Genomic DNA, 72,089 nt, shown 5'->3' with positions numbered 1-72,089 from the left:
GATGATGCGCATCGGCGATTCGCTCAACGACAACGAGCACCAGAGGAGTCGCCCGTGGCGTTCAGGGGTGCGGTGCTGGAGCTGGCCATGGCAGCTTATCCTGAGACGCCACAGGACCTGCTCGAGCCTCTCATATTAGGGAAAATGTTGGAGCTGTCTCGGGATCTAGGGATCCCCATGCCTGTGTGTGGGCATGAGAAGCTAACTTCCCGGACGGCTGCTAAGTGTCTCGATGCGCAATTCAACCTCCGTCGCTGGAAACAAGTGACGGCGTGGACGGGGGGGCCCGTCAAAGAAGGGGATGCGCTGGGGTGGAACCCTGCGCAGGCTGTCTATGTTCCGGATGACCGGGGCCCTCAACAACTGACGGCCGCCTCCGCTCCATGGACGGGACGCGGCGGGCCGAAACCGCGCGCGGCGCTACCAGAACGGGGCCGTCAGGAGGCGAGGCCTGCGCTTCGGCGCAACGAGGCCGAATGTTTCCGCTGCGGGCGTAGGGGCCACTACACCAGAGACTGCTGGGCCCGCTTCCCGGCTCCGCCGCAGCAGGAGGCCTCGGCACCGGTCAAGTCGGCTAAAGATCCTCCGAAACAGGCATGTCGGCACGCACCAGACACTCGGCAAGGCTTTACACCTCACCCATCACCGTCGTTGCGCCATCCTAACGTTGTGGTTAAAGCATGCCCTTCGACGGGGCCTTGTCGCTCGGTCACGCAGTGGCGCAAGTTGGCACGGAGAGTCGTCGCGGCCGCTACGGGCTCGTCCACTGTACCGGGGTCTGTTGCTGCTGACTCTCCCCTGCCTGCGTCCATTGATCTTGCTAGAGCGCCTGTCGTACCTGTTCCAGACAGGCCGGCCGTGACATTGCGGGGGACGAGGGGCCCTGCTCGGAGGACGCCTGCCAGGTCTGCGGGACCTTCGAGCCCTGCAGCCCTTCCGACCCAGCTGCGGGCACGGTCACAGGACAAGCCCAAGACTAACTCTTTAGGGACACGGGACGGCGATGGACTTCCAGCTGCGACAGGGGGATTACCCCCTGTCATTCCTCGACTTTCATCGCGTTCCCGTTCTGCGAGTGGGCCGCCGACCGTCCGGGACGGGCCGGCGACCCGCACACGTTCCAAATCGCTTACGTTTCGTTGATTGTTGCTGTCTTGTTATTTTTTTCTTACAGTTGTATTTATTGCATGCTTTTTGTACGTTCGTTGATGTTAATTGCGTTGTCGTTGTTGTTCTTGCTGTTACATTGTATGCTTAGTGTCCTTTAGGGGGGGAAGCTCGGTTCGCCGCATTACGATTTGCTATTGGTCAGCCGAGGTCGGCTGGGATTTTTCTACGGGGGAGGGTGGTGTAATGCGGGCGTAAGCGACCTTCCGGATGTGACGTCACGGGGGGTGGAGTCATGTGACGTGGGTGGAAGGTTCGGGTCCTTAAGCGGGTAAACCGGAAGGGGAAGTCAGTCGGGGTGTGAGCGGAAAAGAGTGAGGCCACGCGGGCGGGTGAGAAGAGGGGGGGGCACCGACGGCTATCGGGAGCCAACCCCGAAGACAAGAGGAAGCTGCGGAGTGGTGTGCAGCTGCAGAGGAGACAGCCAGAAGGGCTGCGTGTTAGAGGCAGCGGTGTGGCTGCCAGGAGGAGCTGCGGAGAGAGAGAGAGACAGCACGAGGCTGCCAGGAGGTGGAGAGAGAGGAGTTGCAGGGAGTACAGCCAAGGGGGGCTGTGTGAGAGAAACAGCAGCGGGGCTGCTGTTGTGGATCGGGCCGACATTGGAGTCAGCACCGTGGAGAAGCTACAGAGTAAAGACAGCCGTGTGGGTGTAAAGCACGAACCGAATAAAGGACACTGAGCCAGACATCGTGGTCCAGTCGTTTATTACACCTGTAGTAAGGAGAGTTGATCGCTTGAGTGGAAGGTGGCGAGGAGGAGAGGTGGTAAAACCTTTGTCTGGGCAAGTGTCATGCCCGCTCGCCATACAGGTTCTTTCAAGTCGCAATTGCCCGTTTGACCTCCGAATTTCGTTCGGTTTCCGGGGCAATAAACGTTCGGATATATCGTTCGAACACCGATTTGCTCTAGTTTTGGTGCGTTTGATCTCCGAGGTTCTACTGTACAATATAAACCACTGATCTTTTTACAACAGTAATATAGCTAATATTCCAACAAGCTAGTCGACATTCCCAATTGCAATCCTAAATTTCATACTCATGAATATTCTTAATTAATTAATAAATTGCTTTGCATGCACATCTGAAGGTTTTTTTTATTTAAAAAGAGGATAACGTCGTCATGATTGAACTAGAGTTGGGAAACCCATGGAGTATTGATTTGAAGTTTTTGTGACTGCAGGAATCCATACTCTTTGGTTCTTTCGGTATAGTCACGTAGGTAGAACATAATTAATGAATCGCGACGTTTCGATTGCAACACGAGCAATTGTCATCAGGTGGAACTGCTGAACAAGAAAGGGCTGCTGCAACAAGAGGTTATATATAGGTTTGAGGTGGGTGTCACCCAAGGGTAAGTAGGCGGGGTCAGAGATGGAAAGGAGTACCGTTGCCGCACACACGCACAACAGCTGCGTTAAAGGGAGAGATTGTCATGTCAATGTAAACGAGTTTAATGCGAAGATAGCATGTCTGTGTCAGAGGACCGGGTATAGCGCCACCTCGTGGGCAACACAAGCTGTGGCGTTGGCTGCTGTACAGTGAGAGGCCAGCGTATCAACGCAAGAGAACCATCGTAACGCTGGCCGTGCCAGTGAGACTTACAGCCCATTAAACAAAGAGAGCTACCATTACATCGAGGCAAAAGGGAACAGCGGTGGCTATGTTATTGAGACCTTAGTCTGTTAATGGAAAGACATTTAATAAGATAATTGTTTTTTTACCCTTCTATCTGGCAACAAAACTGACACCTTTTTACAAGGAGTCATGTTTGTATAGACCGCAATACCTGCAGTCAAAACCAATTATCATATTTTTACTGGCAAATGAGGTTCCCATAGTGTAGCCATTTAATAAGGTTATGTAATTTAAAGAGTCGGAAATAACTGCTTAACAATGGCAGCAAGGATGGAAACATCACAGCAAGTTATGACTTTATCTGGTTAATAACATCCTTCCAATGATTGCAAATTTTTTACGCATCTTCTCAGTTGAAATTGTGTCCGTATTTATATATCTGGATGGTTTCATGGACAAATTTTTGAAGGTAGCTTGAAGGTTTGCAGAGTACCTTGGTCTTGGAAAAAACAATATCGTGTGAACCCACCGCGTTGAAACAGTGATCAGCCACGGCAGAGGTATTGGTTCTGCCGTGTTTCAAATCTGCCTTGTGTTCGCGAACACGGTCTGAGACATGTCGTTTCGTTTCCCTGATGTAACTGCTACCACCGACACAACTTAGTCTGTAGACACCAGGGTATTGCATGTCAGGAATCACATCCTTCACAGATGGGATCAAATCACGGATTTTGTGTACTGTGTTGAATCGAACCTGGATTTTGTGTTTGTTCAAGATTTTGGAAATATTTTTGGTAAAACTTGCTAGGTATGGCAAGGTGATGGTTTTGATTGGGTCCTCAGATGGTTCTCTCCCCATGGTTGGGGATACAGCTTTGCAGATTGTGTGGTTTGAATATCCATTCATCTTGAGTGCTTGGTGTACGTGCTCCAGCTCACTGGCTAGGTGTTGCTGGTCGGAGATGCAACGTGCCCTATGGTGTAGTGTTTTGATGAGGAAGTTATTCTGGGCTGGATGGTGGTGGGAATCAGGCTTTAGATGGGAATGTGAAGGCTGCTGGCCCCCGGCTCCTCCCCCGGGAGAGGGATGATCTCGGGGGAGCTGCTGCCTCCTGACTCCTCACTCGTGTGAGAGCAGCTGTTCCCCGATTCCTCGTTCGGGTGAGGGCTGCCGCGCCGCGGCCCCTCGAATCCGCGACCCCACCATCTCCGAGTCTTGTCTGTGGGGCATAACTCGGGGCTGGCGCTCGGCTGCCTGGAATTAATCCTTCGCTCCTCACTCACACTCCTCCAAACATTAGTAGGAGACTCCCTGCACGCCACAGCCCACACTCGTGTACACGCAGCCACCCAAACGCGACGTCTCCGCTCTCACAACCACGTGCACCAATCGCACGCGCAGAACGGGGGGCTAGGGGTCAAAGGGCAGTGATGTCACTCGCACACGCGCCGCCGCCGAGAGTGGGTAATGGAGATTATTTAAAGGGCTGTGGGGCGGGTATTCGGGATTGGTTTTAGCACGAGCGTTGCTGTACGCTGGGGAATTAGAGAAATACGTTAATCGTCCTCCTGCTCCTCTGCGCAATGATTAATAACTAGCGAGAGTTTTCGTACACCAGACTCGGGCACAACGGTCGCAGTACTCGACTGGATGTGCGCGTAGGACTCTTGCGCAATGGTCGCCCCGATATAGTTATACACGCACCAATCTCCGCGTTACGACGAGCGTACTCACGCCACCACGCACTCTCCCCATACTCGCAGAAAACACACAAAACTGTTTATAGATTACTAATGGTTTATTCCCGGTGTGCCCGATACTAAATATCCCGGAGCCCGAAGCCGAAATCAGTAGGGTAACTAACCTGTTTCACGACGGTCTAAGTCCAATCTATCCTGTCTATTCAGACTTACTCTCCCGAGGAATTCTCACTCTGTTCTCTACTTCTCTCTCGTACTCATAGTTCGACTCGTACGAAGTTCGGAGAGCTCGTCCTGGCTGCACTGCGATGCGTCACACAGACGCTTGAGTGCCCGGAGAGTAGACTGCGTCGATCGCTGACTCGAGAAGAACACGAACTCATTATTCCCCCCCTTTCCCTCACCTTTTATTGTGCCCTACATCAAATAAATATTTCGCTGATCCAGTGGCCTTCTCGGCCAATCAGGTCGCTTGCTCTGCGGTGTCCCATCACTTGCATCAGTGCTCTCAGCACCGTCCGTGTCCCGGTTTCTATATCAAAGGGAGCCGCCGCTATTGTTGGTGACCCCCGAGCACGTTCGTGCTCGCCCCGTATTTTGTGGCCCTACCCCCCTGCTTGCCATTGTGTGTGTGTCCTATCCGCGGTGGCTGAGTAGCCTCGTCGTGACCGTGTAATTTCACGTTAATTCGCGGCACCGCAGTGCCATTTAATCCCAGGGAAGCCTCGGCCAATTCCCTGGCCCCAGGAAACCATGGAAAAGGTTCCCCACGAGGAGGGCTCCTTGGTGAAAACCTGTAGGCCAGGTGACTTCTCCACGAGGCCCTATGTGGGTATGTGTGTGTGTGTTCATGTGGGGGCTGGTGAGGGAAGAGCAGCGTCGGCCAAGCTGCTTTGTTGTATTGGTATCGCGGGTGCAGCGCCGGCAGAGCGGCTTCGCCGCTGTGGCATCACAGGAATCCGTGTGGGTGGCTTTCCTGTAGACAGAATGTCCCAACGAGCCATCAGGTCTTTTCTCGATCAAAACATCTAGAAATGGTAGCTTGCCATCATTTTCTACTTCCACGCAGCTGTTGTGCTTGCGTGTGGCGACGGGACTCCTTTCCATTTCTGACTCTGCCTACTTACCCTTGGGTGACACCCACCTAAAAACCTTTCTATAACCTATGTGACTTTAACAAAATAACCAAAGAGTACCATGGAGTATGTTATATGTAATGAACTCTGTCATATCACTGCAAAGAAACTCTAATCCTAACGTGAACAAAACTTCAAAATTTCAACTTCAAGATTAGCTTAACTCTGAGTATAATCATACAGGCAGATATCGTTGAACGCAGGGGTAACGTTCTTGGAAAATGCCATATTGGGAAAAACCACGTTCGACAATCAAGTTTATTGGAGTTGCATTTCTGTGTCAACCCCTCCCTCTTTAACTAATTCCACACGATTTATACCGTTGTTATTATGCTAAAAGATGCTGAGTCACTCTCCATTTCGTGTGTTTGTGTGTACATTCTTGATTTTTCAATTTCACCTCAATTTAAACCCCCATCTCCATTCTTCTTTCCGCACCGTGACACTCATGCCCATAACTCGCCCCCGACATTTAATTGCCAGTGCGGTGCTGGCCCCTAACAAAGTCACTTGAACGTGAATGATTTGCCATTTAGGCGTCCATATGAACTGACACATTTTCTGCGTGTTCTGACTCGTAAGGATTTTTAGAACTTCTTCATTTTTGTAAAAAAATCTCCAGAACAAAGAGCGCTTTGACGAATTAGTGTTGTACGGGATCGCCCTTAGCGAGATCTGCCTGTATGTTATACCAGGCAGATCTCGCTAAACACGACCCCATCGAACGATAATTCGTTAGAGCACTCTTTGTTACTATAACATATAGCACGGCCGGCCGGGCTGCAAGGACACAGCACCTACGATGCTGGCAGTGAGGCTGGTACAACAGAATGGGGAGCCCTTCTGATGCCAGCAGGGTGTGCGGCAACAGGGCGAAAAGCCCAGAGCAGCGGGATGATGACTGCCCGTCATCCCACAAACACCCACGCACACAATGAAATAGTGCTCACCACAAACCTATCTCTATCCACTGCTACCGTTATCGTATCTTCTCTACTCACTGCTGCTCCGTCTCTCTCCCTGGCACCAACCGCTCCAGCTCCAATCCCAAACCAGACTCCCGTCTCTCCGTTATGCTATCCTCTTATCCCCACACCAATCAGTCCCAATCAATTATCTCACCCCCCCGCTTTGTCACTCGCCCCCAGGCCCCCAGCCTCACGTGGCCTTGTTATTCCCGCCAGAGCGGCACCGGTCATTAACTACTCACCCTCCTAACCAATCACCGGCCTGCATCCTCGGTTACCCCCTAACACCTGTCGCCCATCTTAACGACATCTCCCTCACGCCCGACAACAACAACCCCGTCCTCAGATACCCCCCACTGTACACCGCTCGCTTGCATAGCAACAGAACAACCGAACGTGTGGCGCGTCATATTTCAAGTCCTACACCTGTATAAAAGACAACTGTTCACAGAAGCAATCAATCAATCCGATTCCAAACTCTCCACCATGGCCAAGACCAAAGAGCTCTCCAAGTATGTCAGGGACAAGATTGTAGACCTACACAAGGCTGGAATGGGCTACAAGACCATCGCCAAGCAGCTTGGTGAGAAGGTGACAACAGTTGGTGCGATTATTCGCAAATGGAAGAAACACAAAAGAACTGTCAATCTTCCTCGGCCTGGGGCTCCATGCAAGATCTCACCTCGTGGAGTTGCAATGATCATAAGAACGGTGAGGAATCAGCCTAGAACTACACGGGAGGATCTTGTCAATGATCTCAAGGCAGCTGGGACCATAGTCACCAAGAAAACAATTGGTAACACACTACGCCGTGAAGGACTGAAATCCTGCAGCGCCCGCAAGGTCCCCCTGCTCAAGAAAGCACATATACATGCCCGTCTGAAGTTTGCCAATGAACATCTGAATGATTCAGAGGACAACTGGGTGAAAGTGTTGTGGCCAAATGAGACCAAAATGGAGCTCTTTGGCATCAACTCAACTCGCCGTGTTTGGAGGAGGAGGAGGAATGCTGCCTATGACCCCAAGAACACCATCCCCACCGTCAAACATGGAGGTGGAAACATGCTTTGGGGGTGTTCTTCTGCTAAGGGGACAGGACAACGTTACCGCATCAAAGGGACGATGGACGGGGCCATGTATCGTCAAATCTTGGGTGAGAACCTCCTTCCCTCAGCCAGGGCATTGAAAATGGGTCATGGATGGGTATTCCAGCATGACAATGACCCAAAACACACGGCCAAGGCAACAAAGGAGTGGCTCAAGAAGAAGCACATTAAGGTTCTGGAGTGGCTTAGCCAGTCTCCAAACCTTAATCCCATAGAAAATCTGTGGAGCGAGCTGAAGGTTCGAGTTGCCAAACGTCAGCCTCGAAACCTTAATGACTTGGAGAAGATCTGCAGAGGAGTGGGACAAAATCACTCCTGAGATGTGTGCAAACCTGGTGGCCAACTACAAGAAACGTCTGACCTCTGTGATTGCCAACAAGGGTTTTGCCACCAAGTACTAAGTCATGTTTTGCAGAGGGGTCAAGTACTTATTTCCCTCATTAAAAAACAAATCAATTTATAACATTTTTGACATGCGTTTTTCTGGATTTGTTTGTTGTTATTCTGTCTCTCACTGTTCAAGTAAACTAACCATTAAAATTATAGACTGATCATTTCTTTGTCAGTGGGCAAACGTACAAAATCAGCAGGGGATAAAATACTTTTTTCCCTCACTGTAGATTGGCTATTAAATCTATAATTTATAAACAAAAATAGACTTTGCTTACTATTTTACAAGATGCTGCACCAATCCGCTCTGTCTTATCTCACTGAGCAATGTATACTCGCCTCAATGGACCCCAGACGATGCACTCTACAATTCACAGCTCATGGTGATCTACTGTACCCATGCACACACATTGTGCTGTTTCGGGTTCTTTGGTCCAAAGACCGGTTACTTGCATATGTTCTGGATCTATCCTTGAGTCTGAGTCAGCTTACAACATACTTAAAAGAGTAAAACTTAGTATGCAAGATCAGTGCGCATTTACATCGTACATAGCTAACCATGCTAATTGGAGGTGCGGGATGCTCACCTGACATCTAATGCTCACGAAACACCCCCAATACTCCCATGACACCATTCACCAGTCATCCACTTGACCCTCACCAGAAACAACTGACACGTCACTACTCGGTAGACACCACACTACTTTTCTGACATTTAGACACCCTAAACTGATGAATTCAGTAGAAATCACTCACCACTCACCCGCCACCAGCCTCATCGTTAATACACACTCACTAGACCAATTTACTTGATAATTACACCACTAAACTACACCGTCAACTCCAATTACACTGAACTGTACTCCAGCAAGGCACTGCACAACATCACAATGGTACACTACTCCACATCACTCTTAGTGTGCCACTCCTAAGCACAGGTGAACCGAAATGAAGAACCGACATTTACCAATAAAACTTTAATAAAAACAAAACACAACTAAACAATCACAATAACCAGCCCACTCGCAACTCCCCCAAAAAGTCACCCAACCGCACAATTGGGTCTTGACTCTGGAAACTCTTCCGGGCCTCACGCCGGAGTAGCTTACAGCCTCAGTCAAGACTCCTGGGCTCAGGAACAACTTGCAGTCTCAGACCACTGAGCTAGATTCAGTAGCGGCTTGTAGCTTGTTGTATATATAGGCCTTTATCAAAAATGTATATGAAGAATAATTCTGCCAATAGATCTTTAATAATAATCAATCGGGGTGTAGCATGGAGCACAAAAAAGGTGTAACAAAACACGATCACCCCTCACTCCGCTGCCCTCACAAGCCATACAAGAAGGCAGTTGGAGATAAGCCATAACATATAAAAAAAACTCGGTGAAAGGCGGGGGGGGGCATAAAACGCAGACACAAAACAGGGCAAACGGACGTTACAACTGGCGTTTTTTTTACTTCGGTAAAAGTTCGAAACTTAGCAACAAGAACAAATCATATTCTTATATTCTTGGTTTTTTCGGTAAAGTCATGTATAAGGGAAATAATAAAATAATAAAAATATAAAACAATAAAAAAGTCTCACGACGTTTCGACTGCAACACAAGCAACCATTATCAGGTGTGAAATCCACAGCAAAAAAATTTGAAAAAAGTGGCGGTTTTTTCCTAACGTCAGCACCACATACAGCGATTTGGCAGTTGGTCAGATGGACGAGTCCATCTATGTTCGGAAAAGAGGAGGGGGGGAGCAGAAAATAGAATGCGGTCTGAAAGTCACTGTAAGCGTGAACACAATCAATTAGGACCCGAAATGGTTTATCAAATCCTTCCAATGATTGCTAAGCCAGAATCCATCTTCTCGGTTGAAATTGTCTGTGTTTGTATATGTGAACAGCCTCATGAACGAATCTCTCATGGTAGCCAGATGGCTTGCACAGAACCTCTGTCTTGGAGAAATCAATGTCATGTGAGCCCACTGAATTATAACAGTGATCTGCCTTGGCCGAGGTGTTGGTCCTACCGTGTTTTATGTCTGCTTTGTGCTCACGGATGCGGTCAGAGACATGTCGTTGCCTTTGTGGTAGTAACTACTATTGTAGTAGGTTCCAGGAGACTGGGACGACGTAGTTGGAGGCACACTTATTTATTAAGCACAAAGTACATAACAGGCCGAGATGTACAACACTCGAAGGGGTATCGGCCCCTTCACTCGTGTAACAGGGAGATCAACACTCTATGTCACAGCTAGCCTTACTCCTAGGTCCTCCACTACAGGGCTAGGGGAAGCTAGCTAACCCAGCTCTGGTTAAGCTGGGATTATGGCACCCTGAGTCCCCAGACCGGCTCTTACAAGAGCATCGGCTCTGGGCTCTTGGGGCCACGCCACTGGCTTGTCCTGGTCGGTCCTGAGAAGGACAGCGATCCAGGGGAGTCCCAGGGCCTATCTAGCAGGTCTTCTTGCTTCGCTGGTTAAGGCTGAACACTGAACCCCGAGCCCTCTGGCTCACCGCCTTATATAGCAACTCCCCCACTGAGGGGTGGGGCCGTGGGGGATCCCAGCGCCGTGTTAGCCCCCCAGGCTAAACGGTGCGGACGTGGATGTAAGCACTTCTCGGCGTACGGGCATAACCACGCCCAGTGTGTTTGTTTGCCCTCCGTAACACCTCTACATCACCCCCCCCCCCTGTATAGCCCGCAGCCGTCCCGGCTGCAACAAAATCACAATAAAGATGCATCCCCCCCAAATCCGTGTGTGCCTCACGCAATTAACAAGAACAACAACAACAATCAACAACAACAACAAGAAAGAGAAAAATAACCCGACGCACCCCCCCCCCCCCGAATAAATACCCATACCGTAAAAAAAACCCCCATATATACAATTTCCAGGACCCCCACCCCACTCCGCGACCCCCGCAAGGGCCGCACAAGCGGCCGATCTCACAAAAGTATGTGCGTTTTGGCGCGCGTTCTTGCAGCGGGGCCGTCACAAGGGGCAACCCCGGTTGGCCCAGTGGTGGGAGTCAACAGTCCGGGTGCGAGAGTGTCTGGCTTCGCTGCTGAGTGACCCCCGACCCCCCCGGGAGGGGTTGGCGGTCGTGAGCACGTCAATCCTGGTGCACCTGGAGGTGGAACAGTCGGTGGCAAGTTAGGCGAAAGCAGCGAAGTCGGACTCCGGGAGTCGGTGGACCCCTCACATGTTTGGCCACACGTGTGTGTGGTAGGAACATGGGGCGCAAGGAACGGTTTCAACCGGGAGGGGTGCACGAACCACCGATGCTACCCCCATCGGATACACACACATTGTGGCCGCAAGACCTGCACCACTTCCACGGGCCCCCGCCACGGCCGCACCAGCTTAGACGAGGTCGCCAGTGGTATTTGGGGACAATGCAACCATGCCTTGTCACCCGGTTTCCACTGGAGCACATGTGCCCGACCCAGCCTGAGCCTCTCATTCGCCCTTTGGCGGAGATCTGAATTCTGGATGGACACCTCCCGCGCCTCTGTCAATTTAGCGATATTGAATTTGACATGGTCGGTCAATTTCGATTTAGCCTGTGGCGTGGAGATCTGCAGCTGAGTCGCAACAGGTGAGTTAGCCTCGCGGCCGTACATTAGGAAGAAGGGCGAAAATCCGGTCGCCGCATGGGGAGCCATTCTGTATGCAGCCAAAACCCCCGGAATATGAAGGTCCCAATCGGTCTGGGATTCAGAGACCTGTTGGGACAGCATGGACGTGATAGTCCGATGCAGACACTCCACCATCCCGTCAGTTTGCAGATGATATGGGGAGGTACGAATTTTTTTCGTTCCCAGGAGCTCGCATACTTCGTGTAGAAGTTTACCCGAATTTTTTTTACCCTGGTCGGTCAGCAGCCGCTCCGGAGCACCTTTGTCGAGGACGTAGCCCTGGACAAAGGCCTCCGCGATGGCTGCTGCCGACTGGTTTGCGAGGGGCCAGGCCATAGGCCATCGCGTAAAATATTCTACCCCGGTCAATAGGTATCTATTTCCCCTAGGTGTAGCGGGGAATGGGCCCAGAATTTCAAGCGCAATGAGCTCGTTAACCCGGGAAAATTTGATAGACTGCAATGGTGGGTTGGACCCTCGCGTTGGTGGCTTCCGTTGCGCGCACTGAGTACACGACCCTTAAAGATCATCCACGTCCCTTGCCATGCCCGGCCAAGAAAAATCCAGCTGGAGCATGGCAAGGGTTTTGTGAGTACCCAGGTGAAGGAGTCGCTCATGCACAGCCCACACCACTCTACCCCTCAATGTGGAAGGCACCACCAGCCGGTGGCGGCGGGATCTCCCGTCCCAATGCATCAAAAGACCCTGAAATAACCCCCACGAGTCGACATTTCCCCCCCCCCCTGACCAACTCCCCCGATGCGACGGCGCAAAGCGAGGAGGGAGGTGTCCTCCATTTGGAGGCGCCCCCACTCCGCAACAGACAACCACAGCAAAGAATCCCTCCTTTCTTGCTCAATAGGACCCGCAATCAAAGGCGCATCAGCGGCGGCCGCAAGGACCAAATCAGAGATAACATTCGGAGGTCTGCAACACCCCGAACCCAGGAGGCAAGCGCACTCAGAGGTGGGCGGCAACCGCGACAGAGCATCTGCGTTCGTGTGGCGAACGCCCTTACGATAAGTAGTTTCAAAATCGAAATCCTGGAGAATCTCCAACCATCGAGACAATTGCCCCGATGGCTGTTGAACCCGCAAGGCGTACTGCAGCGCCGCATGATCTGTGCGGACGGTGAAATGTTGACCGTACAGATATGGGCGATATTGCTGAATGAAGTAAATGATTGCCAATAGTTCCCGACGGGTAACACAGTACCTTTGTTCCGCCGGAGACAACACCCGACTGCTGTACGCAACCACATGCTCTACGCCCCCAACAACCTGCGAAAGTACGCCCCCAATGCCCGTGTTGCTTGCGTTTGTATCGAGCAAGAAGGGTTTTGTAAAGTCAGGGTAACTCAATGGCGGAGCCCCCACTAGGGCGTCCCGGAGGGAGCGAAAAGCAGCCTGCTCCTCCTGACCCCAATGAAACTTGACCCCCTCGGATGTCAAGGCATGTAAGGGTTTCGCAATTGTAGCGAAATCAGCGACAAACCGTTGGTAATATGACGCGAATCCAATGAAACTCCTGACCTCCCCCACCGAGGTGGGAGTCGGCAAGGAGCTGACACATTGCGGTTTGGCGGGATCTGTGGCAATACCTGAACGTCCGACAATGTGACCCAAATACCGCACCGATTCGCGGAGCAAATGACACTTCTGGGGCTTGAATTTCAAATTAGCAGCCCGCATTTTGAGGAAAACGGCACACAACCTCTGGAGGTGTTCATCGAATGTTTTACTAAAGATGATGACATCGTCTAAGTAAATCAAACATGAATCCCACTGCAACCCAGCCAGGACCAATTCCATTAATCGCTGAAAAGTTGCCGGCGCTGAATGTAGCCCCATCGGCAAGCGGTTAAATTGGAAAAGGCCGTGCAGCGTACGGAAAGCAGTTTTCGGTTTAGATTCATCATCCAGAGGGAGCTGCCAGGACCCGGACAATAAATCCAATGTGGAGAAGAACCGCGCCCCCGCCAGGGCATCAAGCGATTCATCCATCCGAGGAAGCGGGTATGCGTCGGCTACAGAAATCTTGTTCAGCCGACGAAAATCGACACAAAACCGCAATGAGCCGCCGTGTTTTTTAACTAAGACGATCGGCGCACCCCAAGGGCTGGTAGAAGGGGATATAATATCCGCAGCCAGCATGTCGTCTACGGCCGATTTGACATGATCCTTTTCGGCGGGACTCAACCGAAAAGGATTTTGGCGGATTGGCGCGCTGTCACCCGTGTCAATATGGTGTCGCAGCAGTTTAGTACACCCAATATCGTATTTGTTTTGACTTAAAACGTCGGAAAACTCGCGCAGGAGGATTCGAAGCCTTTCACGCTTGGAGTGGGATAGGTCCGATGATCCCGCACAAAGTGCATCCAGCCACCCCTCATCACGGTCCAAATGCGGTCGCGCCGGCGGAGTGGCGCTTACCTGAGCAATGACCGGTTCCTCACAGGGTACCGGCGTCGCGTGCGCAAGCACGGTCCCTTCAGGAACCACAGCCGTTCGCGATCCCACGTTGAGGACCGCGATGAAGGGGTCCCCGTCCCCTTTCACAATGGTCTGGGCCACCATCAAATCGGGTCCGTTGACCCCGGCCCTAGATGGTCCCAACAGAACCCCCCGATCCCCAAAGCCCTGGGCAAATGGTCGCCGCAGCCTAAGAGGCACGAGCATCTGAGCTCCCGGCGGTACGCATACCGTCCTCGCAACCAGCGCCTGTACCGTCGCAAATGCCGTACGGACAGTAGCGGGGGAGGACAAAAACATCATACGTCGGCCCGACGGGAGTTCGATGCAACCCTGGTCGACCAAGATACGAATCGGCATTTTGGCCAAGAAATCCGTCCCCAACAGGCACGGAACCGCCAGCGAGGAGGAGACCAATATCGGGCCGGATAATTTGATGTCCCCAATACAAATTTGCGCGCAGATCTGTCCGATAATGCCCAGCGAGCCCCCGTTAGCAGCGTAACATGGAACATCAACGGGGAGCAAAGGACGGCTTTGAATGGGGAGAATGTTATAAATCAAATCGGACACAATAGTTGCCGATGTTCCCATATCAACTAAGACCCGCACCTCAACCCCATCAATATGCCCCACAACGACCGACGACCCCGACGACGCGGCAACAACGCGATGGGCCAACTCGGACCACTGGCCCGGTTGGAACGCACTCCCCACTGTGGCACATTTTGGCATGAAGACAGGCAAATTTTGACCCCCGTTCGTTGCAGTGCGTGAGTGTGTCACAGGTGTGTGCGTAGGCCAAACATGTGGGGTGCCACGACTCGCCGGAGTTTGCTGGTGAGGCTTGGGTAGAGGTGCGACTTCTGGCCGAGGCATCGCCCCGTGCTGTCGAGGAGCCCAGCATCCCGAAGCCACATGGCCCCGGAGGCCACAGTTGTAGCAGCGCGTGAGCACCCCAGACGGCTTGGGCTGATCCTGGCGGCTCGGTCCATCCCGAGCCGGTCGTACCCCGGCTCTCCACTCCATCGGGCGATCCACAGCGCAGACCTCTTCCGATGGGAGGGTGGTTGCAGCCACGGTATGGCCGGCCGCCGCCTTGCTGGCCTTGCGACGCTGGGACAGCAAGTTAGCGTGGATGTGCCACGCGGCCCGCAGGGAACACATCTCCGTGTCGTCTTGCACCAAGACGACAATGTCCAAATCGTCCGCCAATAGCATTATCTTCTCTGCCACCATGGCATCCACCTCTTCCTCGTCCATCCGAGAGAAAGCCGCCTTCGCTAGGGCCAGGAGAGCTGTGCGGTATGCCAGACGCGATTCCTTGGCACCCCGCTGGTGATCGTAAAACAGCTGCCTGCAGTCCGAAGGTGGTTCATAGACTGCAGACAGGAGTTGAAGCGCCATTTGCAGCATGGAGCACTTCGCTCTTGGCGCCCAGGTGAGGGTAGCGAGGGCGTCATTGTCGAGCATCGCTGGTAGCGCGCGTAGCGCCTCGTCATCCGTCCATTGTGCCATTTCTTGGTGAGCGAGGAAGCGTCTTCGGAAGGCTCCCCAGTCACCGTCTTCCCCCACGAACTCTTTGAGAGGTGGTAATCGCTGCTGTAACGCGGCGTCCGCAGTCAAAGATCGCGCCCCGTCGTTCCCGCCACTCCGCACAGTTTTGGGGGGAAGGGCGGGTGCCATCGGCGGTCGCTCTTCTGGTGACACGCCGGCCGCCATTGATGACGTGGCGGTTTCTGGTTGGCGAGAGTCGGTCGCCTGACGTAGCCCGGCCCCGCCCTCAGCACCCACTGTACTGATGGCGGCAAATCCGACTTTCAGGCCCGTAGAAATGGCGGGAACCGGCGCCACGTGTCGTCCGTCGTCCCGTGCAGCTCCTCCAGCCCCCAGGCGAGTGATTTCCTCCAACGTGGCGGCTGCCGCGTAGAGTAGCTCCGCCAGGCGGGAGTGAGCCAACAGTAGTCCGTCAGCCGACGGTCCCCACCCGTCCTGCCGTTGCGGTGTGGGTGGACTCGGCCCCGGTTGCTCGGATTCGCCCTCCGCAATCTCAGGCTCTGAGTCGGCCGAGGTTTCCTCCTCCCCCGGTTCCCTGGTACGAGCCGTTCATCTTGTATCCATCCTTAGAAGACCACTTCTGATGCCAGTTGTAGTATGTTCCAGGAGACTGGGACGACGTAGTTGGAGGCACACTTATTTATTAAGCACAAAGTACATAACAGGCTGAGATGTACAACACTCGAAGGGGTATCGGCCCCTTCACCCGTCTAACAGGGAGATGAACACTCTATGTCACAGCTAGCCTTACTCCTAGGTCCTCCACTACAGGGCTAGGGGAGGCTAGCTAACCAAGCTCTGGTTAAGCTGGGATTACGGCACCCTGAGTCCCCAGACCGGCTCTTACAAGAGCATCGGCTCTGGGCTCTTGGGGCCACGCCACTGGCTTGCCCTGGTCGGTCCTGAGAAGGACAGTGATCCAGGGGAGTCCCAGGGCCTATCTAGCAGTTCTTCTTGCTTCGCTGGTTAAGGCTGAACACTGAACCCCGAACCCTCCGGCTCACCGCCTTATATAGCAACTCCCCCACTGAGGGGTGGGGCCGTGGGGGATCCCAGCGCCGTGTTAGCCCCCCAGGCTTAACGGTGTGGATGTGGATGTAAGCACTTCTCGGCGTACGGGCATAACCACGCCCAGTGTGTTTGTTTTCCCTCCGTAACACCTCTACACTACCACAAAGGCAACTCAGTTTGTAAACGCCAGGGTACTGTATGTCCGGAATCACATCTTTTACAGACGGAACCAAATCACGGATTTTATGTAATGTGTTGAATCGGACCTGGATCTTGTGTTTATTAAAGATTTTGGAGATCAACATTACAGATTGCAGTCCACATTGGTGTCCTTGTATTATTACTTACCTTATTTTACTCTTATTCAACTCACATTGTTTTTTATTGTATCTTTCTATCTGCGTGACTTTACCAAAAGAACCAAAGAGTATGGATTCCTGCAGTCACAAAAGCTTCAAATCTAGATAGACCAAATAATACTTGGGAAGTATTAGACCGAGGGTCATCCAGCAGAGATACAAGGCGAAATAGGTCATTCACATATGGCTAAGACAAAATGTATCCCATAGAGAGAGCCTCCCAACCGCCTTTGTCTCCCAGCAGCATGTGGTAGCAATACATTACATACGTATGAAGAGGGCACCTCCCCTTGAAATATCAAACACCATGAAGGAATTCCAAACCTTGATGGAAGTACTGTAAACACTGTTCCAAACATACCTTGAGTCACTTACAGAGTCAGAACTGCAAAAGTGGTACGGTATCAAGCTATAAGAGGTAAAATAATATTTTAACTTCCAAACGGTATGAGAGAACACTATTTCAAAGGCCACAACACCCGAGCCGCGAGGGAAGAGGGGGGGGGGGGAGAATGAACCTGGGCAAAAGGAACCCCTCCCTCCTTCCAGATTATTTATTGGAATCACACACACACACGTACACTGGACAAACAACTGCCCCCACAGCAAAGAGCAAAATCAAAGGAATCTCGTTCCTTTGTGAGAAGGCGAGCCGAGGGGAGAGAATGTCAGATATAAACGGAGAAACGAAACGCACAATTGAGTACTGCAGGGGGTAGGCTCCGGGGTGGGCCCTGCAATCAACCAAGGATGACGAGGCTTGCAGAGTAGTGATGAGCTGAAAGATGAAGTATCGCAAAAAGTTTATTCTACATTGAGTGCCAGCTCCCACCAGCAGCTGCAGCCCAAGAGAAAGAGTGACGAGCAACGTCAAGCAATCAACCTCGAGGAAGGGCAGAAAGCGCCAAGCATCGACCAAGCGAGCATCGCAGAAGACCAGCCGCAGCGGACGAGCTGCGAGCGCAATCGTGCACCGCCAGAGAGCATGGAGCAGGAGAGAGCGCGCAACCAGCGCAACCAGCTCTACTAAGCAAAGGTGTCTGCCACCAGCGAACGAGCTGCGAGTGCCTCGTGCATTGCCAGAGAGCACGGGGCAGGAGAGATAGCGCAACCAGCACCACTCAGCAAGGGTGTCTGCCACCAGCGAACGAGCTGCGAGTGATTCGTGCATCACCAGAGAGCACAAGCAGGAGAGAGCGCGCAACCAGCGCCACCGGGCGAGGGTGTTAGCAGTCAGCGGACGACCTGCGAGCGCGATCGAGCACCTTCAAAGACAAGCGTCGTGCCAACTCAGCTCATCCAGCAGTGAAAGGAGCCTGCAGCTGCCGCCGAGCGAGAGAGAGCGCCGTGTGTATGAAACTCCACACTCACACACCCACAATGCATCGCCCAGCAGGGAACAAACTAATTTTGGTACAAGAAACGCCACCTCGGCGTCTGCTCAACGCAAAGAGTTGAGCAAGGAGACGATACACTAACACACACATAACGCACATATTGGGACTAATAAGAGTACTCCAAAGTTATCTCTGTGTTTCAAAAAGGGTGGCCATCTTAAGGTGGTGCGTCAACTATTAGCTGATCATGAAAAGCAATGCTGCCCATTGAGTTACGTGGATACGGTCGTTAAGAAGTATATTAGTCATTCTTTTTGTTATTTGCATAACTGTACCAATGAATTCATTGATGAAACTAAACATTTAGAAACCTACGTTACGAATCAACACACTCGCAGGGAGACTATTGTGTTGAAATCTTTCTTTTGACCACAGAATCTTGCCCGTGAATTTATCGAAGCCCTTAGCCAATTGATAAGCATTTTCTAGACAGACAGGCACACTGCCGCACACCATTGTTCCAAGACATTTCGTTAATTGCATAATCTTACCAATGCATTCATTGAGGTCTACTGTTGCTTTCGGGATATGTTTCTTTATTGCTGTTCGTATGAATAGTCACATTCATTTTAAGGACTTTTTCCCATCGCCGTGTATGCTCGCTTTACTCTGTGGAATTAACCGATTGTTCTGCTAACCAGCAGTTTAACAAACGTGATGATTGAGGGCAATGAGGAGGACATCTCCAGGAGTACTGTGTTGACATTCCAAGCATAAGAGTTCGCATATTAGAGTGTTATGTTTTTGTTTAGAGATTAAAGTTGCTTAACACAGAAGTGTCTGAGTGGTGCCTTCCTTATGATAACTGTATCCTGCGGTGAGATCTGAATCTTGAGACCTGACATAAACACACTAAAACATAATCAGTAAAAGTTAAAGCGAAATTAATCGTATTATCCCGATTGATAATACAACCCGAGACAACGAAGCATAGCCTAATTATCATAATTGCATACATTAGCATAAGTTCATAATTAGAATAATTTCGGCTAATGACATATTTTTCAATTTTCATTTAATTTGTATATTTTTTATTAATTTTAAAAAACCCGTGTATAGATGTAGTGGTGTTAACTACTCGCTGTTCGCAAGCTGTGAGAGAGCAGTTAGTAAACAAGGTTCTCCCGCTCAATCAAACAGTCAGGGTTAAATGGGGTGAGGTAGGATCCAAACGCCAGATTGGGATGGACCAATCGGAGGGGTCCACGAGGTGGCCGGGGATTGGTCAACCCGGCCACGAACAGGTATAAAAGCCGGAGCGCTGAGAGCTCTTGGTTGGTTCTGCTACACGAAGACCCAAGTCGGCTGAAGACAGCTAGGACCCTGGACCAAGCCTTCCAGCCCTTATCAGGGCTGGGGCTCAGTGTAACCATTGGTCAGGGGAGATAGGTCCTGGATAGGACCCTGGCTCCCAGCCTTCCCGCCCTTGTGAGGGCAAAGGTCCTGAGCGACCAGAGGTCAGGGACCCGCCGGGCCAGCGGCGGGTCAGTGTGCCACCCCTAGGTCCCAGCCGGAGGACGCCAGGCTAGCGGGAAGATTAGATAGACAGCAAGTCCGAAGGCTGTACCTTCGTAGAATAGGAGCGAAGAGTAAGTGTGAGCTGTGCCATAAAAAAGTTTAGAAGTCCGTCCTTTACAACACAACTGGCGTCAGAAGATGGAAACAAGACGAACGAACCGCACGCGAGGTCCCGACAACGCAAGCTCCGACTCACCTGTGGGGGCTGAGGGCGGCGCTGAAGACGCTGGCATGCCGACAGCCACCCCACCACCAGCGGTGCAGCCGATCGCCGCGAGCGGCGGCATCCCGACTGCTCACGCCCGTCTCGTCCAGCTACTGCATGCTGCAGCAGCCATCCTCGAAGAGATTACCTTGGGGGCTGCGGGCGGAGCGGAGCGACCGACGGCGGACATTCCCGCCATCACAAACCCGGAAGAGATCGTGTTTCCCGCCGATGGGTCACGTGATTCCGCCGGAAGCGGAAGTCACGGGCATGATGGGAACTCCGGCGGCCAATCACGGCACACAGCGTCATCAGAGCACGACGCTGCCTCTGCAGGACCCTCCAACAACGCTACATCATCACGGCTGCGACGCCGTACAGTAAATGTCATGGATCAGGCGATCGCCGCGTTCGGGACCGAGTCCGACTTGGACGAAGACGACGACACAGCTACTCTACAGCAACGCCTGGCCGTCTTCCGTGAATTCTCGTCCACAGGGGGCGACTGGGCGGCATTTGAGCGTCGCTTCCTCAGCCACCAGGAGATGGTGGGCTGGTCAGATGCACAGGCTCTTCGTGCACTACCAGCCACTTTGGACGACGACTCTCTCGCTGCGCTTATCTCCATTCCCAAGCGACAAAGAGCGACACTACTTTGGCGGCTGTCCGATGTCTACGGACCTCCTTCCGCCACACGCCAACCTGAAATTCAAACCGCAGAAGTGCCACCTTCTGCGTGAGTCTGTGCGCTATCTGGGCCACATAGTCAGCCGCTCGGGAATTTCCACTGACCCTGAAAAGACAAAATGTGTCAGCCAGTGGCCTACCCCCACCTCTGCGGGGGACGTTCGCAGCTTTATCGGCTTCGCGTCGTATTACCAACGTTTTGTGGCTGGTTTCGCAACAATCGCCAAGCCACTGCATGCTCTTACGGCGAAAGGGGTCAAATTTAATTGGGGAGACACTGAACAGGCCGCATTTGACTCCTTGCGCAATGCTCTCGTAGCAGCACCGCCTCTGGCTTACCCCGATTTTGCAAAACCGTTTATTCTGGACACCGATGCCAGTAACACCGGGATCGGTGGGGTGCTGTCCCAAACCGTAAATGGCGTTGAGAGGGTCGTTGCCTATGGAAGCAGGGTCTTGTCCCCTGCAGAACAACGCTATTGCGTGACCCGACGCGAGCTGCTGGCCATTGTTTACTTTATCCAGCAATACAGGCCATACCTGTATGGTCAACGGTTTACCATTCGCTCCGATCACTCTGCGTTGCAATACGCTTTGCGCATTGACCAACCGTCTGGCCAGCTCTCCCGGTGGCTTGAAGTCCTCCAGGACTACAATTTCATGGTGATTTACCGTAAGGGTACACAACACAATAATGCTGACGCGCTATCTCGTCTTCCGCCAGAAAAAAAATGTGCGTGCTTTACGGGTTCTGGCCGGTGCAAACCGCAAATGGTACAGCCGGTTGCACCTCCTGAAACATTTTCTGCCGCGTTTCCCTCCGATTCTGTGCCAGAAGCGGACGACGAAAGTCCACCAGCGAGTGACGACTTGCTGGGGATAATGCTGGACGAATGGGGTCAGCACCAAATGAAGGACGCGTCATTGTTGTCTCTGCGTCGTCGCGCATGTGATACGGCCTCACGTTCTGGTAAATTGAACTCTTTTGTTCTGCGGCGGGGTCTGCTCATGCATTGGGATGCGGATTCCTGCCATTACAAAATTGTGGTGCCTTCGGCTTTGCGATGTACAGCCGTGTGCGCGGCACACGAGCGATTGTCGCACCTGGGTGTGCACAAAACCATGGGTTTGTTAAGGTTGCAATTTTACTGGCCGGGCATGCTTCGCGACGTGACTGATATTTTAATGGGCTGCACCCAATGTGCGCAACGAAAACCGCCAGCGAAGCCGGCATGCCCACCACTGCAGCCCATCTCGGTATCCCGTGTAAACGAGCTGGTTGCTCATGACATTTTGGGGCCTTTTTCTACTACGCCTCGTGGTAACAAGTATCTTCTGGTTGGGGTTGAGTATTTTACACGGTGGCCTATGGCCTGGGCCCTCCCCAACCAGTCGGCAGCGGCCATCGTGGACGCCTTTGTTCAAGGCTATGTGTTGGACAAGGGCGCTCCAGAACGGCTGCTGACCGATCAGGGAAGAAATTTTTCGAGTACCCTGTTGAGCGAGGTATGTCGCCTGTTGGGCACTAAGAAGGTGCGCACTTCGCCCTATCACCCCCAAACAGATGGCATGGTGGAGCGGCTGCATAGAACCCTCACCTCTATGCTATGCCATCAGGTTGATGAATCCCACGTAGACTGGGACTTGCAGATCCCAGGGGTCCTCGCTGCTTACCGCATGACGCCACATGCAGCGACAGGGTTCTCCCCGTTTTTCCTAATGTATGGCAGGGAGGCCATTCCCCCTGCTGACGTTCGGCTTGGGATAGAGCAGCTTCCACGGTCATCGAAGCTCACTGATCACTTACGCTTCAATCTCCGGAAGCTGTCTGAGGCACGTGATGCGGCGATTGAAAATTCCGCCTCCCGCCAGCGGGCCAATTCGAGGTTGCAAGCCCCTCGCACGTCCGTGCATCAGTGGGCTCCAGGTGATAAGGCATGGCTTCATTGCCCCCAGGTGCCGGTGTCTACATCGGCAAAGCTCCTTAAACCATGGCGAGGTCCGGTTGAGGTAGTCGAGATTGTGCGACCACAATGTATTAAAATCCGTTGGGGACGGCGTCGCTGGTTTGTGCACCCTTCTCGCCTGAAGCCATTTATTGCTCCGCACGGCTCTGCGTCAAACTCACAACACGAGGGCCGAGCGTGTGATGTGTCCGACGAGCCGGATGTCGCCCCATTGATGCCTAATCCACGGCGCAGACGTGTCATTCCTCCCGCAGATGACGCGGGACTGATGGAGTCGTGTGAGCCACGTTCTGCCGCTGGGAACCGGGGGGCGCCACGAGTCTCTGCAGAGAGGCCTCTGGGCCCACCCAACATTTTTGTCAGGCTGCCTGACCCGCCCGACATTTTTGCCAGGCTGCCTCACCGGCCTGCGCCTAGAGGCTCCGCAGAGAGGCCTTCTAACCCACCCAACATGTTTGCCAGGCTGCCTGACCAGTCTGCACCAAGAGGCTCCGCAGAGAGGGTTCCTGACCCACCCAACATGTTTGCCAGACTGCCTGACCCGTCTGCACCAAGAGTCTCCGCAGAGAGGCCTCCTGTCCCTACCGACATTTTTGCCAGGCTGCCTGACCAGCCTGCAACCCGGATGAGGACACCCGTCCCCTACAATGGGCCCGCGAAATATACACGGGCTAAATCGCGTCGGTTTTCATGATTGGCCATTGGTGATTGTCTCTCACCGTGTACATATGTTGCGTTATTGGGGGGGTATTTATATTGGGTGTTCTTGTTGTTCTTGTGGTTCTTGTGGTTCTTGTTGTTTTTGGCACATACATCGGTTCATTGATGGGGGGTTTTTCTGTTTGTAACAGCCGGGACGGCTGAGGCTTCTGAAGGGGGGGGGGGGGGTGATGTAGTGGTGTTAACTACTCGCTGTGCACAAGCTGTGAGAGAGCAGTTAGTAAACAAGGTTCTCCCGCTCAATCAAACAGTCAGGGTCAAATGGGGTGAGGTAGGATCCAAATGCCAGATTGGGATGGACCAATCGGAGGGGTCCACGAGGTGGCCGGGGATTGGTCAACCCGGCCACGAACAGGTATAAAAGCCGGAGCACTGAGAGCTCTTGGTTGGTTCTGCTACACGAAGACCCAAGTCGGCTGAAGACAGCTAGGACCCTGGACCAAGTCTTCTAGCCCTTGTCAGGGATGGGGCTCAGTGTAACGAGTGGTCAGGGGAGATAGGTCCTGGATAGGACCCTGGTTCCCAGCCTTCCCGCCCTTGTGAGGGTGACGGTCCTGAGCGACCAGAGGTCGGGGACCCGCCGGGCCAGCGGCGGGTCAGTGTGCCTCCCCTAGGTCCCAGCCGGAGGACGCTAGGCTAGCGGGAAGATTAGATAGACAGCAAGTCCGAAGGCTGTACCTTCGTAGAATAGGAGCGAAGAGTGAGTGTGAGCTGTGCAGGGTCAGGAGACTGTGTGTTAAGATAATAAACAGTGTGTGCCATAAAGAAGTTTAGAAGTCCGTCCTTTACAACACAACATATACAACAAGCCTCAGACCCCTGGGCTCTGATGCAGTGAAGACACGCCTATCACTAGTTGCAGCAAGGTGAATGTCTGGGAGACTCGCAGTCTCCATACTCGGTGGTACGGTAGATGTCGAACGCCCACTGGTCACAGAAATGTGGAGGCCTAGCAGCTTCATTAACGGCAAACTCTCCCTAATTGAAAGTGCACGGCAGAGGCGGGGCATGACCACCAACCAGACACTGCAATGGCCGGGAGTGGCCCAAATACCATGCTGCCTTTAACACTGGAACCTGTTTATACACTTCCCCTTTATCAAACAATCTACCTGAAAATTCAGCCGCATGACTCTCCCTCTCTGTCTGATAGTGGAAATATTAAATATATTATCCGTCAACCCATACGGTTTACCCGTATTCATGTACAGGGAAATTGAGTTTTTAGGTCCATACGGCATGCAGCCGTTTCAATACGGGCATAAATGTTTTTTCTATTTTTTGTGTTTCTCCCTTGTGATGGGACTTTGAAAGCATAAACGTTGACATTGATAAAGGAACAGGGTGACCAATAAGGTTTGAATTGGTCTGTAAATAAGATAGGCACTGATAAGGGGGTTGACAGGTATGAAATATGATCCCACAATGAGCTGATACTATTGTGGGGGCCGGCGTCCACCCCGGGCAGGTGGGGCGCGAAGTCCGCCGCGTCGATTGGCTCCCACCCCCGGCGACCGGGTGATCCCCCCCCCCATCCTAGCGCCCTCTCTGAGGGACATAGCTAAATTGCTGGCTCACCGTCGCACGGGGGTTACTCCACACACGCTCGCATACACTCCACCACTAATGGAAACACGGTGGCGAGCACGCGCAAGACACCTGGAGGCGATTATACCCTACCACGCACACACACACCACAGTTAACACTCAAGCGACTGCGCGAACACACACGCGCTCCTGCTAGCGATTATATTCTAACACACGCCCGCACTACAGCTGATGCTCAAGCAGCAGTGCTAACACACGCGCGCCAGCGGGTGGTTATATTCCTACCAGCGTCCGCACTAAGACTAACGCGAAGCGGCTGCATGAACGCGCGTGCTCCGGCTGGCATTTATATTCTAACACGCGCACACACTGTGGCTCCGTGATTACTCTTCTGTGCATACCACCACTCACGCTAACGCGGGCCGCAGCAGTCCGACCACGCCCACACCTGTGTAATAGAGTTAACGACTCTTGGACGCCGGAGTTGGAGGCACACGGGTTTTATTCACACAGCACGGTTCTGGCATACAACACTAGAGGGGGTGTCGGCCCCCTCACCCGGCTAGCTGGGGATACACGCGCTAGCTACTTCCTAGCCTGCCTCCTAGTCCTCCTCTAACGGGCTAGGGGAGGCTATCTGGCCCGACACTGGTAAGTCGGGCCCGGTACCCTGAGTCCCAGACCAGCGCTGACAAGAGCACCGGCTCTGGATCTCGGGACCACGCCGCTGGCTCGGTCCTGTTCGGCCCTGATAAGGACGGCGAACCAGGGGAGTCCAGGGCTCTAGCTAAGACGTCTTTAGTCTTCACTGGTTAGCTTAACAAGAACCCCGAGCCCTCCGATACATCCCCTTTTATACCCAACCCCCCGCTGAGGGGTGGGGCCCCCCCGGGGTGCCTGGCGCGGACGTCGTAGAGAGCACCTCCCCGTGCACTCACGTAGCCCCGCCCACTGTGTTTGTTTGCCATAAGCTGCCATGCATAACGGGCTCTCTCTCTAACACCCCTACACCTGTAAGCGATTATTAATGAGTGCTTGTGCTGCGGCTCTACTCTCACTCTCTCTGTGCTAACGTTTATTCACGGCACAAACCCTGCACTGCCCGGAGGGAATATTCTGTGAGCAGAGCCTAGCCTACTGCGATCCAAGTTCCCAAACTCTCACACGCTCTATCATGTACCTCGCAGCTGTACTCACGGCGTCGCATGGACGCTGTGAGAGTCGGAGGGAGGATGACGAAAAAACCTTGCCTATCACTGCCTTGTAGCAGCATTCGCTGGCATCACACAGATGCTGCAAGCGGCTCGAGGAGGCAGGACGTCCCGGCTGCCAACATACAAAAAAAATGACAATAAAAGCGCATTTACCCCCTGACAGCGCGTGTGCCTTACTATTTTCCAACAATAACAAGAACAACAACAAGAACACAACAAGAACGCAACAGCGAGAAGAGAAAACAACCCAACGCACCCCCCCCGAATAAATACGAATTCCGTAAAAACAGCCTATATACAATTTGCAGGGAACCCACCACACACACAACACATGGCGAACCCAACATATGTACATCCAATGAGCCGGGAACACATCACCCACACAACACACAATGAACACAACCTATGTACACATCTTCCGGCCTCACAACAGTCTGCGCATTTTAGCGCGTGTCCTTGCAGCGGGCCCCTCACACGGGGTAACCCCGGGTGGCGGACGGTCAGGTGGCAACTGTCCGTCTCAGAGTGAGTCCTCATCCGATGCCGCGTGACCCTTGGCATCCCCAGGAGGGGTGATCGGGCGTCAGCCCGTCACTCCTGATGCACCTGGAGGTGGCACAGCCGGCAAGGCGTTAGGTGAGAGCGACGGAGACAGACCCAGTGAGTCGGTCGACCCCCCACATGTTTGGCCACGCGTGTGTGAAGTGGGGATGTGTACCGCAACGAAGGGTTTTAATCTAGAGGGGTGCACGAACCACCGCCGCTTCCCCCATTTGATGCGCACGCACTGCGGTCGCAAAACCTCGACCACCTCCACAGGGCCCCGCCACGGCCGCACCAGCTTAGAGGAGGTAGCAAGTGGCACCTGGGGACAGTGCAGCCATGCCTTGTCCCCCGGCTTCCACTGCAGCATGTGCGCCCGACCCAGTCTGAGCCGCTCATTCGCTTTCTGACGGCGGTCAGAGTTTTGCATGGCAGCATCCCGTGCCTCAGTTAATTTGGCCAGATTAAATTTTACATGGTCAGCCAATTTAGTTTTACTCTGCGGCGCGGGGATCTGCAGCTGGGCACGAACAGGCGGGTCAGGTTCGCGGCCGTACATGAGGTAGAAGGGGGAAAATCCCGTAGCTGCATGGGGGGCCATTCAGTATGCCGCCAAGACCCCTTGAATTTGCAGGTCCCAATCGGTCTGTGAGTCCGAAACCTGCTGTGACAACATTGACGTGATGGTGCGATGCAGACGCTCGACCATCCCGTCAGTTTGCGGGTGATACGGGGAGGTACGAATTTTCTTCGTGCCCAGGAGCTCACAGACTTGTTGGAGTAGTTTGCCGGAAAAATTTCTGCCCTGGTCGGTCAGCAGCCGCTCCGGAGCACCTTTGTCCAGGACATATCCCTGAACAAAGGCCTCCACGATGGCTGCTGCTGACTGATTGGCAAGGGGCCAGGCCATAGGCCAGCGCGTAAAATACTCCACACCAGTCAACAAATATCTATTGCCCATGGGGGTGGCGGGGAATGGGCCCAAAATATCCAGCGCGACAAGCTCATTTATTCTGGACACTTTGATTGATTGCAAGGGTGGGTTAGACTCCCGTGCCGGCGGTTTTCGTTGCGCACACCAAGGGCATGACCCCAATAAATCCCCGACATCCCTCGTCATGCCTGGCCAAAAAAAATCAAGTTGGAGCAAGGCGAGGGTCTTTTGGGTCCCCAGGTGTAGGAGGCGCTCGTGAGCGGCCCACACCACCTTGCCCCGCATCCCAGAAGGGACCACCAGCCGGTGTCGATGGGATTTCCCGTCCCAATGCATCAGCAGACCTTGCACCATCTCCCATGCGTCGGCATCACCCCTCCCCCGCGCAGCACCCCCGACGCGACGACGCCACCCGAGGAGGGAGGTATCCTCCATCTGGAGGCGCCCCCATTCAGTGACGGGCAACCACAACAGGGAATCTTTTCCCTGTTGTGCGATCAAATTAGTAATCAATGTTTCGTCGTCGTCGGCGGCCGCCAAGACCAGAACCGATATGTCCCCCGGAGGTCTGCAACGTCCAGACCCCAGGAGGCATGCACATTCGGAGGTGTTGGCATGCGCGACAGAGCGTCCGCATTGGTGTGGCGAACGCCCTTACGGTAGGTGGTTTCAAAATCAAAGTCCTGGAGAATCTCCAACCATCGAGACAATTGTCCCGATGGTTGTTGAACTCGCAGGGCGTACTGTAGTGCCGCATGATCTGTGCGGACGGTGAAAATGCCGACCTACAGATATGGGCGATACTGTTGGATGAAATAGACAATTGCCAACAGTTCCCGACGGGTGACACAATATGTTTGCTCCGCAGGAGACAACAACCGACTACCGTACGCGACCACCCGTTCCACGCCGTCAACCACCTGGGAAAGCACGCCCCCAATACCCGTGTTGCTCGCATCGGTGTCAAGCAAAAAGGGCTTAGAAAAATCGGGGTAAACCAAGGGAGGAGCTTTCACCAGAGCGTCCCGAAGGGAGCGGAAAGCAGCCTCCTCCTCCTGTCCCCAGTGGAACTGAACCCCTTTTGACGTTAAAGCATGTAGGGGTTTCGCAATCGTCACAAAATCCGCGACAAACCGTCGGTAATAGGACGCGAAGCCAATGAAACTCCTGACCTCTCCCACCGAGGTGGGAGTCGGCCAGGAGCTGACGCACTGCGTTTTGGCGGGATCGGTAGCAATACCTGAGCGTCCCACGATGTGTCCCAAATAACGCACCGATTCGCGTAACAGATGACATTTTTGGGGTTTGAATTTCAAATTAGCAGCCCACATCTTTTGGAAAACCGCCCGCAACCTCTGGAGATGTTCGTCAAATGTTTTACTAAAGACGATAATGTCATCCAAATAAATCAAGCACGAGTCCCATTGCAATCCAGCCAAAACTAATTCCATCAAACGCTGGAAAGTTGCCGGCGCTGAGTGGAGTCCCATCGGCAACTGGTTGAATTGGAACAGGCCGTGCGGTGTACGGAAAGCAGTTTTAGGCTTTGAATCATCGTCCAGAGGAAGCTGCCAGAATCCCGAAAGTAAATCCAATGTGGAGAAGAATCGCGCTCCCGCCAAGGCGTCAAGCGATTCGTCCATCCGTGGGAGCGGGTATGCGTCGGCCACCAAAATTTTGTTAAGGCGCCGAAAATCAATGCAAAACCGCAACGAGCCGTCCTGTTTCTTAACTAGGACGATCGGCGCTCCCCAAGGGCTGGTGGAAGGAGAAATGATGTCGGCGGCTAACATGTCATCAACAGCCGATTTGACATGGTCCTTTTCGGCGGGACTTAACCGAAAAGGATTCTGGTGTATTGGCGCGCTGTCACCCGTATCAATATGGTGACGCAGCAGATGAGTGCAGCCCAAATCGTATTTGTCCCGACTGAAAACGTCGGAAAATTCCCGCAGTAGTGGTTTAAGCTGTTGACGCTCTGAATTTGACAGGTCCGTCGATCCCGCACAAAGCGCCTCGAGCCACCCTTCATCGCTGTCCGAATGTGGTCGCGGCGCAGGGACAGCGCTCACGTGATTCGCGATGGGTTTCTCACAGGGCACCGGCGTTGCGTGAGCAAGCACGGTCCCCTGTGGGACCACCACCGTCTGCGAGCCCACATTGAGGACCGCGATGAAGGGGTCTCCGTCCCCTCTTACTATGGTCTGGGCCGGAAGTAAATGAGGTCCACTAACCCCGGCCCTAGACGGCCCCAGCAGAACCCCCTGGGCCCCAATGCCCTTAGCGAAGGGCCACCAAAGTTTCAAAGGAATCAACATTTGTGCCCCCGGACGAACGCGCACCATTCTATCTACGAACGCCGGCACCGTCGCGAACGCCGTCCGATTCGTAACGGGGGATGGCAGAAACGCCATGCGTCGGCCCGATGGGAGCTCAATGCATCCCTGGTCGATTAATATCCTAATCGGCATTTTGGCCAGGAAGTCCGTCCCCAGCAGGCATGGAACCGCCAGCGAGGAGGAAACAAAAATCGGCCCAGACAATTTCATATCCCCGATACAAATTTTGGCTCGAATTTGTCCAATGATGCCAAGTGAGCCCCCATTAGCAGCATAGAATGGCACGGTAACGGGCATCAAAGGACGGCTCTGGACAGGGAGAATATTGTAAATCAATTCCGAAATAATGGTTGCCGATGCTCCCGTATTGACCAGGATGCGCACCTCAACCCCGTCGATGTGCCCCACAATGGCAGACGACCCCGATGATGCAGCTACAACACGATGGGCCAACACGGACCACTGGCTGGGTTCGATATGAGTACCCAGAGTGGTGCGTGTTGGTGCGATGGTGCGCGATATCGACCCCCCATTCGCTGCAGTGTTTGAGTGTGTGACGGGCGTGTGCGTGGGCCAAACATGAGGGGTGCCGCGACTCGCCGGGTTATGATGACGGAGCTTGGGAAGAGGGCCGGCGTCCCGTCGAGGTGTCTTCCCCTGCTGCCGAGGAGAGCGGCACCCCGAGGCGACATGGCCCCGGATGCCGCAGTTGTAACAGCGCGGGAGCGCTGGCGAAGACGATGGATGGTCGAGATGGCCCGAACCGCCCCGGTCCGCCCGTACTCCCGCTCCCTGCTGCCGTTGATGGTCGATGGCGCAAATCTTTTCCGCCGGGAGGGTGGCTGCAGCCACGGCACGCCCGCTCGCCGCCTTGCTGGCCTTCCGTCGTTGTGCGAGCAGGTTTGCGTGGAGGAGTCGTGCCACTTGGAGGGAGCACATCTCCGCGTCGTCTTGTGCGACGATGACGATATCCAAGTCGTCCGCCAGCAGGAGTATCTTTTCCGTGACCATGGCGTCGACACCTTCGATGTCCATCCGTGGAAAGGCCGCCTTCGCCAGTGCCAGGAGGCTTGTGCGGTACGCCAGGGGTGACTCCTTTGCCCCCCGCTGGCGATTGTAAAAGAGTTGGCGACAGTCCGACGGCGGACCGTAGACCGCAGCCAGCAGCTGCATCGCCGTCTGCAGCGTGGAGCGCCTCTCCTTCGGTGCCGATGTTAGAGTGGCAAGGGCGTCGCTGTCGAGGAGTGCCGGCAGCGCGCGGAGAGCCTCGGCGTCCGTCCACTGCGCCATTTCCTGGTGAGCGAGGAAGCGCCGCTGGAAGCCGCCTCAGTCGCCTTCCCCGCCCACAAATTCTTTGAGTGGAGGTAGCCGCTGATGTAACGCAGCGACTGCCGCGGAAGGTCGCACTCCCCCGTCTCCCCCACCCGGCTGTGCCGCGACTCCATCTCCCCCACCCGGCTGTGACGCGGCTCCGTCTCCCCCACCCGGCTGTGCCGCGACTCCGTCTCCCCCACCCGGCTGTGCCACGGCTCCGTCTCCCCCACCCGGCTGTGCCGCGGCTCCGTCTCCCCCACCCGGCTGTGCCGCGGCTCCGTCTCCCCCACCCGGCTGTGCCGCGGCTCGAACAACCGATGGCATCGCCGGTCGCACCCGTGTTGACGTGCCGTCCGTTGGTGATGACGCGGCAGGTACTGTATGCCCACCGTTGGACTCGATGCTCAACCCGGCCACGCCCTCAACAGCAGCTGCGGCAATGGCGGGATTTTCAAAGTGGTGCTCCGTCGAAATGGCGGGAAGGCGCTGTGGTCGCCGGCTGCCTTCGCCCCGTGGCGGTCCAGCAGCCCCCAGCTGTGTGATCTGGTCCAGCATGGCGGCAGCGGCGTACAACAGCTCCGCCAGCTTAGCGTGCGCCTGCCTCAGCCCCTCTGTCGACGGCTCTCCATTCTCCTGTTGCTGCGGTGTGGACGCATTCGACCCCGACTGCTCCGTGTTTTCTTCAGCCGTCCCGGGCTCCCCGGCTGCAACGGTGTCCTCCCCCTCCGGTACCCTGACTCGAGCTGTCCGGCGCGTGTCCATGTTCGTAGATCTTTACTTCTGACACCAGATGTAATAGAGTTCACGACTCTTGGACGCCGGAGTTGGAGGCACACGGGTTTTATTCACACAGCACGGTTCTGGCATACAACACTAGAGGGGGTGTCGGCCCCCTCACCCGGCTAGCTGGGGATACACGCGCTAGCTACTTCCTAGCCTGCCTCCTAGTCCTCCTCTAACGGGCTAGCGGAGGCTATCTGGCCCGACACTGGTAAGTCGGGCCCGGTACCCTGAGTCCCAGACCAGCGCTGACAAGAGCACCGGCTCTGGATCTCAGGACCACGCCGCTGGCTCGGTCCTGTTCGGCCCTGATAAGGACGGCGAACCAGGGGAGTCCAGGGCTCTAGCTAAGACGTCTTCAGTCTTCACTGGTTAGCTTAACAAGAACCCCGAGCCCTCCGATACATCCCCTTTTATACCCAACCCCCCGCTGAGGGGTGGGGCCCCCCCGGGGTGCCTGGCGCGGACGTCGTAGAGAGCACCTCCCCGTGCACTCACGTAGCCTCGCCCACTGTGTTTGTTTTCCATAAGCTGCCATGCATAACGGGCTCTCTCTCTAACACCCCTACACCTGTAAGCGATTATTAATGAGTGCTTGTGCTGCAGCTCTGCTCTCACTCTCTCTGTGCTAACGTTTATTCACGGCACAAACCCTGCACTGCCCGGAGGGAATATTCTGTGAGCAGAGCCTAGCCTACTGCGATCCAAGTTCCCAAACTTTTACACGCTCTATCATGTACCTCGCAGCTTTACTCACGGCGTCGCATGGACGCTGTGAGAGTTGGAGGGAGGATGACGAAAAAACCTTGCCTATCACTGCCTTGTAGCAGCATTCGCTGGCATCACACAGATGCTGCAAGCGGCTCGAGGAGGCAGGACGGCAGGGGGGGGGGGGGGTCTTAGCGACCAGACTGTTGAAGATGAGATCTCTTGAACCATTTTTCGCGCCCCTTTTTATCCCCTTGACTTTTGAAATCCAGAGCTACATCATCCGGCGCAGCCAATCATGAGCCTATCTGTGTTTTGAACCGTTTCTCTTGCCTTACATGGAGCATTACGTTACGTTATTTTTCAACCCATTGTCTCTGCACCCGTACTCATTAATCTGGAAGGGCGTCCAGCTGGCGAATACACACCCGGCTAGTGTGTACTTGGTCTGTGGCGCTGGGATCCCCTGACCTCATCGGTTGCTCTGGGCGCCTAATATTTAACCCCAGCCCCTCCCCGATGTCGTGCATGACTCATTGTGGCTGGCTCGGTGAACCTTTGTGCGCCCATACAATTTTAAGCCAATTTAGGGGCGCCGCAATGTGATTTGTCCTGGGATGGTCGGCCAATCTCCTGGCACCGGGAAACTGTGGGCCTTCCCACTTATGGGCTCTTCGGATGAAAACCCGTTGTGCCAGGCGATCCCCGGCTGGGATATTACATGTGTGTGCTGCGTGTGTGCATGTGCTCAGGGTGGGAGTCGGGGCGCTTGCGGAGTTGCTCCGCGGCCATGGCACGGATATCACCGAATCACACATTTTGCAATTTGAAATCGAGTAACTGGTTAACCACTTTATCTGTAGCCTAAATTATCAAATGTAAAGCAAATATCTGCCCTGAAATATTTGATAACCTTTGAAAATGTATTGAAGGGTTATGGCCCGATGCATGGCTCGTTTGTGCACACTTGCTTTAGTACAATATTGTTTTAAACTTGCTCTTGTATCCGTGTTTTTCTCTTTGAATCCAAAAATATTTCAAAACATTCCCTCCTAAGTATAAATAACATCACTAACATTCCCATCCATCACTTATCGGCTGCTCGGGCCTCAGCAGACTCCGCAGCCCGGGTCGTCTTCTCTCCAACACTGCAAAAGATTGCACCTCGCACGCTTTTTTCAGGCGAGGTCGGGCTTCCACACGTGGCATAAGGCCACATCTCCCGTGCATCATGCACTTCGCATTACTCACCTAAATTATCCATATTTCACATATGTAATTCAAATTGTACAATTCATTTGAATTAATGCTGACCAAGTTTTAACTCTGATAATCCTCAAAATTTGGTTAAGGTTAACCCTCACTCTAACAAAATATGTAATGAAGTTTGGAAAATCCCTTTTTACCTGTTGTTATTTATTCAAACGCTGGTCTTTACAAAACAACTGTCTTTAACTTCAACACAATTTAATATTGGTTGAACACCCATTTACAAAATGGCATGTTTAAACCAAACTGTGTGAAATAAATGTGTTGCTCCATATCGCTATGTGTGTTTTTCAGCCGACCTTCGCAATATTGATTGTTCATGGGAAGATATAGATTAGTGGCATGTGGCACCAGTACTCCAATGCTTATCCAAGGGCAAGGCCAACCGCTAGAATTCTAAATAAAGTTTAACAATAAAGGTTTAAACTCGCTGCCACGCGACAGATTTTCTGTATAAAAGGGGCTTCCCAACAGCAGGAGGCCAGCACCGTCTACCACAGTAGCAATGTCTCTCTTCTGGCTCGTCTCCTGCTTCGCCTTCATCGGCGCCGCCTTCGGTAAGGACTCTACTGCCATTGCACACCTGTTGAACTCAAACACTCACAACGTAAAATGGGAGTCGCACGCAGCGTGGTAGGATAGGAAATCTACGCGTTAAGGCTTAAATTGAATTCCTGTATAAGGCCTTTATAAGAAAACTAATTATAGAGGCTCTTAAAGATACGCCAGCTATTTTTTTATTCATAAATCATCATGCGAGAGAACCATTTGAACATCTACGCCATAGTGAGGGATTCACTGAACCCTGGGTCATTTTTTGTCGATAAACCAAGACATGGTGTACTCATAATTTACCACAATACTTTAACGAAATACATGAATAAATCTCCCAATTGATATGACAGCTGGGGAAGATGTACATACATTTTGCCTTGGGATGAAACTCAAAAGATCTGTACTTTTAAACTATCAAGATTGTGTAGACAAGCAGTACCAGGGTTACAGAAGGGTTAGGTTCCTGAGAAACATCCGTAACCCGAATTTGTTACGTCGGAAACTAAACAATTTCCCCCTCAAATCAACGATAAAATCCAATATCTGGAAAAGTTGTGCCTCCCCTACCGTTTTCTCTGAGTATTGTACGGTATAACGCTGTCATCCATTTTCTATCGCTACCTGTATCGTATCGCTGTACATACGCTCTACACTTCCTATGATGTTTTCATTTGATCTAATATCTACCGTAACACTGCCCATAATTCAACGAATGGAACATACACTGGACTGTGTCTAATTGTTTACGAATACCACGAAGCATTGAAAACAAACAATTACGTAATGCTACAAAGGAAAAGAGACTATGTGACGGGTAGTCTACTCAGGGTACCAATATAACAGCGTAACTCAAAACTTTACCCCTCACCCTCTGTATTCATCCGCAACCTCACCACGCTGCACCATTTGCGCTTACATAACTAATGCAAACATTTATGCATACAGTATTAAATTTTTTTTACGTAAAGTCGGATTTCGGAAGTCGGGTCTTCCATAACAAGGGGACCGCCTGCACTATAGTTTTTATACACATAGCTCAAACTGCTGTCTAACTATAATTATTTTATATTGTATGTATGTAATCATGGGCAATGATCTATCCACTGGTGGATTAATTCCCCACCAAACTGTTGACTTCTCTCATAGTCTAATGCTGCAACGATATTTACATAGCTCCATCACACTAGCTTTGTAGGTAAATCATTCAAGGAGCCTCTGTAATGTTACGATCAATGACCGTGTTCTTTATACATCACAGGGTGCGGTGTCCCGGCCATCAAGCCGGTCATCACCGGCTACTCTCGCATCGTCAACGGCGAGAATGCGGTGTCGGGCTCCTGGCCCTGGCAGGTGTCCCTGCAAGTGAGTGCTCAATGTTAGTATATCATGAGTCCACATTGACATGAACCGTATCGCGGTGTCCACGACACAAGTGAAAGTCGGCCTGTACGAACTGCTGTTTGGTATGTGAGGTGTGCTACGCGTGTCCCAGAGTGCGACACGACACCAATTCTGTCGCGTCTTGCCACTACAGGATTCCACCACATGGCACTATTGCGGTGGCTCCCTCATCGACCCCTCGTGGGTGGTGACTGCTGCCCACTGCGAGTTCAAGTAAGCGCATGCAGGAGTCACTGCACCAGCATAGCACCGCTCATTGTTGACGACTTTAAAACGAGGAAGAATATCTTTATTAATCAGTAAATGTTCGGTTTTCTTAAATGCGTCCGCAGCCCGTCCCGTGACCGCGTCGTCCTGGGCGAGCACGACAGGAACTCCAACGCCGAGAACATCCAGTCTCTTGTCGTCTCTAAGGTAAACTTGCGAGCCATGAATTGACCCCATGAACATTCCCTGCAACTTCCTAGACATTGCAATGGATGAAGTTCAACTGAGAGCAATTGTGTTGATCAGACCCTGAATTTAACAAATGTTTAAGGTATTATAATATCTCGTTCTGTTTGCACACACAGGCCATCACTCACCAGCAGTGGGACTCCTACAACATCAACAACGACATCATGTTGCTGAAGTTGGCTCAGCCCGCTCAGATCGTGGACCGTGTCTCTCCCATCTGCCTGCCCGCCGCCTCGGATGTCTTCGCTGATAATATGATGTGTGTCACCTCTGGCTGGGGCAAGGTCCGCTCTTCTGGTGAGCATCAAAGACCAATAATTAACACAATTTACTTTGTGCAGGGTATTCATTCAGACTTCCTACAGCTAGTAGGCCTATACAACGTTGACAGTAATTCGTGCCAAATAGTTATTAAGAAATATTATTAAAGAGATGATCTAATCATTATTATGTTATTTTGCCATTCTTCTATGTGTGCGTTCACAGCCTTCAACACGCCTCCCATCCTGCAGCAGACCGCTCTGCCCATTGTGCCTACCCCCACCTGCCAGCAGAAGTGGGGCACCGTGAACGTCATCACCAGTGTCATGATCTGCGCTGGTGGTGCTGGAGCCAGCTCCTGCATGGTAAACGTTAACGGCCTTCCATTACGTAGCTAAAGTGGTATCTGAAGTCAGCGTTTTAATGCCTACACCAGAAGGTAGGCGATTATCATTTGAGGGATGAGGGATGGTGGGGTTTATGGGACTATCTTGTAAAAATGTAACATGTTTGAAAGTAAACCATTGATGAAAGTAGTTGTTGACAATTTAATAGGATTGAACTTCGATATATACCTCAATACTTAATTTTAAGTGGCAATATATTTAACATTTCATCATCTAATGTAAATTGATGACAGCTCATTATTACCATGCACAATGCACATACATTATGAAAAAAAAGTGTAATGATTGCAGACCTGCACCACCATATAAGTGAAGTGTATTTCAACACAACAAAATTGTCATCAAATATGGGAAGGATGGTTTTATTTTACTTTATTCTGTCTCGAAATCGAAGTTCTTTCTAATATGCTTGTGGTTATGCACCTTGCGTGTCTTCTCTCCAGGGCGACTCTGGCGGCCCCCTGGTGTGCGAGAAGAACGGCGTGTGGAACCTCGTGGGGATCGTGTCGTGGGGCAGCAGCTCGTGCTCTACCAGCATGCCGGCCGTGTACGCGCGCGTCACCGCCCTGCGAAGCTGGATGGACCAGACCATGGCTGCCAACTAGACACACCGATGGGCAACGATTCAGTAATTGCTTTCAATTGGTCGCATTGGATTCGTGATTGTGAAGACCTTGGATATTGTACGAATCAATTTGTTGATGACATGTTGTATCATTAATAAAATTGTTGACCAATATTTTTTCCCAAAAAGTTTGATCTATTTCATCCTTGACTTGTTTTGGTTTAACACGTAGGCTTTCGCGACCAATATCTTCCATAATACAGGTTTTTTTGGGTGAGATCGCGTATTCCATTTGTAGGCAGTTTAAGGAATACGAGTTAAAAAAATAGGAAATGTAATCTAAACATATCATATAATATAAACCGCAGATTTTTTTTACAACAGTAACATAGCTAATATTCCAACAAGCTAGTCGACCTTCCCAATTGCAATTCTAAATTTATACTCATGTATATTATTCATTCATTTATACATTGCTTTACGTGCACATCTGAAGTTTTTTTTAAAAGAGGATGACGTCGTCATGATTGGACTAGAGTTTGGAAACCCATGGAGTATGTTACATGTAATAAACTCTGTCATATCACTGCAATTAAACTCTAATCGTAACGTGAACAAAACTTCAAAATTTCAACTTCAAGATTAGCTTAACACCGAGTACAATCATACAGGCAGACATCGTCGAACGCAGGGGTAAAGTTCTTGGAAAATGCCATATTTGGAAAAACCACGTTCGACAATAAAGTTCATGGAAGTTGCATTTCTGTCTGAAATGATCAACACCTTCCTCTTTAACTAAATATACATGATTTCCACCCTTGTTATTATGCTAAAGGATGCTGAGTTACTCTCCATTTCTTGTGTTTGTGTGTACACTCTTGATTTTTCAATTTCACCTCTTTTTACACCCCCATCTCCATTCATTTTTCGCATTGCGACACTCATGCCCATAACTCGCCCCCGACATGTAATTGCCAGCGCGGAGCTGGCCCCTAACAAAGTCACTTGAACGTGAATGGTTTGCCATTTAGGCGTCCATATGAACTGACACATTTCCTGCGTGTTCTGACTCGTAAGGATTTTTATAATTTCTTCATTTTTGTAAAAAAATATCCAGGACAAAGAGTGCTTGGACGTATTAGCGTTGTACGGGGTCGCGCTTAGCGAGATCTGCCTGTATGTATTACCAGGCAGATCTCGCTAAGCGCGACCCCATCGAACGCTAATTCATTACAGCACTTTGTTACTATAACATATAGCAAGGCCGGCCGGGCTGCAAGGACACAGCACCTATGGTCGCGGCAGTGAGGCTGGTACAACATAAAGGGGAGCCCTTCTGATGCCAGCAGGGTGTGCGGCAACAGGGCGAAAGCCCAGAGCAGCGGGATGATGACTGCCCGTCATCCCACAAACACCCACGCACACAGTGAAATAGTGCTCACCACCAAACCTCTCCACATGGGTTTTTAACCTGGCAACCTTGAAAGTTATTTTTCCATAAGTTTTTCACATGAGAGGCGAGTAGGGGGCATTGGGGGTGATAGAAAACCAATGTGTGTATGATTGAAAAAGGGTGAACCCCAAATAACAATTATAGTTACGTTCTAAAATGAGAGGGCAGCCTGTCCTACAGATGCGTTATATTCTCCATCGGCTCAGTCGTCTTCTCTCAACTATTCTCTGCTATTGACTCCATCTCTCCTCTGTTGGGCACTCTCACCCACCGGACACTACTCACCTGATGTTCGCTGCTCACATCAGGATTTTCACTGGTCAATGATTCTATCAGCTTCGACAATTGCGCACCATCCATCGTGCATTGATTAAAGAAATAGCGAGGATGCTTCTCCATGCATTCATCATCAGTCGCATGGACGATTGCAACAGCATATTTTGCTGTTCTAGCACTGTGCATCTACGTTCACTCTGGCAAGTGTTCAATGCTACGGCTCACCAGATAGTTCGGACGCGGAAATTTTAATATGATAACGACCTCGATATGAGACGACTTAGAGTGGCTATAAAATATAGAATTTATAAACAAAAATAAACGTTGCTTACTATTTTACAAGATGCTGCACCAATCCGCTCTGTCTTATCTCACTGAGCAATGTATTCTCGCCTCAATGGACCCCAGACGATGCACTCTACAATTCACAGCTCATGGTGATCTACTGTACCCACGCACACACATTGTGCTGTTTTGGGGTCTTTGGTCCAAAGACCGGTTACTTGCATATGTTCTGGATCCATCCTTGAGTCTGAGTCAGCTTGCGACAGACTTAAAAGAGTAAAACTTAGTATGGAAGATCAGGGCGCATTTACATCGTACATAGCTAACCGTGCTAATCGGAGGTGCGGGATGCTCACCTGACATCTAACGCTCACGAAACACCCCCAATACTCCCATGACACCATTCACCAGTCATCCACTTGACCCTCACCATATACAACTGACACCTAACTACTTGGTAGACACTACACTACTCTGCTGACATTTAGACACTCTAAACTCCTGAATTCAGTAGACATCACCCACCACTCACCTGCCACCAGCCTCATCGTTAATACATACTCATCAGACCAATTGACTTGATAATTACACCACTAAACTACACCCTCAACTCAGGGGCGGTTTCTTCATTAGGGCGATTGGGCGACGCACCACCAATGTCATTCAACCACAGAGTCACGCTAGCCGTCACTGTAACTCTGGATATAGTCCAATCAGCGTCATGCTACGTTCTGTGGAGTACCGCCTCTTTTTGGGCGATTTCCCTCCAGCTGAGAACCGCCCCGAGTGGTCCCATAGACTTACATTCAAAGATGTTTTTTTTTCGAACGGGGGCGCTGCAATGCATTCTCTATGGCTTTCGGGAGGGCTCGCCCTAACGTACTTACGTCATCATAGGTGCCTACGTCATCACACGTAAGCACGTTTCATCCAACAATATAATTTGTTGCCACCTAGTGGAATCTTTAATAAAAGAAACTTGAGTGGTTTGTTTTAATAGTGAGTATAGAAACAAACAAGATGTATTGTATTCTTAGGTTTTTTCTGTAAAGTCACGTAGGTAAAACATCAAAATTAATGAAAATAAAATAAAATAAAACAAAAAACACGACGTTTCGGAGGCAACACAAGTCTCCATCATCAGGTGGGACCGTCACAGCCAAATTAGCTGCATCAAGTGAGGCAATGATTCAAGATGTAATCCCTTATAAGCAAGTTGAGGGGGGGAGGAGAGGGGGGGGGAGCTCATCAAAATGTGGTAGCCAATGAATGGAACGTATCGGGAGGGAGGGGGGGCGGGGCTCAAAGACAGCACGGAGTGCTAAGTACAACGCATCGGGAGGGGGAGGGGGGTGGCGGGGCCAAAAAAAAAAGAACGACGGCTTAACACAAAAAATGTCACCTTCTGATTGGAACCACGTTGATAACATGACTTCTGCTTCTGCTGACTCAATGTCAGCCAAATGCAAAGCTAACCTGATTTCTAAATTCAACCTCCTATCTAAGAAGAAACCAGAGCCACACATCGCAAAGCTGGATGTTAACAAAACCGTGATTAATCACAGTAACATCCCAATTTCTGACACTCTAAAAACGGTACTGGCCAAAGGACTAAATTTCGCCGTCACCCCTAAATATATACCAGTAGAGGATATGATTTCTCAGATTGATGTAGCCCTCAGAGGCATAGGACACATCCATGCGGATGTAGCACGAGCTGAAATAGCTACTATTCTTAAGAATGCTAAGAAACCCACTAGTAACATCAGCAAAAACGAACGCTCTGAACTCGCAGACCTAAAAAAGAGAGATGATATAGTCATCCTCTCGGCAGACAAGGGCAATGCCACGGTCATCATGGATAAAGATTCATACAACAACAAAATCCTGGACCTTCTTAATGATGGGAGTTACTCCAAAATTAAAAACGATCCCACTAAAAGCCTAACGACGAAAACCAACAGTATCATCACGAGTTCGACTTCCCTAATCGAACCAAGCAAACGTCCCTCTCTAAAACCATCGGCGGCAAGACCTCCCAGACTCTATGGTCTTCCCAAAATCCATAAGGTAGGCACCCCGCTACGACCCATTGTGTCGACGATAAACTCTCCTACGTACAAACTAGCCCGTTTTCTATCAGATACTCTGCTCTCTTTCACAGGCAAGACCTCTTCAGCAGTACTCAACTCAACCCAATTAGTCTCTATGGTTAAAGACATGGTACTATCTCCTGATGACATCCTCGTCAGCTTTGATGTAGTATCTTTGTTTACCAAAGTCCCAGTACCGGACACCCTAACAATAATTGAGGACTTAGTCCAACATGGATTGAATTCTGATGCACCTGCGCTGGTTAGGCATTGCCTCACCAACACCTATTTTACCTGGAATGGCACCTTCTACAAACAGAATGAGGGTACCCCTATGGGCTCCCCTTTGTCACCAGTTATAGCCAACATGTTCATGGAAAAGTTTGAATCAGACGCCATCCAGACATCCACCCTGCGTCCTTCCCTGTGGAAGAGGTATGTGGATGACACTTTCGTCATCTGGCCACATGGCCTCCCAGCATTGAACCACTTCTTGGACCACATCAATTCTAGACACCCATCCATCAGATTCACCATGGAAGTGGAGAAAGACGGTAAACTACCATTCTTGGATATTCTGTTTGAGAGGAGGCCTGACGGATCCTTGGGACATTCTGTCTACAGGAAAGCCACCCACACAGATTCCTACTTGAAACCGGATTCCCACCACCACCCATCTCAAAAGAATTCTCTCATCAAAACGCTATACCACAGAGCCCATGGCATTTCTGACAAACACCACCTGACCGGTGAATTAAGACATGTACATCGGGCCCTCAGGATGAACGGATACTCTGACCGTACTATCCGCCAAGCTGTCTCTCCCACCACACAGAAACAGCCACATGAAACTCTGACCAAAACCATCACGTTACCATACACAGCAGGCGTGACCAAAAAGATCTCCAAAATTCTAAACAAATGTAATAACAGCTATCGTGGGTTCACGTGGGGGATTGGCTTGCCGGTCCTGCTTGTAGCCAATAAGGGTTGAGATAGGGAGTGTGGGGCCGGCGTGATCACGGCATGTCAGCAGGAGTGATTGGCCCAGCCAATTGGGGCCCCAGCCAATGGGGATCCGGGTAAGAGGCGTGGTCCCGGGATTGACAGGGAACCATCGAGAACGGTCGAGATTGTCCATGAAGGATTGGCTGGGAGGACCACGTGACGAAGGGATTAAGAGGGAGAGAGAGGAAGGATCGGGAGAGAGTCTGGGAACTGAACGGGGGCGAGAGCCACGCGCGTACGGGGCTCCGGGTGCCACGTGCGCGGTGGGAGCTGGTGGGAGTCCGCTGCCGCTACGTTGCCTGCCAGCAACGGAGCGTGTGGGAGCAAGTGTACCGTCAAGTGAAAATAAAGAGGACCGATTCTGAATCCGTCTCCGGAGAATTATTACATTGGTGTCAGAAGTACTTCTGCGACTGTTTGGACGATCGTCAAGATGTCCAAGCACCCCAGAAAAAAGAACCTGCCTGTGCCTCTATCGGAGGAGGAAGTCGAGACGGATGAAGATGAGCTGTTGGGAGCTACAGCCCCTATGCCGCCTGTTGAAGATGTACCTCTCGACGTCTCTCAGCGTCGACCGAGGGCAGATGCAACCGCTGCAGGAACAAAAGACGAGTGGCGGCTGATGGCGGAGCAGATCGAATCATTACGCGCCATTCTGCTTAGTCTGGTGACCGCCGTGGCATCCTCACCAGCCGCGGGCCGCCAGATTGCCGATCAACTGGACGCCGTGGGAAGGAGTCCGGTGAAGTAACCTGCGTCCGCCATTCCTTCTGCTACGCGGGAGGACGCCGTCATTCTGGGTGGAGCAGCTGCGCCGGAGCCGTCAGCCGCCATTTTGGGCGCGCCTACCGCCACGCGGCCACCGGCCGCCATTTTGTCTGATACGGGTGGAGAGCGGGAACGCCAGTCGGAGACGCCCGCGGCGCGCGCTTGCCACCGCGGACATCGCCTTCCACAAATCAAAGAATTCATCGCCGGAGGTGATTGGAGTGCTTTCACATGGCGCTTTGAATCAGCTTTTAGATCCGTCAATTGGACGGAGGATGAAGCACTGGAAGCGCTACCTACACTGCTCGACGATGTTTCTCTGGGGGTCTTCCGTTCCATTCCGGCGGCCAAGAAGAAGACACTGCGGGACGCGTTCGTGGAGATGGCGGAATTCTATGACCCACCGACGTCAGCCACCAGAAAATTTATGTTACGTCGCCGAGCATCGGAGGAATCGCCGTTGGCCTATCGTGGGGCATTGATGGCGCTGGCCATGGCTGCCTACCCCGACGCGACGGCCGACCATTTGGATCCTCTCATCCTCTCCCGTATGCTGGAGTTGGCTCAGGAACTCAAGATTTGGCTGCCAGTGTGCGGCCACGAACCACTTACATCGCGATGGGTGGCGCGCTGCCTGGACGCAAAATTTAATATCAGGCGTTGGGACCAGATGGCGGCGTGGACGGGGAAACCGGAGATCGACGGGCCACCTTTGGGGTGGTCTCCACGACTAGTGGTCCATTGCTCCGACGACTCGGGCGACGACGACATGCTGGCTGCTGCTGTTTCGCACGAGAGTCCGGGACGGCGGCTGCGCGACCAGCGTGGCAACTACATTGGCCGTCCGCGTGCAAGGGCCGGGTCGTCCGACCGCCGGCCGACGTCGGCGGATTGCTTCAAGTGCGGCAGACGGGGCCATTTCGCCCGTGACTGCCGCTGTCGGCCTCTGCTGTCGCCTCCTCTGACAAGGGGACCTCCATCTCCTCCACCTGCCGCGGAGCCGCAACAACCTCGGGCGAGTCGGCACACATCGGACACCCGGCAGGTCCTGTCACATCACCCATCCATTCGCACTCATTCTCACACTCCTTGAGAAAAATTTACTTCCCCCGCTACAGTTACGCGCTCTGCTACGCAGTGGAAAAAATTGGCTCGCAGGGTGGTAGCTGCGGCTTCGGGCTCGTCGACGGTACGAGGTACCATCGACGGCGTTGACGTGCGCATCTTGGTGGACACGGGCGCGTCGGCCACCATCATTTCTGATGTTATTTTCCATCTGTTGTCCATCCCTGCGTCGCAGATACGTAGGGTTAATGATGCGTGTGTCGCCGCGAATGGGGGAAGCATGGGTATCTGTGGCCAGGTGGATGTGAGCATCGCTATCGGTAATATTACCGCCGCAGGACCTGTGTTAATCTCTCGCTCGCTAGCTGTTCCATGCTTACTCGGTACTGATTTCCTGCGTCGGATGCCGCTGAAAATACGAGTCGACCAGGACTGTTTAGAAATGCCGGGGGGTCGTCGTATGGCGTTCCTGCCTTCCTTGTTGGACAGCGCGCCTACAGGTAATGCAGTCACTGCCGTTGTTGCTGCTACGGTAGAAGTACCGCCGGGAGCACAGATGTTGATACCGTTGCGTTACCGTAAACCCCTTCGAATGGGGAAGGGTGCAGAAGGCGTGCTGCTATCCCCATCTAATTCGGCATCTAAATCATTTTCTTTAGCGGCGGCGCAAACGATCGTGCGACCGGGTCAAGCACCTTTTATACAGGTGTTAAATGGGGGACCTGACCGCGTTATTGTTCCAGAGGGGTCGGTGTTGGCTCACGCCACTACCGACTTCGCCTCTTGCGACGCAGCGCCGCACACGAATGCCCGCTGGTAGGCCCCCACACGATCGCTCTCAAGAACGTTGGATCGCAGATTTGTGCGGAGAAAATTCGTCCTTGTCGAACGAACAAAGGAACGCCCTGCGTTCATTATTGATACAGTACACTGATGTTTTCAGTAAAAATGATTTGGACCTCGGCCGCACGTCGCTTTTGTCGCACCATATTGACACCGGTGCGACGCCTCCCATCTCTATGCACCCTCATCGCATGAGCCCGGCGGAAAGGGATCACGTGCGCGGAGCGGTAAATGAATTGTTGGCGGCGGACATCATTTCGCCGTCCAACAGCCCCTGGGCCGCGCCCGTCGTTCTGGTAAAGAAGAAAGATGGCGGTACAAGATTTTGTGTTGATTTCCGCCGGTTAAACAAAATTTCGGTGGCGGATGCATACCCCTTACCGAGGATGGATGATTCGTTGGACGCTTTATCGGGTGCTAAGTTTTTTTCTACCCTTGACTTGTCCTCGGGGTTCTGGCAGCTTCCCCTCGACGATGTGTCGAAAGCAAAAACGGCATTCCGCACGCCGCAAGGTCTCTTTGAATTTAATCGGTTGCCTATGGGCTTGAATGCGGCACCGGCGACGTTTCAGCGGCTCATGGAATTGGTGCTGACTGGACTGCAGTGGGAAACGTGCCTCATATATCTTGACGATATAATTGTTTTCAGCCGCACGTTCGAAGAACACCTCCAACGTCTAGAGGCGGTTTTTCAAAGAATGCGTACGGCTGACCTTAAATTTAAACCTAAAAAATGCCACCTTCTGCAACACTCTGTCCGCTACTTGGGTCATATCGTCAGTTCGGACGGCGTATCCACTGACCCTCTGAAAACGAAATGCGTACGAGAGTGGCCCACACCCACTTCGGTGGGAGATGTTCGGCGGTTTATTGGCTTCGCTTCCTATTATCGCCGCTTCGTTAAAAATTTTGCGACGTTGGCAAAGCCATTACATGTTCTGACTGGCAAAAATCAAAGGTTTCAATGGGGAGCGGAAGAGGAAAAATCTTTTATGGCACTTCGGAACCACCTCGCCACGGCGCCAACGCTGGATTACCTAGATTTCTCACAGCCGTTCATCCTCGATACGGACGCTAGTGATATCGGCATTGGGGCCGTTTTGTCGCAACGTAAGGACGGGGTAGAGCGAGTAGTGGCGTACGGCAGCCGGGTTTTGTCCCCTGCGGAAACACGCTATTGTGTGACAAGACGGGAACTTTTGGCAATTGTTCACTTTGTCCGTTTGTACCGGCCGTACCTGTATGGACGGAAATTCCTAGTTCGCTCAGATCATGCGGCTTTACAATACTCCTTGAAATTAGATCAACCGTCAGGCCAATTGGCCAGGTGGCTGGAATCGTTACAAGAATTTTCCTTTGATATTACATACAGAAAGGGGGCCCGTCATGCGAACGCTGACGCGCTCTCAAGGCTGCCGCTCCTTCCTCCGTGCGCTTGCCTGATGGGCACGCGCCGCTGTGCGGCACCGGCCGCTTCGCCTTGTCCGGTTATGGGGGCGATAGCGGATGACGATGCAGGGGCGGAAGCGAAGGAGGACGACCAGCAAGGGTCGGTGGACACGGATGATATCTTGCGGTTACCGCACGCGGTTTGGCTACGTGAGCAGGAGGCTGATGCCTCGCTGTCTCCACTACGGAAATTAATAGGGAAACAAAAATCTCGATTGGCGGGTTGGAAATGGCAGATGATCCGAGGCAAGTCGGGATTGTTAATGTGTACTGACGGGTTGTCTGATCGACCACGCTTGGTCGTGCCTACTTCACTTCGCTACGACCTGCTTCGTGCTCTGCACGCTGATAAATTGATGCACCTCGGCGTCCAAAAGACTTTGGCCGCACTGCAGAAGGATTTCTTTTGGGCCGGTATGACAACAGACGTCAATGACTTTATTCGCTCATGCCAGGACTGTGCAAAGAGGAAGCCGCCTCGTAACCCCTATGTACCACCGTTACGTTCCATTGAGGTGTCCCGCATTAACGAATTGGTCGCGCTCGATATTCTGGGCCCGTTTCCCCCGTCGGCGAGGGGCAATAAATACCTTCTCGTCGGGGTGGAATATTTTTCTCGATGGCCGATGGCCTGGCCCCTACCCGACCAGACGGCAGCATCCATTACTGACGCTTTCTTGAACGGGTATGTCATGGATAAGGGGGCACCTGAAAGGCTGCTCACAGATCAGGGGCGGAATTTCTCTTCCAAATTGCTTAAGGAAGTTTGTGACGCGTTGGGTACGAAGAAAATTCGCACTTCTCCTTACCACCCACAAACAGATGGTATGGTGGAACGATTTAACCGCACCCTCTCGGCTATGCTTTGTCACACGGTCAGTGAAAAGCAAACCGATTGGGACCTGCACATACCAGGCGTCTTAGCGGCTTACCGCATGGTTCCGCACACATCCACGGGATACTCACCATTCTTTTTGATGTATGGCCGTGAAAATGTTCCACCCATCGACGTGCAATTGGGTGAGCCAAGCAAACGGCCGTTCCGTTCCTTGCCTGACCACGTGCGTGACTCGCTTGAATGAGTGACGGAGGCGCGAGAGGCTGCCCGGTGTGCGACAGCCCGTGCTCAGGCGAGGAACGAACGTTATGCGCGTCGATCGCATACGCACATGTCTTGGTCAGTGGGGGACCGGGCGTGGCTCCACTGCCCCCAGGTACCGGCGGGCACATCCCCCAAACTGCACAGGCCGTGGCGGGGGCCTGTAACACTAATAGATGTTCGGAACTTGCAGAGTATCCGTGTTCAGTATGAAAATCGCCGGTGGTACGTCCACTCCTCACGGCTCAAACCCTATGCTGACGCGCGTGTCGGCCCTTCATCCCCATTAGTTGACCTGCCGGGTTCCGTCGAGCCGACCACGCCGCTTGCCACACCCATTGATCCCAAGGGGGACTGTGTTGTGCCTCCTACAGATGAACAGGTTCTGAGGGCTGAGGTGGCCCCAGCCGCCCCCCCTCCAAGGAGACCTGACCTGGACGTGACCAAGCATCCACAACCTACTTCTTCTTCAAGCCTACCACCTCCTGTCCATCCGGAAGCAAAGGGATCAGGCGCTGGGAGCGGAGGGGGTCCCGCATCGCGTACGCGGTCGAAATCTTTCCCGTTTCGTTAACGTTTGATCATTCGTTTAATTCCCTGTTGTTACTGCGCTGCAGGGGCGCCCTAATGTATGTCGTGATTTTGTTGTATGGGTGACTTTTTATATGTTGTAGGCGCAGGGACGCCGGTTCACCCTTATATCGTTAAACGCACCTGGGTGCCCTAATAATATGTTTCGGAATTGGTTTATCACCCTTTCCCAGCCGAGACGGCTATTTTTTTCACCGGGGGGGGGGGGGGGGTGATGTAATAACAGCTATCGTGGGTTCACGTGGGGGATTGGCTTGCCGGTCCTGCTTGTAGCCAATAAGGGTTGAGATAGGGAATGTGGGGCCGGCGTGATCACGGCATGTCAGCAGGAGTGATTGGCCCAGCCAATTGGGGCCCCAGCCAATGGGGATCCGGGTAAGAGGCGTGGTCCCGGGATTGACAGGGAACCATCGAGAACGGTCGAGATTGTCCATGAAGGATTGGCTGGGAGGACCACGTGACGAAGGGATTAAGAGGGAGAGAGAGGAAGGATCGGGAGAGAGTCTGGGAACTGAACGGGGGCGAGAGCCACGCGCGTACGGGGCTCCGGGTGCCACGTGCGCGGTGGGAGCTGGTGGGAGTCCGCTGCCGCTACGTTGCCTGCCAGCAACGGAGCGTGTGGGAGCAAGTGTACCGTCAAGTGAAAATAAAGAGGACCGATTCCGAATCCGTCTCCGGAGAATTATTACACAAACATAAGATCCAAGTCCGATTCAGTACAGTGCATAAAATCCGTGATCTGATTCCATCTGTGAAGGATGTCGTTCCTGACTTACAGTATCCTGGAGTCTACAAATTGAGTTGCATTTGTGGTGATTGCTACATTGGAGAAACGAAACGTCATGTTTCTGATCGTGTCCGCGAGCACAAGTCAGATCTGAAACACGGCAGCACTGATTCTTCTGCCGTTGCCGATCATTGCTACAATTCGGTGGGCTCTCATGAAATTGTCTTTTCCGAGACCAAGGTTCTCTGCAAACCTCCCGGCTACCATCAAAGGTTTGTACACGAAGCCATACAAATATACAAACACAGACATAATTTCAACCGTGATGATGGGTACAAACTTAGTAATCATTGGAAAGATGTTATCAACCACGCAAAAAAGACTTAATTACACTTTTTTGGACCATCTTATCTGACAGGCACTGTTTTACTTTACTTTACCGAGTGTTAACATCCCCAGTTGTTTAACAGTACTCTCTTCATTGTTCAGACAGCATTGGTATAAACATGGGCATTTTCGTTCTTTTGTCTATCATGTGTATCAGGCCTCCCCTCCCCCTCTCTGTCCATTGTGTTGGCGTGTGTAGCAGCAACCGCGTCCAAGCCGTCGTTCTTCTTTTTTGGCCCCCTCCCCCTCCCGATACGTTGTACTTAGCACTCCGTGCTGTCTTTGAGCCCCGCCCCCCCTCCCTCCCGATAAGTTCCATTCATTGGCTACCACATTCTGATGAGCCCCCCCCCTCTCCTCCCCCCTTCAACTTGCTTATATGGGATTACATCTTGAATCATTGCCTCACTTGATGCAGCTAATTCGGCTGTGACGGTCCCACCTGATGACGGAGACTTGTGTTGCCTCCGAAACGTCGTGTTTTTTGTTTCATTTTATTTTATTTTCATTAATTTTGATGTTTTACCTACGTGACTTTACCGAAAAAACCTAAGAATATGATTCCTTGCAGTCACGAAAGCTTCAAACCAAGATGTATTGTAAGAGTCACTTTATTTTTCATTAATATTAAAGAAGTGAAGTTGCCTTTACATGCTTAAGCTGATAATTTATCCATTGCATGGGTGGACCTTATCCTTATCAATCATCCAGACATTTGCCCCCCCTGAGAGATTTTGCAGGAGCCGCCACTGCCTCAACTCCAACTACACCAAACTGTACTCCAACAAGGCACTGCACAACGTCACAATTGTAGACTACACCACATCACTCTTAGTGCGCAATTCCTCAGCACAGGTCAACCGAAATGAAGAACCGACTTTTACCAATAAAACTTGAACAAAACAAAACACAACTAAACAATCACAATAACCAACCCACTAGCAACTCTCCCAAACAGACACCCAACCGCACAATTGGGTCTTGACTCTGGAAATTCTTCCGGGCCTCACGTCGGAGCAGCTTACAGTCTCAGTCAAGACTTCTGGGCTCAGGAACAACTTGCAGTCTCAGACCGCTGAGTTAGATTTAGTGAAGACAGGTGCATCTGTTCATTGTGGGACTTTAAGAAGCATTGTCTGTAAGGTCGTAAGTATATTTATAATACTGGGAATGCTGTTATAATGTTAGGATTGCTATTATAATGCTGTAAATGCCTTTATAATGCTGTAAATTGTTATGATAAATAAGAGGCCTAGTTAACAACGAAGCCTGCCACTTGCATTATCGTAAATGTTATTTGTAGTTGGATAAGTCGTGCCAGACTTGTGCCCATGTAACTTTAATGCAATCTTGAGAGCAAGGATGAAGAAGTATCTCATCCACAGTTAAGTGTTATATGCAGCACTGTACATTTAGGCTGCAGTATGGTGATTACACAAATTTACCTTATTTAACACAGTCGCTTATTCTGTTGCTGTAGAGTTATGCAGTGCTAATGTAGGTGCCTGGTCCAACGAGGACCTATTGTTGAGATTCATGTTATCTAAGACAATGTTATGATTCTGCAGTGTTCATTCATTGTGTTGATATTGTAATTATTAACAGATGCTGTATTTTGTGCTGTGTTTTAATCCATCAGTTTTACTTCGCTCTATTCATTAAATACGTTGGAGTCGGATTTTCACCCTGGCTCTGAAAATGTATTGAATGCCAGGTAAACTACTTGGTGCAACGCAGCGCACATCGAGGCCGTGACAGTAAAAATTACATTCTTCTTGGAGCTGTCAACCAGCCAGCTCCTCAGGCTTAGAACTCTCAAGCAGCCAGCTCTGCAGTGAGTCTACATTAAGCCACAGTTCAGCAGGGAGAGATGCTGATACAAGTGATTTAACCAATCCAGGACCTCCAATCCTGCCTCAAAAGAAGCAAGGGAGTTCAAGGCCCCAAAGAGAAGTCAGGCTGACACAACGGGCCTTGGAAAGCTATGATGCTGAGAAGCAAGACTTTGATGCCAGGATACAAAGGGCATGGGACCAGGTTGAAGCAGGTATAACTGAAGTTCACAACGCCTCAGACACAGTGGCCTCAATTCAGCAGGCCATACATCGAGTGAAGGTCGGCAGTTCAAGCTACAAGCTGCTGGCAAATAAATACATCTCCCACCTGAAGAAGGTGAAGACAGACGAGGGCATCGATGGAGTGCGCATTCAAGAGCACTTCTTTGAACTGCTCGATGATAATGTGAAGGCAGTGATACAAGACACAATGGACCATGTGGAGGGCTTAAGAGAGACACAATCTCAGCAGTCTGTCTCATACAAATCCATCACAAGATCTAAAGGCTCAGCGCACTCACAATTATCATCTGCCAGGATGGCAGCAGCTCAGGCACGTGCAGTAGCAGAAGCAGCAAACGGCCCGTATCTCCTACATGGCTGAAGAGGAAGCCATGATAATTGAAAAGGCCCGCATTCATGACCAAGAGTACATTGGTGGCTACTGCCACACGGAAGAAAGCAGAGCTGGATGCTAGTTAAGCACCCTTCAACTCAAAAAAGAAGCAGCTGCTGCAAAGGTCCAGGCAGAGGTGCTCAAATCAGCAGCCAATCTGGATAAGGAAGAGAATTGGAGTGAGTTTGGCACTCAGATACCTGTCAAGGACCGTGATCAACTTACCAGAAAAAATATTTTGGACTGGTCTGAACAACCCACCAATGCTCTACCACCAACCAATACTTAGCAAAAGGCGGATGTTGAGGCATCACCACCTCCATGCCGAGTGAACATGAATGATGTCCACGGGAATGGTGAAAATGCATACCCTGCCCTGGCAGTTAATCACCAAATCAGCATCTTACACGTGGGGTCAGACAAGGATGCATTAAGTCAGACCCACATTACATAGTCACATAAAGAGATAAAACCAACGTGATCAAAACCTTTTGGGCCCATAATCCAATGCCATCGCGAATGATGGCATGCAAGGCAATACAGCCAATAATAGCACCTCACAAGCGCCAGTATGGACCCATCCTGGATTAGCAGGCATAGGGGACTTTGCTAGGTACTTGGCTCACCGCGAACTAATCACCACAGGACTCGTAAAGTTTGATGACCACTCTGATAACTATCGAGCCTGGAGATCTACCTTCAGGAACGCAATCACGAATGCAGATATCTCAGCAAGTGAAGGACTCAACCTGTTGGTGAAGTGGTTAAGAAACAAATCTGCAGAGTATGCAAAATGGATCTGGTCGGTAAACATGGACGACCCTGCCTCAAGCCTGCATGCAGTGTGGGAGAGGCTCGAGGAGTGCTATGGTAGCCCAGAAATAATTGAGAAGGCTCTCTTTAAGAAGTTGCAGAACTTTTCAAAAATCTCTGGTCGAGACAATCAAAGGTTACATGAGCTTGGATATCTTCTGAGGGAACTTCAATCAGCCCAGGCTGACCCCTACTTACCAGGTCTCATGTTCCTGAATACCTACCATTGAGTGAACACCATTGTAGAGAAATTGGCATTCGACGTGCAGGAGAAAAGGAGAACAAAGGGTTCCCGATACGAGTCAGAGGTTGCATTCCCCCCATTCTCGTTTTTCTCAAGGTTAATCCACAACCTGGGTCGGACTAGAAATGACCCGAGTTTCATGTGAAGCACCACGGGGATCTCCAGTCCAGATCTCCCAAAAATTGAAAGAGCAACGGCGAAACGAGGAACAGTGAGAGTGCCAATCTCTGTACACAAGACTGAGGTCTCTCCTACAATTTTCGCAAATACCGTCCAGGCAACCATCACAAAGAAAAAGATAGAAGATCCAGAAAGGCAATGCCCATTGCATGATGAACCTAACTCTCTCCAGAAATGCCGTGAGTTCAGGAGGAAGCCATTGGAAGAGCATAAGAATATGGGGAAATCCCGTTAGGGTGTTGGTGGATACATAAGTATCAGTCACCATAATTTCTGCGCTCATGTTCTATATGTTACAACTAGATAAACGTCGCCTAGAACCCGTTTCTATTAAATTTGTCACAAACGGCGGTAGCCTGGGATTTGTTGGGAAAATTAAAACGGAAATCCACATAGGGGAAATGTGTTTATCGGGCCCCATATTGGTCTCTTTGGCCCTAGCAGTACCATGCTTGTTGGAAACTGATTATTTAAGTTGGCTACCGATTAAAATATTAATGGATCAGGGCTGTATTGACACGCTGTCAGGAAGACATATATATTTTTTGCAGCCTGACACAGAGACAGGGAAGGCCGCTAGAGTCACGTCCTGGTGGGAAAGTTGATGTCAATTCTGCTCCTAGCACAGGTTCTCTTGCAACCTCGATCGCCACTTATTACCTCGGGTGCGGAATACCAATTACAATGTCAGCATTGGGACCAAAGATCAGTCGACATTCACTAACGGCAGCGAACACCATTTTTAAATGGAACCAGTGATTATATATGCAAGTTTTGAACACATCAGAGCAAGTGCTAAGAGTAATTGCACAGATTTACCTCGCAAGTGAAATTGAAAAAAAGATGAAGTAGTTACAGGGATACAGGAAGTTATGGATGGGGTAGGGTTTCCCTGGGCAGGGGAAATCGTTCATCGGAACCCTGAGTTGACTCAAGGTCAAAGAGACCGGCTTAAAAGTCTCCTTCCCGAAATCAATTATATTTTCAGTAAGGGCCCGTATGATTTGGGCTGCACTGACTTGATTCAGCACCACATTGAAACGGGGAATGCTCAACCCGTGAGACAGAACTCATATAGAGTGGGTCCGCAGAAAAGGAGCAGATCCATCGAGCTATAGACGAGATGTTAAATGCATAAATCATTTCTCCATCGACCAGCCCTTGGGGAGCACCAGTAGGACTGGTGATAAACCAAATGGCTCCATGCGGTTTTGCATGGATTTTCGACAACTAAACAAAGAAACGATAGCCGGCAACCTTCCACTGCCACGTGAAGCTTGTACTGTCGGGCCTACAATGAGAGATATGTTTGATTTGTTTATACAACTTCATTGTTTTGAGTAGGTCGTTTGAGGAACACCTGGTGAGGTTACGTCAAGTTATCTTGAAAGTGAGAGCTGCTAGACTGAAACTGAAACGCTCAGCGGGAAGGGGATATCAACAGACCCTGAGAAAACGTTTGCCGTAAAAAATTGCCCGACACATACTTCGGTACAGGAAGTGTGATAATTCCTAGAATTTGTTTCCTACTATCGTAGATTTGTACCCCGCTTCGCTATAATAGTGAAATTCTTGCAAACCCTCACATCAAAAGGGATGTGATTCCAGTGGGAGGAGGAAGAAGAGTCGTCATTCCAAGCGCTGAGCTCGAGGTTGACTGATGCTCCCCCACTAGCATATCCAGATTTCTCAATACCATTCATTCTGGATACAGATGATAGTGATGTCGGTATAGGTGCTGTGTTACAAACATAAGGGAAAACAGAAGTGGTAATTGTGTACGGGGTCACGTGCTTTCCACCACTGAACAGTGCTATTTTGTGACTCATAGAGAACTTCTGGCAGTGGCAAACTTTGGCACGTTTTGGTTACCGTGCGGACCAATCATGTGGCATTGCAATTCTCGCTCACAATGGATCAACCTTTGGGACAATTGGCGAGGTGGATTGATGTCACACAAAGGAAGGGTACCCATTATCAAGGTTACCGTGCAAAGACACATGCATGTGTACAATGGGAGCGGCACAGTGGAAACTGACCGGCGACATCAATACATGTATAGTGGCATAACGCGCAGAGTTAGCAAAGAGAGGGTGCAACTGAGGTCGCGCAGAGGTAATAGGGGAGAAGCAATGATTTGAGCGGGTGCATTTGGGGATGAACAGGTGCACGCGTTGAGACATGACTTAGGCTCTGGAGAGGCGGCAGAAATTAGGGAGAGAAGCATTAATTAAGCAGGTGTATTTGGGGACAGGCAGGTGCAAGCGTTGGAACACGGGGTAAACGCCGGCGAGGCAGGATATGGAGGTGATAAGAGAGAGAGCGTGTGCTGGAGGCGCCGTAGAGGTGCCAGCTTAATGGGGGGTAATTGAGGACCCCTAATGAGGAGGGAAATATAAGGGAGTGTGCGGAGCAACACCGGGTGGTTGTTGGTTTGAGGTCAAGGGATGAAGAACACAAGAGTCGGGGAAAAGACGCCTGGGACCTCGCCCTCCTCACCTCGTCCTTCCCAGCAGTGTTGGCTGATCCCCTGCTGGGGGCAGGGATAAGGGTGGATGTGTGAGGGAAGCAGGACAGGTTAGTGGAGTATGGAGTGAGAGGTTAGCGGAGTATAGAGTGAGAGCATAGTTGAGTACAGAGTGAGAGGTTGGCGGAGTATCGAGTGAGAGAGATATTGGAGTATAGAGCGAGAGAGATATTGGAGTATAGAGAGAGAGAGATATCGGAGTATAGAGTGAGAAAGATAGCGGAACAGGGAATTCGGAACAAGGGTGTGTGTATGTTAGTGTAAGTGAGGAGCATCCACACTGGAGGCAAGGTAAATAAAGTGACACAGGCGAAAAGCTAAGAGTGTCTGTCTGAGTACTTCGCTACATTTGGTGTGGAAGTGGTCAAGACCCTATGTCGACGTCATGTCAAATAAAGTGGCTAAGAAAATAAACCTAACCTAACCAAAACGTGCCAAAATTTGCCACTGCCAGAAGTTCTCTATGAGTCACAAAATAGCACTGTTCAGTGGTGGAAAGCACATGACCCCCGTACACAATTACCACTTCTGTTTTCCCTTATTTTTGTGACAACACATAACCTATACCGACATCACTAGCATCTGTATCCAAAATGAATGGTAATGAGAAATCTGGATATGCTAGTGGGGGAGCATCAGTCAACCTCGAGCGAAGCGCTTGGAATGACGACTCTTCTTCCTCCCCCTACTGGAATCACATCCCTTTTGGTGTGAGAGTTTGCAAGGGTTTCGCTACTATAGTGAACCGGGGTACAAATCTACGATAGTAGGAAAGAAATTCTAGGAATCGTCACACTTCCTGTACCGAAGTAGGTGTCGGGCAATTTTTTTACGGCAAACGTTTTCTCAGGGTCTGTTGATATCCCCTTCCCGCTGAGGGTTTTAGTTTGAGTCTAGCAGCTCTCACTTTCAAGATAACTTGACGTAACCTCACCAAGTGTTCCTCAAACGACCTACTCAAAACAATGACGTTGTAGAAACAAATCAAACATATCTCTCATTGTAGGCCCGACAGTACAAGCTTTATCTGGCATTGGAAGGTTGCAAAACCGCATGGAGCCATCTGGGTTTATCACCAGTCCTATTGGTGCTCCCCAAGGGCTGGTCGATGGAGAAATGATTTATGCTTTTAACATCTCGTCTATAGCTCGATGGATCTGCTCATTTTCTGTCGGACCCACTCTATATGAGTTCTGTCTCACGGGTTGATCATTCCCCGTTTCAATGCGGTGCTGCATCAAGTCAGAGCAGCCCAAATGATATGGGCACTTACTGAAAATATAATTGATTTCGGGAAGAAGACTTTTAAGCCGGTCTCTTTGACCTTGAGTCAACTCAGGGTTCCGATGAACGATTTCCTCTGGCAAGGGAGACCCTACCGCATCCTTCACTTCCTGTATCCCCGCCACTACTTCATCTTCTTTTATTTCACTTGTGAGGTAAATCTGTGCAATTACTGTTAGCGCTTGCTGTAATGTGTTCAAAACTTGCATATATAATCGCTGGTTATATTTAAAAATGGTGTTCGCTGCCATTAGTGAATGTCGACTGATCTTTGGTCCCAATCGTGACACTATAATTGGCATTCCGCACCCGAGGTAATCATTGGCAATCGATGTTGGAAGGGAACCAACACCTGTGCTAGGAACAGAATTGACATCAAGTTTCTCAACCAAGGCCTTCCCTGTTTCTATGTCAGGCTGCAAAAAAATATTTGTTTTCCTGACAGCGTGTCAATACAGCCCTTATCCATTGGTATTTTAATGGGTAGCCAGCTTAAATAATCAGTTTCCAACAAGCATGGTACTGCTAGGGCCAAAGAGTCCAATATGGGGCCCGATAAACACATTTCCCCTATGTGGATTTCCGTTTTTACGTTCCCAACAATTTCCAGGCTAACCGCCGTTTGTGACAAATTTAATAGAAACGGGGTCTAGCCAACGTTGATCCACTGCTAACATATCGAAGTCGAGCGCAGAAATAATGGTGATTGATGCTTCCATGTCCACCAATACCCTTACGGGATTTTCCCGTATCGCTCCTGCTCGCAACAATGTCCCCGTAGCTGCTGCTACAACCCATCTCAAGTTTTTTTTCCATTTAGTTTTGGTTGTTGGACAAATTTACCCTGCTGTGCCGCCCTGGGTCGCCGAGATTGAGTGGTATGCCGGTGATAATAGTGATGAGGCGTTTGATGGGGTGTGTATGTGGCCTGGCTGGGTGTCGCGACTAGCCTGATTCGTTCTTGGGAAATCCTGCCATGTTGTCCGGAGCTGGCTTGCTTGTCTCGGGTCGACTACCCTCAACATCCTCTAGCGATATGAGCCAGCCTCCCACATCGGTAGCAGTAGATCTCTGCGTGGTTCCGGGTTCCTCCGCAGTTCTGCCATGGTCGCTGCTGTTGTTCGTGCCTTGGGTGGTTGAATCTCCACTGCTATCTTCTCTACGGTCGCCTGAAGAGCTGCTCCCGTTGACTCCGCTGGTCCTCTCGCTCCTTTCCTCTCCGTTGCCCTTGACACCTATCGCTTCTTCATGTGCCTGGAGGCACTTTGTGAACCACATTGAAATTTGATTGCTCTCTGGTACAATTCATAATGAGGCCTCTCTGATGGATGAGGGCTTGCAGTCGAACCGCCACCAGTGCATCCTGAGCTGCCTCGTCCATCCGTGGGAACGCCAAAATTTGCGAGTGCCAACAAGGTGCTATGGTATGGCATTGGCAGCTCATTCTCTCCTCTCCGCTGGGCTGAAAATCGCTGCCTTGCGCTAGACGGAGTGCAGAAAATCTCTGCTATCCCCTCACAAGCCTGTATCTCTCTCTCTGGGTTTTTTCGTTGTCTCTCTCTGCTTGTGTATCGGTCTTCGTGTCTGTGTCTTTTTCAAATTTCACACTTAACTTCTAATTTAGCAATCTTTGGAAGAACGTAATCAACCAGATAGGGTGTAGACTGTTATGTTATCCGACTCTCTGTTGTATTACATTACATTTCTAAGTATACTAGATTTGTGTTTTACTTAATTTATACCTGATGATGATTGCTTGTGTTGCAATCGAAACGTCGTATGCTAGTATTTAATTTAATTTATTATTTTATCTTTATACGTGACTTTACCGAAAGAACGAAAGAATATTAGCATGGCGTTTTGATTTTCCAGAGTTGTGTAGAAGGCCATCAGCACTCCGTCATCCAGCACTGTGGGCAGCACTCAAATTTGACGGCGGCTTCAAATCTTCTGACAAACGCCACCCAGTCACCTCCAGAGACCGTAAACGCCTACATAGTATAGTGTAATAATTCAGAGACACGAGTTAATTCAACCAAAGTCCTGAGGGGCATCCTCTTCAAAAAAATCAGTCCCCAATAAACAAGGCACCACCAATGAACTCGAAACTAACGGCGGGCCCGTTCTTTCAATATCTCCAATCCGTATCGATGCCGCAATTTCGCCTACAATACCTAAATTCCCACCATTACTGGCCATACAAGGACTATTCACAGGACCAAGGCAACCCACCAACGATGGCAAAGTCCTATAAAAAAAACTCCGAAACAATGATGGCGGATTCCCCCGTGTCTATGAGTACCCGCACCTCAACACCCTGAACAAATCCACTCACCGTGGATGATCCTGTTCCTCCTGCCATGACACAGTGTGACAATGCAGTCCATTGCCCGGCACACCGCAGCCAACCATTACACACCGATGCATTCTCTCCGCACCCCGTATCAATATGAACGGTGAAGGCGTGTGCACCCGACACTGACTGCAATGGAGATGCATGAGGTGACTGCATCGGCCGGGTGTGTGACATATCGCGACCTGCTTTCGGCCCCAGAGGAGCGAAGGCTGGTAGGACAGAGGATGGTGAAGCCGGGAAAAGCTGTCCCAGATCAGCACGGCAGACCCTAGAGATGTGGCCCGGTAAGGCCACATCTGAAGCAGGTAACGAGGCCCTTCCATGGTGGAGGGAATGTCCCCCCCGCTGGTCCCATAGTCATCCCGCACCGACCCTCCCGCACGGGCTCCAACCACCCGACACGCAGACCCGAGAAGACTCTCCGTGCTCCTGGTGGCCCTCTTCTAGCGGGAATTCAGGCCAGACCGCCACCCCAGCACGCCGTCGCAGGTTACAGTGGGCCTGGATGCACTAGGCTACCTGAATCGAGGACAGGTCATCTTCCTCCATGGCCGGCAAAAAAACGCTCATCTCCTGATGAGTGCCAACAATTTCTCTAGGACCAGAAAATCCAGTCCCGCCTGCTCCATCTTTGGGTACGCAGCCTGGGACAGCAACATTAGTGCGCTACGGAAGGCGATGGGCATCTCGGTCTCCCTGCAAACAGCATACGGTGGGTCAAAAATCAACGCCAACTGGGAGTATGCTTGCCACAGCGTCGCCCTGTCTGCCGGGGGAATGGCAAAGAATACCTCCAAGGCATCGTCCGTCATCCAGCGCAGTGGGAAGAGCACACAGTGCCTCAACATTGGACTTCCCTGCGAGCTCGCAAGTGGTAGCGCTGGAAGGCCACCCAATCACCCCCCGCAGCAGAAAATTCCTTGATAAATGGCAGCCGTTGCACGAGAGGTGCCCCCGGATGAGCTGTCTGTGGCAGGTTAATTTCGGCCGGACCCGATTCCTGCCCTCGGTCGGCCGAAACGGCGGAGTCGCCCTCTAGCTGCACCTGAGCTGCAGCACCTACCTACAGCTCTTCTCTACGTAACTGCCCCACCAGCAACGTCACTGTGGAGAGCAGTTCCAAGATGCGCGCTCTGAGTGCCCGCCGGGATCGCCTCTTTGGAACCCCCCACTGGGGTTCCGGCTGCTGGGGCTGCCCGGGAACCCTCATCGCCGTTGCCCTCTTCGCCCATGGACATGCCAGTAAGAGCCTTCCTCTTCACAAACTTTGACATCTATTTCCCTCCACAAGGATTCGAAATAAAACAAATAAAAGAAAATTCCTAACAACCCTACACGTTAACACTCCTGACACCAAATGTAGTGTACTATTTCAGAGACACTCGTAGGAGGCACTCTCTCTCTTATTCCGGCTTTTACAGCCATACGGGATAACTACATACCGGATCAGGACAGCCAACAGACCCACAGCTCGAAGAGGCGAAGACCACGACGACGGCAGCACGACGAGTTCCACTCCAGATGGCAGCAGCCCCTTCTGTGAGTCGGAGCTCGCCTTTTATCCTCCCCAGCGTGGCCAGGCTCTGCCCTCGGCCACGCACCCTTCTGGATCCCCTAGGAGGCCACAGACTTCGACCACTGGTCCAACTGGTAGAACGGGCTGCTACCCTCACTCCTATTCTCTTACAGTCCCCAGCGCTATGCGCTCCAGTGACTCATTCTATGTCACTACAATAGGACCCAACCTTCGTCTGTGCTCCTGTTTGGACAAGGTGGTCAAGGTTTGTGATGCAGCTTATATCAGTGGCTGAAGCGGTTAATTGGTTCCTGCCTGCTGTTCTGCGAGGGGAAGCAGCGGTTGCTACCTCCCCTGATTTTCAGCTTGCCATGTGACCAATGGTGGCAGCGGCTCTAGCTCGGGCGTCCCTGTTCGCTGCGCTGTGAGGGGAAGCGGCGGTTGGTGCCTCCCAAGAGCTTCGGCTCGCCATGTCGTCAAGGGCGGTGGCTGCTCAAGCCGGGCAGCACCTGCTCCCTCTTCCTCTCTCCTATCCACAATCGCTATCAGCAGTTGATTAATTATTGAAGTGTCATTCTTCCTTCGGTTTCACAATCCAAAATGTTTTAAAGCCCTTCAGGGTTGAAATTTAGTTTGTGTGGATAATTGACTATTCTGATTTCCTTAAATGCAACACACTCTTAAATAGAATTGAATAAGATCTCAATGCAGAACCTTCCTGCAAAAAAGTGAGACTTTCCTGGTTGAATTACGTGATTTGCATTATTGTCATATATTGAAATAAATTTGGAACGTATGCACTCCTACTTCTCGATGTTCATCCCACTTACATAACCACTGCACATCCATATTTAGATTTCAAAGCTGTTGTCTTATCACTTCATCAATAGTCATAGGTGTGTATGCTTTCACAAGGTGACGTTATTGGTCGATACACGTATGTTTGACGAGTGCTGACAACACTGTGAATATTTAACGTTTACAACACCTAATTTAAACGTTTCAAATGGGATTTATGAAATATTTTAATCTAAGATTTTCAATGTGTTAGTGAATATAACACATTATAAGCCATGCGTGTAAGGCATTGTTGATGAGGTGTAATAATACATGGTTTTGATATATTGATAATTGGTGTTCTGATGGTGAATGAGAATCCAAATAATTACTTATCCTGGAGAAATCCTATGAGCCATGAGGCTCTTTTTTCCCAGATGTTCAGTAGGCGGGGGGGGGGGGCAGAAAGTTACAACAAACAATACAAAACACGATATGTGTGCAAAGTAGAAATCACTAAATCAAGAATATAAGTTCAAATTGCATAAGTACACCAATTCTCAATCTTGAGCAAGGCAGTGGCGTGGTGGCAAGACTGCATGGTTCAGCGGATGGACAGGGTGTATTCAGTTGTCACTCACCACTTATAGCAGCAATAACTGGAAATTTAACTCAGGTCACTAGCTGCGTGTATAAAAACCCACAAATGATGATGAGCTATACGTCTTAAAAATGATTTTAATTGTACGATTCAGTTTCATTACTGGTGATAAATAAACATTTGTTATATTAAATACATTATTCCTCAAAATTTTGATTAATCTGTTCCCATTAATATAAATTCTGGACTTCACAAAACAACTGTTTTAAAATCCTGAGTTTGATCTTCATTGAACACCAATTTCCAAAATGGCATGTTTTAACCAAAGGGTGTGAAAGAAAATGTGTTGCTCCATATCCTTACGTGTGTTTTTCAGCTGGCTTTTACAATATTCTTTGTTCATGGGAAGATATGGATTAGTGGCATGTGGCACCAGTACTCCACTGCTCATCCAAGAGCAAGGCCAATCGCTATAATTCGAAATAAAGGTTTAAACTCGCTGCCAAGCGGCAGATTTTCTGTATAAAAGGGGCTTCCCAACATCAGAGGTCCAGCACCGTCTACGACAGTAGCAATGTCTCTCTTCTGGCTCGTCTCCTGCTTCGCCTTCATCGTCGCCGCCTTCGGTGAGGATTCTACTGCCGTCACACACCTGTTGAACTCAAACACTCACAAAGTTAAATGGGAGTCGCGCGCAGCGTTGTAAGAAGTGGACATATACACTTGAAAACTTCAATTGTATTTGTTAGGACTTCATAAGAACTAGCATATATTCAGGCAATTCTAATGTGAGAGAATAATCATAAAATGTATACCATGGTCAGGGATTTATTTGACAACCATGGGTAATTTCCTGTCAATATTTTAGAATGAAAAAAATGTGAAGGTATAGACATGGTGTACTGACAATTGGCGACAAAACGTATCAAATGCTTTGATAAATCTCCCAATTGACATGACAGAGAGGGAATATGTACATATTTAGCTTTCCATCTTCAAACGGCTCATCATGCAGACAACCTATTGTCAGAACTGACAGAACCTACTGCCAGTGAAATTAAATCAGATGCTTTGTGTAGATGCTTTCATAACAGGGGTAATGTAAAAAAATACAATGTAAACATAAATTGACATTTTAAAAACGAGGGGCACTCGTCTTTGGAGGTGTCTCAAACTAAATGTCTCAATGGTGGTGAGACGTTATCTCCCTTGCCTGGTATACATTCGATCGTGATTTCGATCCTGACCCTGACGCCTGCTTTATATCTGGAGTCTGGGTGTTTTCTCTTTCTCTCCCCATGGTGGTGTGGATTTTTGTCCAGGTCGCTCCACATTAGAAACATTTTGAGTATTTGGCTGATATAAATTTCCACGTGATAAGCGACTTCGTTGAGTTATCATTCGTGTCCAGCTGATTTCTGAAAAAGAACTAACAGCTCAGTGAACCTTACCTTGTAAAATATAGAGTTTATAGTTTTTATAGTTTAGCTAGCGGGAAGTACCTGGCGTTGCCCTGGCGATAAATATATTTAAAAACTTCTCTAAAACATTACATATATATACACAGATACTCAGCTATTTTGGAAGCTCGGTGGGCAGTTTGTCCATTTCTCCACCAACAAAATTATAAGAGTCTTGCAGAAGTCGATAAAGTCATAGAAAGTGGGGGGTAAATAGTTATTATTTAAGATTTACGAAAATTGTCGACTTCCCCCCTCGAAAAATATTTTTACCCTCGTGTAGGTATATATACCGATGTAGTGGTGGTATTGACGTGCGCCGACTGTGACAGTGATGGATCACGGGGCGGCGCGGGGTGCGGGGTTGGGCACGCGTTGTGGGCGTGGTGTGGACGCGCGCGCCGGGAGTGACAGATGACGAGGCGGCGCGGAGTGAGTGGTGAGGCACGATGAGATGTGGGAAAAGAGGATCGTGGCCAGCACCCGGCGATTGGTCGAATAAGTGGGTGCTCGCAGCGACGTCCGCAGGTGGGGTATAAAGGGGGACGCGCGAGAGCACTCGAGGGGAGTTACCCAGTTGAAGACCCGAAGACGGAGCTGAAGACCTAGTGAAGCCGAGTAGCTCAGTGGCGTTAGTCGCCGAGTAGCTAAGTGGATGTTGGTCATCCGAGTAGCTCAGTGGCGTTAGTCGCCGAGTAGCTAAGTGGATGTGGGTCATCCGAGTAGCTCAGTGGGCGTTAGTCGCCAAGTAGCTAAGTGGGTGTTTGTCACCCGAGTACTAAGTGGATGTTGGTCATCCGAGTAGCTCAGTGGCGTTAGTCGCCAAGTAGCTAAGAGGATGTTGGTCATCCGAGTAGCTCAGTGGGCGTTAGTCGCCAAGTAGCTAAGTGGGTGTTTGTCACCCGAGTACTAAGTGGATGTTGGTCATCCGAGTAACTCAGTGGGCGTTAGTCGCCAAGTAGCTAAGTGGGTGTTTGTCACCCGAGTACTAAGTGGATGTGGGTCATCCGAGTAACTCAGTGGGCGTTAGTCGCCAAGTAGCGAAGTGGGTGTCTGTCACCCGAGATACAAAGTAGGTGTTAGTCACCTGTAACCAAGTTTGATAAAATAAAGAGTGTGTTACCCGTGAAGTCGTCTCCCGTGGAGTTACTACATTACAACTGGCGTCAGAAGTAAACCTGTCTTCAAGAAGTATGGACACAAGGAAGACTACCCGTACCCACGAGCGAGGTCGGGATGACGACTGCGTACCGGGGACACCGACCTCGGGAGTAGAGGACGAGGAGTTGCCGCCGATGCAGCACTTCGCGGTGATGGCCGACGCTCCGCTTGCCTCCGACACCGGCCTCCAGGACGCGCACGCCCGCTTGGCGGAGTTGCTACTCGCCGCCGCCGCTGTCTTGGCCGACATCTCCGTTCCGGCGAGCGGAAAAACGGCTGCGGGGGTCGTGGAGGAAGCGACGGTGGAGGATTCCCGCCAAAGGGCGCTTCGCGCCAAAAGCCTGGAAGTTGCCGCCGTTTTTGGGGGGCCGCCACCGATTGGCGGGAAAGACGGACGCCACGTGGCCGGACACCTCCGCGCAGCGCAGCCCACGTCATCGGCGCGCGCCGGAGCCCTCCATTTTGCGCCTGACAACCGAGCCGACATTTTACACAACTCCAGCGGAGCGCGGGAAAATCTCTCCGACGTCGACGACGATCGGGTCCTCCAGCAAAGATTGCCCGCGCTGTCGGCGTTCAAGGCGGATGGGGGCGACTGGGGAGCCTTCCAACGAAGGTTCCTCGCTCATCAGGAGATGTCGGGGTGGTCCGACACCACTGCCCTGCGTGCGTTGCCAGCGATGCTTGACGACGACGCGCTTGCAGCCTTCACATCTGCTGCAAGGTCGTCCCGCTCTACGCTCCAGGCCGCACTACACCTGATGGCGAAGGTGTTCGGGCCGCCCTCCACGTGCCGCCACCAGTTCTACGATCGGCGGAAGGTGGCTGGGGAAACGACGCTAGCCTACCGCACGGCACTGCTCGCCTTGGCGGACGCGGCTTTTCCCCGCATGGATAAGGAGGGGAAGGACGCCATGGTGACGGAGCAGCTGCTGGTGTTGGCCCACGAGTTGGGGGTCCCCATCAACGTGGCAGACGAGATGGAGATCTGCTCCCTGGCGATCGCCATGAGCATTCACGCGTACGAGGTCCTCAAACGCAAGCCGGGGGTCGTCTGCAAATGGCCGGGGAATGCGGCACTGGCCGCCACGATCGCCGAACCTCAGCCAGCTGCGGTGCAGGAGCGGGCCTTCGCTGCACCGTGTCCGGGGGAGTGGAGAACGGGAGGTCGTTCGCCCACACGTTCGCCCCGCAAGCTGGAGCAACCGAAACCTACGACGTCCGTCGTCTGCTACAACTGCGGCCTTCGGGGTCACGTCGCAGCCGGGTGCCGGGCCCCGCGTCCGCGCATCGCAGGTCCACGTCGGGACGACGACCAGGCCCACAAGTCGTCCCAACAAAACCCGGCAAGTCGCGGCACCTCACACGTTCGGTCCACAAACACGGCACATTCGGGTCGCCGCTTCGCGGTGGGGGGTTCGCGGCTGGGTGCCGGGGGTTCAATTCGGCGGGGGGGGTCCGTACGCGGCCCGCAAGCAGTCGAGTGGTCCGAATTGGCCCACAGGATCGTGGCTGCGTCAGCCGGGTCGTCCGTGGTAACGGGGTTCATTGACGGGGTTGAGGTCCGGGTGCTTGTTGACACGGGTGCGTCGGCCACCATCATCTCGGACCTTATTTATAACATCCTTCCCGTCCAAAGTAGACCCCTTCTGCCGGTAGATGTGCCATTTTATGCGGCGAATGGGGGATCCCTGGGGATCATCGGCCAGATTCGGGCGACTATTTGCATTGGGGACATTAAATTAGCGGGCCCTATTTTTGTATCATCATCGCTGGCCGTTCCCTGTTTGCTAGGTACGGACTTTTTGTCAAAAATGCCCATCAAAATTCTTATTGATCAGGCCTGCATAGAGCTTCCGTCAGGTCGGCGGGTTGCCTTCTTGTCAAGCCCTATCAAAGTGCGCACGGTTTGTGCGACGGTGCAGGCGCTGGCGACTCACACTGTACGGGTACCCCCGGGATCGCAAATGTTAGTACCCCTTCGGTTCAGGAAGCCACTCGAGGTGGGTGCGGAGGCACAGGGGGTGCTGTTGGGGCCGTCAAACAGAGCCAGTAAGGGCCTCGACTTAGCGGTTGCTCAAACCATGGTGAGAGGGGACAGTGAGCCGTTCGTAATGGTCCTGAATACGGGGTCGCGGCCGGCCGTAATTGCGCAGGGAACGGTGCTGGCTCACGCCGCGCCGCTGCCCGTTGAGGAACGGCTCGTGGCTCAAGCAGATTTTACTGTCGAGTCGCATCCTCAAAGTGATGAGGGGACTGAGTGGTTGGACTCGCTGTGTGCGGGTTCTGCTAACTTGTCCGGGGTGCAATTGGGAGCATTGAGGGGTTTGCTCATCGAGTTTGCTGACGTGTTCAGCAAACATAAGTACGATATCGGCTGCACTGACCTGTTGCGCCACCACATAGCTACAGGGGACGCGGCCCCTATTCGTCAGAATCCTTTCCGGCTCAGCCCGGCCGAGAAGGAACATGTGCAATCGGCGGTTAATGATATGTTGGCGGCCGATATCATTTCGCCCTCTTCTAGTCCGTGGGGTGCTCCTATTGTCCTAGTAAAGAAACAGGACGGGTCCTTGCGGTTTTGTGTCGATTTCCGCCGCTTAAACAAAATCTCGATGGCGGATGCGTATCCGCTCCCCAGGATGGATGAGTCGCTGGATGCCTTGGCGGGAGCGCAGTTTTTTTCCACACTCGATCTGCTTTCTGGATTTTGGCAATTGCCACTCGATAACGAGTCTAAACCTAAAACTGCTTTCCGCACACCTGGGGGCCTTTTTGAATTCAACCGTTTGCCCATGGGCTTACATTCCGCCCCCGCCACGTTCCAGAGACTCATGGAATTGGTTTTGTCAGGCCTCCAATGGGATACCTGTTTGATTTATCTTGACGATATTATCGTCTTTAGTCGGACTTTCGAGGAGCACCTCCAGCGACTGAGAGCGGTGTTCCTCAGGATGCGTTCCGCTAAGCTAAAATTTAAACCGGCTAAATGTTTTCTGCTTCGGGAATCTGTCAGGTATTTGGGCCATATCGTGAGTCGTTCAGGGATCTCGACGGACCCTGCTAAGACGCATTGCGTCAGCTCATGGCCAACGCCAACCTCGGTCACGGAGGTTCGTAGTTTCATTGGTTTTGCCTCCTATTACCGTCGTTTTGTCAAGCAATTTGCCACCATAGCCAAGCCCCTGCACGCTTTGACGGCTAAGGGTGTGAGGTTTCACTGGGGGGCAGAGGAGGAGGATGCGTTCTGCTCCCTCCGTGACGCTTTGGTGCAGGCTCCCCCCTTGTGTTACCCCGATTTCACACAACCGTTTTTGCTTGACACGGACGCCAGCAATACGGGTATCGGGGGGGTGCTCTCACAGTTGGTCGGGGGGGTTGAACGGGTGGTCGCCTACGGTAGTAGGGTTCTCTCCCCCGCAGAACAACGCTATTGCGTAACTCGTCGTGAATTGTTAGCCATTGTGTTTTTTACACAGCAATTCAGGCCGTATCTTTACGGCCGTCATTTTACGGTCCGGACGGACCATGCGGCTCTACAATACGCTATGCGCGTGGCGCAGCCATCGGGCCAATTGTCCCGATGGTTGGAGGTCCTTCAAGACTACCAATTCACGACGATTTACCGAAAAGGGTTGCGGCACTCAAACGCGGACGCCTTGTCGCGGTTGCCGCCGTGCACGGACTGCACATGTTTGTTGGGATCAGCGCGGTGCAAACCCCCGGTCGCCGGCGCCCCGGGAGTTGCGCTCGCCGCCACTGACACCCCGGGAGAGGACGCCCCCACGGGGAGGGATTCGCTGTTGTCGTTGCCCCTCATTGAGTGGGGCCGCCTCCAGATGTCCGACAGCTCCCTACTTACGCTGCGTCGGAAAGTTGGCGCTCCCGAACAAGGGGAGGCGCGGGTCGGTTCCTGGGTGTGCAGACAGGGCCTGTTGATGAGGTGGGACAACATGTCCCGGCGTCACGTGCTCGTGGTGCCTGTTGCTATGCGGGGTAGGATTGTTCTGGCAGCTCATGAACGGCTCATGCATCTGGGTTTTCACAAAACGCTCGCCCTAATCCAGCGAGACTATTATTGGCCGGGGATGGGTAACGACGTGGCGAATATTCTTAAGGGATGCGTAGAGTGCGCCAAAAGGAAACCGCCACCATTGGCGGCTAATCCACCGCTGCAATCCATTCAGGTTTCGCGTATAAACGAATTGGTAGCGTTGGACATCTTGGGGCCCTTTCCGGTTACACCAAGGGGAAATAGGTTCCTGCTGGTTGGCGTGGAATACTTCACCCGATGGCCTATGGCATGGCCGCTCGCCAACCAGTCGGCTGCGGCGGTGGCGGACGCCTTTGTCCAGGGTTATGTGTTGGACAAGGGCGCCCCCGAACGCTTGCTGACGGATCAAGGGAAGAATTTTTCGAGCGTTTTGTTGCGCGAGGTATGCGACCTGTTGGGTACAAAGAAAGTGCGTACTTCCCCCTACCACCCGCAGACTGACGGGATGGTTGAGCGTCTGAACAGAACGATTACGTCTATGTTGTGCCAACAGGTCTGCGACGATCAGGTTGATTGGGACTTACAGGTGCCGGGGGTACTCGCGGCCTATCGAATGGCCCCTCATGCGGCGACAGGGTTTTCCCCATTTTTTTTTATGTATGGGCGGGAGGCCGATCCGGCCATGGAAGTCCAACTGGGGATTTCCCAGCCACGTGCAAAATCTAAATTGGCAGACCACATCAAATTTAATATCGCCAAATTGACTGAAGCGCGGGAGGGGGCAAGGTTGAATTCGCGGTCGCGGCAAATTGCAAACGAGAAATTGCATGAGCGGAGGGTGCATACGCATGATTGGAAACCAGGCGATAAGGCCTGGCTGCATTGTCCACATGCACCGTTGGCTACGTCCCCCAAGTTGTTGAGACCTTGGAGAGGACCGGTGGAAATTGTGCGGGTTGCACGGCCCCAGAGTATACAGATTAAATGGGGGAAACGCCGTTGGTATGTGCACCCCTCCCGACTGAAGCCCTATGCGGCACCGTGTGACCCCGTTCTGTGCCGTGACGACCGGGCGTGTGATGTGACCGTCGACTCGGGGAGGGAGGTGTCGCAGGCTGATCCTCACGTGTCTCCACCTGACCCACCCCCAGGTGCCTCGGGCTTGACGGCTGCTGACCATCGAGAGCCTGAACCCCGGGGCACGCACGAGTCCTCGATGCCTGGCCGATGTCTTCCTGAACTGCCGGCACCACCGGACGTTCAACCGCGTCTGGTGCCGTACGACGGACCGGCAAGGCGGACTCGGGCTAGGTCTCAACAATTTTCATGAGGACGGGTTTTGTTTGTGCTCTACACCGAGCTCGCCCGGTGTTCCCCTCTGCCGGGATAATGTCCCGTTGTAGGGACGCTCGGAAGAAAAGGGGACACTGCACGAGTCGAAAGAAAAAAAAAAATTTCCATTTATTTTTTTTGTATACACATTGCTATTGTCACTCGCCGGTTTGTATATATTGTTCTGTTGTCGCGGTGGCATTGGTTGAGGGTTGCGGATGGTGGTGTTCGCGTCGTGTTGTGTTGTTAGCTTAGTTGTTGTTCTTGTGTTGTGTTGTGTTACGGGGCACACAGGGAGGGTTTGTAATTTTTGTAGCAGCCGGGGCGGCTGCGAGCTATGTGGTAGGGGGTGATGTAGTGGTGGTATTGACGTGCGCCGACTGTGACAGTGATGGATCACGGGGCGGCGCGGGGTGCGGGGTTGGGCACGCGTTGTGGGCGTGGTGTGGACGCGCGCGCCGGGAGTGACAGATGACGAGGCGGCGCGGAGTGAGTGGTGAGGCACGATGAGATGTGGGAAAAGAGGATCGTAGCCGGCACCCGGTGATTGGTCGAATAAGTGGGTGCTCGCAGCGACGTCCGCAGGTGGGGTATAAAGGGGGACGCGCGAGAGCACTCGGGGAGAGTTACCCAGTTGAAGACCCGAAGACGGAGCTGAAGACCTAGTGAAGCCGAGTAGCTAAGTGGCGTTAGTCGCCGAGTAGCTAAGTGGATGTTGGTCATCCGAGTAGCTCAGTGGCGTTAGTCGCCGAGTAGCTAAGTGGATGTTGGTCATCCGAGTAGCTCAGTGGGCGTTAGTCGCCAAGTAGCTAAGTGGGTGTTTGTCACCCGAGTACTAAGTGGATGTTGGTCATCCGAGTAGCTCAGTGGCGTTAGTCGCCAAGTAGCTAAGAGGATGTGGGTCATCCGAGTAGCTCAGTGGGCGTTAGTCGCCAAGTAGCTAAGTGGGTGTTTGTCACCCGAGTACTAAGTGGATGTTGGTCATCCGAGTAACTCAGTGGGCGTTAGTCGCCAAGTAGCTAAGTGGGTGTTTGTCACCCGAGTACTAAGTGGATGTGGGTCATCCGAGTAACTCAGTGGGCGTTAGTCGCCAAGTAGCGAAGTGGGTGTTTGTCACCCGAGATACAAAGTAGGTGTTAGTCACCTGTAACCAAGTTTGATAAAATAAAGAGTGTGTTACCCGTGAAGTCGTCTCCCGTGGAGTTACTACATTACACCTACACACCCTACATACAACAGAGTAAGTAGTATCTATTGACTGTAGTTGTATCTACTGACTGTACAGTAGTATCTACTGACTGTTTAGTAGTATTTACTGACTGTTGTAACTACTGACCGAAGTAGTATCTACTGGCCCTACAGTAGTATCTACCGACTCTCTAATAGTAACTACTAACTCTATAGTAGTATCTGCTGACACTATAGTAGTATCCACTGACTATAGTAGTATCTACTGACTCGATAGCAGTATCTACTGATTCTAA

General features: G+C 51.5%; 2 protein-coding genes across 2 annotated transcripts in view; both read left to right on the top strand.

The window, feature by feature from the left end:
- Positions 1 to 34,719: 34,719 nt before the first annotated feature.
- On the top strand, positions 34,720 to 37,990 carry LOC144936748 (chymotrypsin B-like). Its single transcript, XM_078863871.1, has 7 exons — positions 34,720 to 34,777; positions 36,034 to 36,137; positions 36,310 to 36,389; positions 36,509 to 36,590; positions 36,749 to 36,929; positions 37,119 to 37,258; positions 37,744 to 37,990. Exons 1-7 carry the CDS (start codon positions 34,726 to 34,728, stop codon positions 37,903 to 37,905), a joined length of 801 nt encoding a protein of 266 aa, XP_078719997.1. The 5' UTR covers positions 34,720 to 34,725; the 3' UTR covers positions 37,906 to 37,990.
- A 25,242-nt stretch (positions 37,991 to 63,232) lies between these two features.
- The window catches only part of LOC144936708 (chymotrypsin B-like), a 14,971-nt gene continuing 6,114 nt past the window's right edge, over positions 63,233 to 72,089 (top strand). The window contains exon 1 of the mRNA XM_078863843.1: positions 63,233 to 63,284. Within this exon, the coding sequence (XP_078719969.1) occupies positions 63,233 to 63,284 (52 nt within the window). The remainder of the gene's footprint in view (positions 63,285 to 72,089) is intronic.

Source organism: Lampetra fluviatilis, chromosome 17 (genome assembly GCF_964198595.1).
Source record: "Lampetra fluviatilis chromosome 17, kcLamFluv1.1, whole genome shotgun sequence".
NCBI lineage: Eukaryota > Metazoa > Chordata > Hyperoartia > Petromyzontiformes > Petromyzontidae > Lampetra > Lampetra fluviatilis.
The sequence above is the reverse complement of the archived record's forward strand: the minus strand, read 5'-3'. Positions and strand labels throughout refer to the sequence as shown.

Bases quoted from the DNA above. Each gene is read 5' to 3' on its own strand.
- LOC144936748 (XM_078863871.1), top strand. From the start codon at position 34,726: ATGTCTCTCTTCTGGCTCGTCTCCTGCTTCGCCTTCATCGGCGCCGCC. The intron at 36,930-37,118 runs GTGAGCATCAAA...GTGCGTTCACAG, and splicing joins GGGCAAGGTCCGCTCTTCTG to CCTTCAACACGCCTCCCATC. The intron at 37,259-37,743 runs GTAAACGTTAAC...TCTTCTCTCCAG, and splicing joins CTGGAGCCAGCTCCTGCATG to GGCGACTCTGGCGGCCCCCT.